The sequence below is a fragment of the Dermacentor andersoni genome, chromosome 2 (genome assembly GCF_023375885.2).
Source record: "Dermacentor andersoni chromosome 2, qqDerAnde1_hic_scaffold, whole genome shotgun sequence".
Lineage (NCBI taxonomy): Eukaryota > Metazoa > Arthropoda > Arachnida > Ixodida > Ixodidae > Dermacentor > Dermacentor andersoni.
The window spans coordinates 156,860,532-156,917,119 of record NC_092815.1 but is presented as its reverse complement, the minus strand read 5'-3'; the positions used below and the strand labels follow the sequence as shown (position 1 = coordinate 156,917,119).

The window sequence follows — 56,588 nt, the reverse complement described above, 5'->3', positions numbered from 1 at the left end:
GGCTCATTGCAGAGGTAGCATAAAGGGTATACCGCCAGATCACATCTGTGCAAGTAAAAATTAAGTGGTGTAATACGGCAACGGCAGCCTTGTAAATGACACTTTAAGTTGTCGGTTAGGACACCACTGTCCGTTCCAAGAATAATTTAGATTCATTAAGTCCGTAGATTTTTCTAATGAGAGGCTTTTTCTGTCTTCAGTCAAGAAATACTGCCTAATTTCCAAAAATTGTTTTTGTTGAGTAGAAAGCCGCCAACATGATAGTAAAAAGTGGTCCATGGATTCTGGCTCATTGCAATTTTTGGAAACTGTTACCAGCTACAAGAAGTCTTTGAAGGAATCGAAGCACTACTACTTCAATGTGACGTTGCCATCGTTTTTAGCAAGTAATCCAAAAAAAATTTTGGAGTAGTGTCAATAAACGAGACCAGTCACTTATATCTCTCGTTGGCCCTCAGTCGAACCCTATTTCAAGCACTGATGTCGCTGAGATCCTTAACGAGACCTTTAGTGCAGCTTTTCAAGTACTGTAACTGACATTACTAATGTTAGAGACTATGCATGTAACATGAGCTTTCCAATGGACCCTGTCAGGTTTAGTTTTGACGGAATTATCAACATAATTAACAAATTGAAAATCTCCTCTTCTTGTGGGCCTGATAACATTAACACCAAAATCCTGAAAAATACTAAAGTGTACTCCGCAATTTTTTTACTGAAGATATGTGAGTAATCGCTTGAAACAGGAGACATACCGAACGAATGGAAAGTGGCTAAAGTGATTCCACTCCATAAATCTGGCAACAGGCATTCACCCTTCAATTATCGTCCCATATCATTAACTTCCATTTCATGTAAAATTATGGAGCATATAATCTTTTCTCAGTTATCTGGTTTTCTTGAATCATTTTCGTTTTTCACGCCTACACAACATGGTTTCAGGAGGCAGTTTTCCTGTGAAACACAGTTATTATCTTTCAGCAACGAGATTTATTCCATTCTTGATGAAGGTTCGGAGGTTGACGTCATCTTCTTAGATTTTTGCAGGGCTTTCGATAAGGTATCCCATAGTCTACTGTTGTATAAACTTGCTCATCTTCATATCGACCCGAATGTTCTAGCATGGATTCGTTGTTTTTTATCTAATCGCCCGCAGTTTGTCCACGTTAATGGTCTTCAATCATCTTCAATGCCAGTTAGGTCTGGGGTACCACAAGGATCGGTACTCGGACCCTTGTTATTCCTTGTGTACATTATTGATCTGCCTAACAATATAAAATCTTCTATCAAACTCTTTGCAGATGATTGCATACTATACCGTGAAATTAAAAACACTAATGATGTCCACTTATTGCAAGCAGATCTTACCTGCATTACTGACTGGTGTACTAAATGGAAAATGGTTTTAAACACATCAAAATGCAAATCTATGCGCTTTTCACGTCAAGGCGTCTCGTCACCAGCCTCTTATAGCATCAACAATGTTTCGTTAGCCCCGGTTACCTCGTATAAATACCTCGGTGTACATCTGACATCAAATTTATCCTGGAATCAACATATCTCCTACATTACTGGAAACGCGAACCGCATGCTCGGTTACATAAAAAGAAACTTTTCTAATGCGCCCATTTCAGTCAAACTCCTTCATTATAAAACCCTGGTTCGTTCAAAGCTTGAATACGCCGCGTCGATATGGGACCCTCAAGCTAAGTCACTTATATCTGTGTTGGAAGCTGTTCAGAACCGTGCCGCTCGTTTTATCCTCCACAACTATGACCGCACATCAAGTGTCACACTAATGAAAAACACTTTGTCACTACCATTACTTTCATTACGCAGGAAAATTTCACGACTCTGTCTATTTTTTAAGATCTACAATCTGAATCCTGTTTTGAAAAACGCTTTGCTCCTTTCACCCATCTATGTTTCATCGCGCATTGACCATCCACGCAAAGTGGGCGTTCCACTTTGTCACACTACCGCTCGCTTAACTTCTTTCATTCCAACTACGTCATCGGAGTGGAATCACTTGCCAGCAGATGTGGCACTCGCCGACGATCTCGAGCATTTTAAGAATAAGTGAAGTGTCTACATTTCTTCTTCATGACATGCGTGCCTTTCGCTTTGTGGTCCCTCACGAACTCTGTGTTGCTGATTTCTAGTTTGCGTTGTTAGTTCTTGTTTTCTTTTCTCGTGTTTTTTAGTTTTCCATGGATGTGCACAATTGCTGAAATTTGTAAACCTCAGTGCAGTGAGCTATGTAATGCTATGTATGCAATGCTATGCTATAATGCAATGATATGTAATGCTGTGACCCATGAATGTATTTACATTTCTTGTTATTTGTGTTATTGTATGTCTTGTTCCACTCCCCTCAATAATGCCCCCAGGGCCATGAGGGTATCTGAAATAAACAAATATATCTGGCTGCAGTGATATGCGCAGTTACCGGCAGCACAGATATCACCGGATCATTTAAAGAAGCTCGTGGTAGATAATCAAGTATTTCATTAAGACGAATGTCTCGGTGACCTGGTATCCATACAAGATCAACTAAACTTAACTGACGCGCAGCTACTGCATAAAATCTGTTCAAGACTGACAAATCTGTAGATGCGTTAAGCGCGCTGCATACAGAAAGAGAATCTGTGACAATAACTACTCTTCTAGCATAAAGGGGTAGCTTCTGCAAAACAAAAACTATTGCCAGGAGTACGGCCTTAAAAATGGATGTATAATCTTGAAGGCCAAGTGAATAAGACTAATCGAGGAATGGGGAGTAGATTCCCACGCCTACCTTCTCTTCGCACGGCAAAGCATCAGTCGCTATTACATTTATTGGGAAATGAGCCAAATATTTGAATGCAAAAGGGCCTTCAAATATGTTGGGGGCAACAATTTAGCGTTATTGGGAAAAATATCTGCAAATTCAATTTTGTGTGACAGCTGGGACCTATCAAACGGAATGATTTCCCGAATACGAACATTTAAAGGTGCTAATTGTGCCTGCACAAGTACAACCAGTGGGGTATGCAAATGTGGCCGCGTGTTCCCCAAAAATGAATTTGGTTCACAAATAAATGCATATTGTGAACGTTGTAGAGGAGATTCATAAGTTCTTAAGTAGGTTTGATGCATAAGCATGCGGAATCTATGTGTGTAGGCGCACCTCCTTATAAAACACATTGTTAGCAACGGATTTTGGATGACCTAAGCTTACTCGAGGAGCTCCTCTCTCTAAAAGAACAAGTGGTCTTATTTTATATTTTGCACTTCCGGGTGACAGAAATACAGCCAAATTCCGGAATCAGTCGTACATACATATGGTAAATCATCATTAGTGTGTCACTCCGCATACCATAACGCCGGTTACTGATTATACGTAGTATACCTACGGCTCGTGTCCCGTTGGTTGAAATATGTTCTGTGTGAGAGCACCAGTTACGCTTTCCGCCATATGTGATACCCATGTATTTAGGTGCCTCTACCTGGGAAATGATTCTCTCTCTGATCATCTACTAATAATAACTGTATCGGCGTGGAAAGCAGGAAGACAAGGACTGCACCTTTATTTCCGTTTTGTGACAGATGAAGGTTGTGAAGCCACGCCTCTAGAGCACAATGGTATGCTTGCAAAGACAGGTAAAGAGAATTGATATCTCCCGCTGCCACGAAAAATGTGATGTCATCTGTATAGACATACATCTCCTGGTGCAGCGGAACGTAACTCATCATCATCAACAGGTTAAATAGTACAGGAGCCAGAACAGCCCTCTGGGGCACCTCTCTTGTCTGCTTGAACTTGAAAACAAAAAAAGTCTGTTAAAAATTCTAAAATGAATGCCGTTATATACCCAAGAAAATTGTAGTCTGTCCAGCAGTAGCGGGTACTCGATGCTATCATAATCTTTCGCTAAGTGAAGAGTCACTAATGCACTAAATTGTTTCCGATGCCGAGCAAGTTATTGGATACGGCTTTCCAAGTCTGCATGCGCACATCAAATGGAGAAACCATGCCGAAAACCTATTTGTTTTCGTGGATGATGATGATGATGATGGCCTCATATTATGGCTCATACCCACACTGGGGGATTGGCCAAGGTGGAATGGTCTCCGCGTCGTCTTCATCTTTCACACTGCTTTCTCGGTGTCCAAAGAGTCTGTTTGTTTCTTACTTTTATTGGTGGCGCATACCCACTATGGTGGGTTGGCCAAAATTTGCATGAAATTTGAAGAAGGCATTTAGCTCTGACAGGAAAACAATAGAAACATTTGGGGAAGAATCAGAGGAATGAGGAATAGCACAATGTACTGAACATAAACAAAATACGTAACAAGAAAATAGTCTCGAAGCAACTGGTACAACGCACCAATTGCTGCAAAGTAGACATCTGACAATGTACCAAATTGGTACTAGGAGTCCACGGTTGGTTCTCTCTGTCTTCTTGCTTGTCCTCTTTCTCTAACTCGATGCGACGCTTTCTGGACGGGCGGCTATATATAGCTCGATGTTGCGAGCGCTCCCTGCAGGTCATCGCCACCGACTGGCAGTGCCCTGGTATAGTGACAGCGAGGGCCTCTGGAAAATAGGCATAGCGCGGCTCGTGTAGAACGTCTCTGGCACTGCGGCGGCCACCGGCCTCTCGACCTTCCACCAGGCGCTGGTGGCGGGCGCCTGCTGCCGGTTGCGCGATCTCCAGACCCGCAGCGCCGACAGCACCGAGCGGGCGATCACCTCGAATATCTCGAAGATCACCAGGAACGAGAAGCTCACGTACATCCCCAGTATGCCGCCCATGTTGCTCACCAGGTTCGAAGGCTGCAAAGAAAAGATCAAGTAGAGTTCAGAAGCCACTCTCGATAGCGCTGAGATGGACTCGAATGTCAAGAACTGGGGTCGCGTGATCGCAGGTACTATTTGACGAATAAGCTGATCATGACGAGTGGCATAGAGGTAAATAAAAGTGTGGGAATATACGTGCTAAAACTACGATGTGATTACGAGGCGCGCCGTAGTGGGCGACTAGGGATTAATTTTGACCACCTTGGTTTCTTTAACGTGCACCCTGTGAATTGTATACGGGCTGTTAGGAATGGCCGTACGGGGTGACAACGTGCCAGCTATTTCAGCCCGCTGCACGTGTTCCCAACCAACCGGACGGGGCGCACTTCAGAGAACTGCGAATAACCGGCAGCCACGTGGCGCGAGGTCAGCTCAGGGATGTGCTACCCGCCTGCGCCACCCTTGACGGAGCAGAGTTCTACGAAGCCCCCCTGACGTCGGCTCCGGACATTTACACCTGTGTGTGTGTGCAACACTAGTATGTGAGCCTGCCTCCTCCAAAAGGGTGGGTCATCTTCGGTGACGTCGAACGGTGACGTTGAACGATGACTGGACGAACGTTTCCGTTCGCTTGGAATCAAGGGGGGACAAGTGCTTATAAGCAGCGGTTGTCGGCTGCGAGAGTGTGCTCGTTGTCATGCTCGAGATGTACTAGTGAGCTGTGTGCTCGTTGTCGTGCGAGAAATGTACTCGTCAGCTGTGTGCTCGTAAACTGTTTGCTGTATGTTAGTCTTGCGAGCTCCATATGGGAGTCACGCTAGACTGTCGACATATGTCTTGTTCAAAATGTTAATATGCAAATAAATCCTGCTCGCCTAGCCCTGTCGTCCCAAGGTCCTCCCGACAACTACGACCGCTCCAACTCCTACAGGGCGTTCCTTTTTCTTTTCTTTCTTTTTTTGCATTTCGCCCCCATCGAAATGCGGCCGCCGCTGCCGGGACTTGACCCCGGGCCCTCGGGCTTAGCAGTGCAACCCCAAAGCCACTACACCGCTAAGCGGATGAGTGGTGAGCTAAATGTGGTAGCTGCGCGCGCGTTTAACTTGCAATGTATAAAACGGCAACTTCTGCTGCATGAGCGTCTCATTGCGCTGCCAACAAAGCACGTCGTGCACCGAAAATTCAATAAACCAGTATCGCGCACGCACGCACGCACGCACGCATGCACCCACCCACTTACACACACACACACACACACACACACACACACACACACACACAAACACACACACACACACACACACACACACACACACACACACACACACACACACACACACACACACACACACACACACACACACACACACACACACACACACACACACACACACACACACAGCGGAGAAACCTTTCCTTGCAGCACGGTAGCATAAGCACGACCATCTCATGTCATAAGCCGATGCCGTTGGCTTATTCCTTCTGGATGCCATGGAAAGTGGTCGCCTTCCAGAAATCTGAACAAAGCGAATTTCAGCTGATTGTAGTGGTGTCATTGTCGTCCCGGGCAGACTGTGGAATAATTTGGCTCAGGTAATTCAAGGCACTTGTAGAGCCCAGAGGTCATGAGCTGAAACCATGGGACTATGTATTTCTCGCCTTAACATGTGCGAGGGAACAGCCGCTGGTAAAAATATATGCCATATTATCAATTAAGTATGCTCGGTTCATAGCGCCCCGTTCCTTCTGCTGTTTTACATTAGAAATTTGAGGTCTGATCAAGAGTGGGTGGCGTAAATCCCCATATTGTGAATTAAAAACAAAAACACGTTTTTCTCCAGATATATGAAGGGGGAGACTTCGTGGAGGCATACATCTCCAATTCCATTAGTGAGCACAGTTCAAAAGTTGATTACAAATCCGCCAAGAATAACAGACACTTTTTAGAATATGTATGTAACATCCGGAAACAGGAATCACACATGCATGATGCTGCGCCTATTGGGCCTGCGTGTTCAGTATGGAACACTCAATGGAGAAAGCACGAATGCCGTGCATTCGTTTTATCAGCACTGTTGTGTCCCTGGTATTATTGTTAATTCAACAAACGTGCATTGAATGAATGTACGTTTATCAGTGAATGTAGGAGAGTACGTATCCCTCTTATGAATGGTGACCGTGACAATATTTATTTCAGTTCCGCATTATGCCGCGTGGCAAACCATGCAAAAAAAGAGAAAGAAATGGCACAGAGGCTACGGTAAAAATTTAGAGGACGCTTAAACTTCGCCTTTACGAGTGAAACGCGATAGTATTCAAAGATCTCAGCACTTGCTTTCCGGCAAGAGCGGCTTATGCAACCGTAATGTCTACTGGGAAACGCTCACGGCGAATGCTATGCACGAAGGCGAGCTTTCTGGCAGAAATGCGGCCTCTTGCTTCGGCCGATTCCGGAGGTATAGTGCAGAACGGTACCAAACAAATTACGTCATTTTCAGGTTTCTGTTATTGTTTCGCACGTTTCATATTTAAGTATGAGAAGATTTAACATAAAAGACATGCGCTGTCGGTGTTTTGTTTCATGACATTTGTTTGTGCGCTGTCATTCTGAAAATTCAGAGGAATAACTTTGTCAAGAATGTAAGACAAGGTACGGGCAACTTTCATGGCAGATTGGCGTGGCAATATAACCCGAATATACCGCATGTCATGTAACAAGGCGTGGCTCATATATTTACCTAAACATGTACAGGACCTTTCGCTCACGGGGGCGCCGGACGGCGACACCGACACTCGATTTTCTGCGACACGGGGCCATTAACGCTTTCGCGTTAACATTCTACAAATACTTTCTTCCGACATTCTCTAGTGCTCACACAGAGCAAAGTAGACAACTGTGCTAGGATTTTAACGCCACAGCGTTAAGGAGCTCGTATTGCAGAAAAGCCGGTGTCGGCGGCGTTGGCCGTGAGCGAAAAAATTCCGGAAGGCAATTCATATTGAAGCAAATACCGAACCACGTATACCCAACCAATTTCCTACCACCAATGTTGCTCATACCTTGTCTTTCATTCTTTACAAAGTTATTCCTCGGAATTTTGAGAAAGGCAGCCCACAAACAAATGTAATGGGAAAAAAACATCGACAGTGCATGTCCTTTAATTTAGCTCTTCTAGACTGAAATATTAAAAGTGCGAAACAATAACAGGAGATCGATCCACGCAAGAGACCGCGTTTCTACCAGGAAGCTCGCCTTCGTGTATAGCGTTTGTAGCCAGCGCTTCTCGATAAACGTTACGGTTACATAACCTGCACTTGCCGGGAAACATTAAAAGCAGTAAATGGTCTTAGAACGCTATCGCGTTCCGCCCTTAAAGGCGAAGCTTAAGCGTCCTCCAAATTTGTTTGCTTATTCGGTAGGATTCGTTGACATCACGAATTTAGCCGTAGTGCGAAAAAAATTAACAATGATATAAACAAAATGCTGTGAAAATTTTAGAGTAGCCTAGGATATACAGGTCATCTTAGTGTTTTCAGCATGACCTCCTTTATAGTAATTGAGCTATCCTACGATCTTTAGTTTTTTTTTTTTCGTTCCATATTTCTTTAATATATTCAACTTTAGCATGTGCAGGAGTAATATGCAACTTGCCTATTAGAAAAAGAGGCCAATTAGAGTACCACATTATTTTACCGACATTTAGACGGTGTACATATATCGTCACTAGGCTCCTGTTTGTGCAATATAAATGCGCTGTTCACTTACGCTGTATTGAGCCACTTGTCGAACATTCTGCGCTGTGAGGCTTTGGAAGTAGATGACCACTTTGGCAGGGACGCTGTTAACGAAAAGTTAGCTTTAGATTTGATGGTAAATGAGCCGTTGCAAGTTCTCAATACACGGCAGCCTTCAAATTAGACTGCCAAGCATAACAAAGCCTTCTTTCAGGATACAGTTAAACAAGATAGGTTGTTACGTTGATTTGTAGCCGGCTAATTCTATTCACCGCCTCGACATGCCGAGTCAATGTGCTTGGGCACAATTGAGCCAACACCACCTATAAGACAGCACAAGATTATGCTACGTGACCCTACTGCCATAGAATCTAATGGGGATACTCCCGAGTAAGCCGCGGTGATTTTGACGTCACCGCTTTCGTCACGCCAGCCTTGGCAATGGAAATTTCGCGCTAGGTAGCACGACGTCATGAAACGGAGTGAACAGGCCTTGTGCTGTCTGGGTGGCGTTGGCTGAGCACGCTCACCTGGCATGCTAGACGCGTGAAAAACGGTTTCATCCGGTCTGTAGTTTGTTCATGATAGCTAGTGACCTGCGAAAGGATTCACACCGCTCAGTACTATACAGGGCGTTTTTTTTTTTTCGTAGCTGCATCAATTTTTTTAAAGATTGCCTAAGGCAGGTAGCACAATTCTAATCCGTGGTCTAAATTACTTGATGAGGCTGTCATTACTTCTACGAGAAACGAAATGTACAATTCAATAATTAATGTAATTATGCTGTGTAACTCTTTCCCTATCATGGGAAAATAGGCGTTTTTTTGTAGGTTACGGTAGATTTTTTTTTCTGAAGGAACTACTGCACTCAATATTTTACGTAATACACAAACAAAAAGCAGAATGAATGCACTTTTCGCTCATAAAGCTCTTACTAACGAGATGTATGTCATAAAAAGATATAATTTGCCAGAAGCAAGATTGTGGGATAAAATTGAACAAAGCTTGTAAGGACACGCTTCTGTCTACAAATAAAAACATGTTACAAAAATTATGAGATATACAAGATGTGTTGCCGTCTAATAGGCACTATCTCCGAAAAAATCAAAATTTTTCGTTGCACAGGTATTTCCCAACAAAAATTTAACGGCAAGCACAACAGTTGGGCGTGCCGGGCTGCGGCCGCCGATATTCTGGGCTGGTTTGCGTCGTTGTCGCTCTCAAAGTACGACGAAAAGCCAGCATGGTGAGACTCGCCGCTGTTTGATCCATCGATACACTGTCAGCCGCAGACGCAGCGGAATCACATCTGTGGTCTCTCGAAGTGTGCGCGTCGTTCCCGGAGGCTGCCATTTTCCCTTTCTACTTTGACGCTCGCGAAACTTCGGAGCGCATTCAAAATTTATCGTGTGGCGTGAAAAAAATTGAACTGCTTGGAAAACAAAAGTCCAGTTCTCCTCCTTCACGTCCAATATGGCACAGTGTGTCCGTGAGCGGCGTGTAATGTCGCGGAAGCGGCGCTTGAAACCATCGACAGTGGGCGTCCATTTTTTCTCTCTACTTTCCCGATCGCGCAACCTCAAAGCGCGTTAAAAGATAACTGCCTGGTGGGAAAAAAAGCGAACTGCTTGGAAAACAAAAAAAGAAAAAGATATCGTTTTCCTCCTTCGCGTACGATAGCGCACTGTGTCTGTGAGCGGCGTGGAAGGTCTCGAAAGCGGCGTCTCAAACCATTGTTAGCGGGCTAACCATGCCCAATGGACACATATTTCAATCTACGAATTATGGCCCCTAAGTTCGCACGGCATATCCACGTGGAACGAATTCTCTCGACAGCACCAGTTCCGAGACATTAATTTTCAGTGTCCGACGAAACGCATTGGCGTTCCTGTTACTTCTTTAAGGCACCGCTGTGTCATGCATTGAAGCGCAAAAGTAACTGGACCACCATTGCATTTCTATGGGCGCTTTGAAAATTAATATTTCGCAATTGGTGCTGTCCAGAGCATTCGTTCCAATTGGATACACCGTGGGCACTCAGCGGCTGTAATTCGTAGGTTGAAATATGTGGCGTAAAGTAATTACTTAAAAAGCTTACTAGCGTAATTACATTAATTATTCAATTGATCATTTTGATTTCTTGTAAAAGTAACGGCCGCCTCATTAAGAAATTTAGATCAAGGGTTAGAATCGTGCTGCCTAGCTGCCATAGACAATATTTAAAGAAATTTGATGCAGCTACAAAAAAAATTGGAGGACGCTTAAGCTTCGCCTTCAAGAGTGGAACGCGATAGCGTTATCGCACCCCGTTCGCACCGCCCGCTCATTCGCTCGGCTTGCTCTTGAGTCACACAAAGACATAATTTTCATACACATTTCTAAGTCCACAGCACAACTTATTTGTTCCAGGAGCACCACGCAGACGCATGACTCCTCCCCAGCAGCACGGCACACATCGCAGGGGACGCTTTCCTACCTAACACGCTACGGCGCTGCGATCACGTCAGAGGCGTCCCGCATCGGACGCTGCACCTAGGAATCGCGCTGTGAGCGGAAAGAGGAGCCGCGTCGCCTAAACACGAGGGTTCGAGTGACGCACGCTGGAAGTTGGAAGGGGAGAGAGCGAGAAAACTTATAAAACGCAAGGGTATTGGGGCATTCTCGCACCGGTCCCCGCACGGCCCCAATGTGCTCAAACGAGACGAAGGGGAGAAGCGGGCGAGTGGCGCGCCACCTGTCGGGGCAGCGCCGTACATTGCGAGGAGGGGGTCTTCTGTGTTTACCGCAAGATGGCTCTGCGTGTGCGCAAAGCGCAGAAGAAATGTAGCGGAAACGTACTTCGCTACTCGTTTAACTGCTACTTCTGTAATTTACATGCTGATAATTACCGATATACACCGCAGTATAACTTTCTACGGCACGTTTCTAAGGCAGCACCGCATTCACCAGAGGCGCTTTTGTCCCGCTTTGAACCATCGAACTCGTGGCTGAGTGGTAGCGTCTCCGCGTCTCACACTCCGGAGACCCTGGTTCAATTCCCACCCAGCCCATCTTGCAAGTTGTTTTTATTTATAAATTGCCTTCCGGGACTTTTCGCTCACGGCCAACGCCCGCCGACACCGGCTTTTCTGCGACACGAGCTCCTTAATGGCGTTAAAAAACGCCATGTATAGGGCAACTTGTCACACACAGACGCGGCGCGCAGTACGCTAACGTGGCGGGACGTTTTCAGGTTAATCATATATGCTTTCCTATTCTTGCGAGAAATCACAAGCGGCAGCTTCACGTGTGATTTCTTCCTTGTGGCATTTTACAGCCGCTTCAGATTTCTAGGTAATTGAATACTTTGCTTGGTAACGCGCGAGGGAACCGCGAGCGTTTGTACTAAATGTTATCGGACCGTCGTAAGTGGCCACACACACTTATGCCATCCCATTAATGCCCCATGCACTAGACGTCTTTAGTCACCCTTGCTTCCAACCTTTTTATTTCCCTTTTACCGTCTCCCAGCGAAGAACCGGTAGCCAACCAGAGCCAGAAGTTTTTCTGGTTAACATCCTTTCCTTCTTTTTTCCCCCTTCGTTTCTCTTTCGGGTCCTGCGCCCTCGTAAGAGGAACACATCGGCAAATCCACCTAGAGAAGTAAGTCACGTTTGTCCCGTCACCCTTTTCCCCAAAACCTTTGAATAAATATGATTGATCAATTTTTATCATGCGTGCTTGCAAATTCTTCACAGATGCCATGCTTTAAAGGCAAGGCTGACAGTTGAAGCCACATCATTACTGGTCATTTATTAAAGCGAAGCTTTCTTTTCCTACATTCCCTCATTTGGCGCGGCAGCCTGGCTGATGTTGGGTCGCTCTCTATCTCGGCGGATATAGTGGATGTATATCGACACGCATACATGCTTTATCATGTGTTCATCCTTTTTCTGGGGACCGCTTTTTCACGCGCTAACCTAAAGTTATCGCTACGCGCAAGGCGCGCCTATACATGCATCGGAACATTCTCGAATGTTATCGTTGATTCTACATCCGTTGTCTGTGTTGTCGCAAGACCTCTCGTAATCAGATTTTATGCGCGAGACGAATAGTGTAGTACTTTCTGGAAGGCACGCGGGCACGAGCGATTGCGCTGAAACCACGAAGAAAGAAATCCTTCGACGAGCCATCTACAACAGCCGACACGCTTGACGCGAAGACCAGGTATCGACGATCGTCGCCTGCGCTCGCCGCTATCGTTTTTCTTGAACGTGAGCACTCTCGTGGGCAAAAGTTCGCCCACTGAAGAGCTAATGAATGCGTAAGCATTTCTATGTCTACCCAACGAGGAAGCACGTCCGTCCTTCCGTCATGTAAGACGGATCGCTATTGTAGTGTATAAAACAAAATAAATTCGAAAGGAAATATGCTGGTGGTGGTGAGTTTCGAACCTACGACCCCGTGCTCAGAAGGCGAGTGTCTCACCCACTGGGCTAAACACCACTTTCTTTTATTGCATGAATTTTCAGCAAAACTAGAAAAACAAGGCACTGCAGAAATTTAGGGTGAATGAAAACATATTCAGAAGCCACGCAAGCGCGTGCAAGCGTCCAATAAAGGCATCCAGTTCGGCGGTGTTTCTTGTGCAGCGTATACACAATACGAACGTAAGCAACAGATGCCCGAAAAAACAAGCGAGTGCTTCGGGGTGGTTCAGCGTGCCTGTCACACATTCTACTGCGCCAAAGGCTATATGCAGGTCACAGGGATCGTTAAAAGGTAGGAAACCAATTGTGCATTGTTAAGAACGGCCAGCTGCAGTGCAAGTTTTGCCACCCAGTTGCGACTGTGGAGGCAACATTCCGGGAGCGTCGCCGCCAACCTCTAGCCACGGCGTGACTAAGTCGACTTTGTGTCATGAACAATACGCGCATCCTCCACTCTCCGTCGCTTCAGCTAGGATGCGTTCGACGAAGCAGGCTTTGTGCTGAAACCGTCACCGTTATGCTCTAGCCTCGTCGCCGTTGTGACTGAAGGAGTTCGATGAAGCAGGCTTTGTGCGCAACAGCACAACGCCGACCTGATCTGCTACGGGTGGGGGAGTTGACGCGGGAACGCCGACGCAGGCTCCTTCCCACGCACCGACCAAGACGCAAGACAACGCGCTACCTGGGACGGCTCCGAGTTCTACGAAGGCCCTCTGACGTCGGCTCCGGACCATCGCACCTGTGTGTATGCATGTGTGCGCGCGTGTGTTTAACCCGTCCCGGAGAGAGGCGGCCTGTTTAAAATGACTGAACGAACGTTCGCGTTACCTTGTATCGGGAGAGGACCGAGTGTTTAAAAACCGCTGTTGTGCGGCTGCTCAAGGCACTCTCTCTCAAGCAGTCATGTTAGACTGATGTACTTTCTCAAACAGTCATGTTAGACTGATATAAATACTGCAAATAAACCCTTACTCCTCGTTCTCGGTGAGAACAGTCCTTCCCTTCATCAACGTCCTCAGCGTGGATAAGTTGGACGACCGCATGGGCCAGCTACCTTCTAATTCATGCCCGACTCCAATCTTGACAACGGATCACGAGCGATGGGATTGAACCCCCAATCATAACAACTGGCTGACAGCGGTGAGATGGACTTTGCGACGTGGTGCTGTGACTGCAGTGAGTGTTTGGTTCTTGCTTTGACTCTCTAGGCTTCATTTTGTGGTTGTTCTGTTTAGAACAGTAGGGAAGCTAGATTGTTGAGTGTTAGCTAGGTTGTGTTTTCCTAGCTAGATTTAGAGAGCAGGATCAAGGCAGTAAAGCAGCAATCATGGAGTTAAGGACACTGCTGAGAGACGAGTTGTTGATTGTTGGTGAGGAACTGGGCCTAGATGTACGCAAGGAAATGCTAAAATCGGAGTTATTGCACCTAATTTCCGAACAGGCCAGTGAGGAAGAAATTGAAATGGGGTTTGAACTTCTTAAAAAGAGAGAAGAACGAGAGAAAAAAGAAAGCGAGGAACGCGATAAAGATCGCGAGTTAAGAAAAATGCAACTTGAAGTTGAAAGCAAACGTTTGGAGTTGTCTCAAGGAAATGAAGGGGCTCTGGGACGATCAAGTGAGGCAGAATTATACCGCATGGACAGGCTATTAAAGCCATTTGAGGTCGGGACCGACATAGGCTTGTTCCTAAGCAATTTTGAAAGGACTTGCGAGAAGATGAACTTCGGCCCGAGTACATGGCCACAGCGGTTGCTGTCTATGTTGCCGTGTGAGGCAGCGGAAGTAATCGCCAGACTGAGTGCACAGGATGCATATGATTATGCAAAAGCTAAGGCAAGTCTCCTGAAGAAATACCGCGTTTCAGCCGAAGCTTTTCGGCAAAGGTTTAAGCACAGGCAAGAAAGATAGCGAGGGGTATCCGGAGTTTGCATATAGCTTAAAGGCCAACCTAGTCGAGTGGCTGAAAAGCGCGGAAGCGTACGACAGCAGAGACATGATCATAGAATGCATGTGTCTAGAGCAGTTTTACAAAACCATCCCCCAAGCTGTGAAACTGTGGGTGCAAGACAGAGGGAATGTAAACACTGTGGAAAGGGCGGCTGAATTAGCCGAAGAGTACGCAACCCGTAGAAAGTTGAACGCCGAGGACGGAAATTGGGACGGTCGACATGGACCGCGGAAACCATTTCCGTTCAAAAAGGGTTCGCAGACTAGACGATCGGAGCCTGTAGACGTGGAGGAAAAGCCCGCAGAAAAGAGCGAGGAGAAACTTAACGGGGAAACCGCGCAAAAGGAAGAGAAAAGAAAATTCGAATCTTTTAGGCCGATCCGCTGTTATAAATGCCACAAACTGGGACATATAGCTGTAAACTGCGGGAAGCCTAGCGTAGTTTTTTCCTACGTAGAGGAAAAAGACGAGAATATGGAATTTTTAAGCCCCTATCTTCATGACCTGGAAGGTAATGGCAAACCATGCCGAGTGCTAAGAGACAGTGCCGCCACGATGGACATTGTCCATCCATCTTACGTGACGGTAGATGACTTCACCGGAGAAGTAGCATGGATCAAACAGGTTGTAGAGGAACACAGCGTATGTCTGCCCATGGCCAAAATCAAAATCTGTGGACCATTCGGGGACCTAGAGACCGAGACTGCAGTTTCCAAATTTTTGTCAGTGCAGTACCCTTACATCTTCTCGAATCGTTCGAATCAGTTACTGCGTGACAAATAGCTTAAACTGGGAGAGGGCATAGTACAGGCATTGACGCGAGGCCAAGCCCGTAAAATCGCGTCGCTTTCGGCTGAAGATGCACAAGCTGCTCCAGCGGAAGCAGAAAAGGGGATAACTTCCATACCCGAATCCGAGCTAGGCTCAAGCGATGAAAAATCATTCGAGGAGAGCCTGCCAGCTGACCAGCTCATTGAGAGCGTATCACTAGAGTTTCCAAGTTCAAGCCTGCAGGAAGAGCAAGCTGACGCACTCGCAAGCGAGACAGGGTCGTTATTATCACCGGCCTCAAAGAACTTTGATAAGCTCTTACGTGTGGATAGAGAGTCATTGGCAGCCGAGCAAAAGAATGATGAGAGCTTAGCTAAATTGCATCACACAGCCAAAGAAGGCATTGCTAGGCGCAACGTGACGATACATGAGAGAGGAGGATTGTTGTATCGGCACTACAGAGATTGAAAGGGTAGGACTTCAGATCAGTTAGTCGTACCTACTAAGTATAGGGAGGACCTTCTGAGTCTCTGTCATGGAAATGGGTGGTCCGGCCACCTAGGCATAAGCAAATCAAAGGAAAGATTGATTATGGAATACTACTGGCCTGGCTGTTTCAAAGACGTAGAAAACTTTGTAAGATCATGCGACGCCTGCCAACGTTCTGGTAAACCAGGAGAGACATGGAAAGCTCCACTGAAGGTAGTGCCCTTAATAACAGAGCCTTTCAGACGACTTGTAATAGACACGGTAGGGCCTCTTCCAAAAACAAAATCGGGCTACAGGTACTTGTTTACCATGCTGTGTCCGGCTACAAAGTTTCCAGAAGCAATCCCTCTGAAAGAGCTCAGCTCCACCGAAGTAGTAGACGCGCTTTTGACAGTGTTTGCACGAGTTGGGTTTCCAGCCGAAATTCAGGCAGATCAAGGGTCAGTATTCACGAGCGCAATGACTTCCACATTCTTGCAATAGTGCGGGGTCAAGTTAATACACAGTTCTGTCTATCACCCTCAGACAAACAGTGTAGAGAGGTGGCATTCGGTGCTTAAGCGAGTTTTGCGTGCGCTCAGTTACGAGCACAAGGAGGACTGGGAGAACTGTCTGCCGGCAACTTTGTTCACTTTGCGAACGGTTCCACATGAAGCGGCAGGGTTCTCGCCAGCAGAACTAGTGTATGGGAGGACACTCCGTTCTCCACTGATGATGTTAAGAGAGATGTGGGAAGAAAGAGGAGAGAGTCCAACAGTGGTTCAGTACGTGCTAGATTTGCTGGAACGGCTAAGCGCAACCCAAGAACTAGTCGAAAAGAACATGGGAGTAGCTCAAAAGAACGCCAAATTATTTTACGACAAGAATGCGAGGCTTCGTACGTTTAACGCCAGAGACCAGGTAATGATCCTCAAACCTTCAAGAAAGAACAAGCTTGAAGTTCACTGGGACGGGCCCGTTAAAGTGTTGCACAAACTTTCAGATACTAACTATGCTCTGAAAATGCACGGTCGCAAGAAAGAGGTGAGGATATATCACTGCAATTTGATGAAGCCGTATATAGAGCGGAGCGGAGTCGTTAACTATACCATCAAAGAGCGGGATGGCACTAGTACCATGTTTAAGGAGTATAGGGCTACCTCCAACTCTGAAATCAGCCTAGAAGTAGTAGAACACTCGGTAAGCTCGCACGCTCTAAGACCCGAGCAGCTAGATGAGCTAAAAGGGGTGTTAGGGGAATATATCGACACTGTTTAGCGATCGGCCGGGTAGAACCGAACTAATAACGCAAGAAATAGAGCTGACATCAACCGAACCAGTAAGATCAAAGCCTTACAGGGTGTCTCCAAGACAGAGAGAGATTATGGAGGCAGAGATACAGCGCACGCTAGAGTTGGGAGTTATCGAGCCCGCTGAGAGTGACTACACGTCACCGCTAATACTGGTAGAAACCCCTAACAAGGACCCTCGTCCGTGTGTTCACTACAGGATGTTAAATGCCATCACTAGGGATCAGCTGTACCCGATACCCAACTTTGAGGAACGAATTGAAAGAGTTAGCGCTGCTAAATACATTTCAACTATAGATTTCGTGCGGGGGTACTGGCAAGTTCCCCTTTCAGAAAGTGCCAGCCGCTATGCCGCATTCATCTCGCCTGTAGGCACTTTTCGCCCTCTCGCACTCAGCTTCGGGCTGAAGAACGCCCCGTTTAGCTTCTCTAAGTTAATGGATATTGTCCTAAAAGACTTGCAGGAGTTTGCCTTGCTATATCTGGATGATGTAGCAATTTTTTCGGACAGCTGGCAACAACACGTATCGCACCTCAAACAGGTGTTCTCACGGAGGGAAGCCGGCTTAAAGATGAAAGCGGAAAAGTGTAGATTTGGTTGTTCACAGGTTACTTATCTGGGCCATGTTGTCGGCCAAGGCACGAGACGGCCGGCCGAGCTGGAAATAGCTACGATTGGACAATTTTCTCAGCCGCGCACGAAAACAGACCTTCGTTCATTTTTGGGACTTGTGGGGCACTATCAACGGTACATTCCGAATTACTCGCAAATGGCAAGTCCATTAACGGACGCCCTCCGAAGGGAGCACCGAGTAACGTACACTGGGATAAGGACAAAGAGAACGCTTTCCAAAGTTTGAAAACGCTATTGGTTTCTCGTCCTGTGCTTCGCGCGCCAGACTACACAAAGGAATTCATAGTTCAATGCGACGCAAGCGACAGAGGTATGGGCGTGGTGTTTAGTCAGGTCACAAATACCCTGAACTCTTCTCAAAGTTTGCTGCTACACTGGAAGTTGAACAAAACTGCTGCGTTATTGCTAGTGCAATCTTTTCTTGTCAGCACAGATGAAGGCTACGTCATCTGCATAGGCAAGTACATGGATCTCACTGAATAAAAATTTGAACCCGTGAAATGTAGGATCTGAATTGCAAGCAGTTGAGGGATATCGCCCCATATCACTTTGCAACGTGGATTATAAAATATTCGCGATTATATTAGATAGTGGCCTTCAAGAAGTAATTCGATCAGTAGTGGGAGACTATCAAACATGTGCCATTAGAGGAAGATCAATCGAGACAAACATCCACGTTGCGCGGTCTGTGCTAGAGTGTGTTGCAGAAAGTGTAGGTCAGGTCGCAATAGTTCAGGTTGATTTGGCAAAAGTGTTTGATAAAGTTAATCATTACTTCTTGTTTCGTGTGTTAGAGCACATAAACACTGGGTGTCTTCATTTTAAAGGAACACTATCTGTTATGCTAATGGCACAAGGCTAATAATAGTTAATGGTTGTCTGTACGAACCTATCTGCCTCAGAGCATCGGAAAGGCAAGGTTGTCCCTTCTCCCCTCTATTATTCACTTTGTACTTGAAACATCTTTGCAGCCGAATTCTGTGGGCTAAACACCTACGCTTGCAGAAAATGAATATGTCTGAACCATATGAATGTGCCATACCTGCGGTGCAAAACAAATGACAAAGGAGAATGGTTTCTACGAAGGCTTTGTTGAAAGATTTAGTGATGGTGGAATGACAGCCATCTATAGGACTACATATGTAGAGCCGACTTGTAGCATTGTAGACATCAGGAAAATTCTAACTTCGCGAAAATTGAATGCCAAACGCGCCACATCCCTGATGCATTTCGGTTGTCGCGGGTGCGCCTTCCGTTGGGGCATTCCTTCACCAACCGAAATGCTGCCGATATCTGAGGGCCATGCGCTTTGCGTCGCTCAAGATTGACAGATCGCTCAAGATTGACAGATAAGCAGTCAATGAGTTGATCCGGATGGTAAGGAGTGATGAGGGATTCTATGGGTTTCATCATGGTTGATGGTGGTTACACGCGGGTGAATGAGGTGCTAAAGAGCGATAAGGGCTTATAATGACCGGAACACTTCTGATAAGGTTGATAAGGACTGATAGGGGTTGATAAGGGTCGGACCGAGTCTGATAAAGTTGATAAGGACGATTATTGCTTACAAGAGTTGGATCATGACCGATAAGGTTGATACAGATAAGAATTGATAAGAATTGGATTGATTGTGATAAGGTTGATAACGACTGATAAGGGCTTATAATGGTAGGAGCAATTCTGGTAAGGTTGAAGACCGGTAAGTGCCGATAAGGGTAGGATCAAGTCCAATAAGGTTGACAGGGACCAGTTAGAGTTGATAAGGGTTTGTATTGGTCGGATCAAGTTTGATAAGATTGATAATGATACTGGGCTGCGTGGAGATGAGCAAATGGCACAATGCTTACGCAAACTTGGACAATTCCAGAGGAGTCTCTGCGTGATTTTTTTTCGGGACTCGCACTTGTGCTATCGTTTTATTCTTCAACGTCACTATGGCGTGGCAATACACAAGCGTTATATGTGCATCGAATGAAAGTAATAAGGGCTGATATAACCTTTGTATGGGACTGACCAAGTATGTGCACCTCTGATCTGCGTAACAAAAAGATAGTTTCTAACATAAAATCTGGACATAAAATGTCGGTTCAGAGGCATCTCTAAAGCAAGCCAATCTGTTAATAGAACGACAATTTATATTTGACATATTCTTTGATTTGCTTTATTTTTCTTGATTTCACCATTCGGTATGGGCCACTGGGGTGTGCCCGTCCTTGTGTTACACTGTGACCTTCTGTGACACACTGTGACGCAAGATGCACAGAATCCCTAAATGTTGCCTGATATGTGTCGTATTTTCTTGTGCCTACAGCTGTCATCACCATCCTTCCCTCAACAAGCATCATAAACCGCCTTCATTCTTGTGGTGTCGCTGCATATACGTCTTGCACTGTACATCCTCCTGTATTGGAGTCTGCGTTTCGGCATAGCTTGTGAACGATGTACTATATAAACACAAAGAAAAGGAACTATGGGGACATCAAGCAATGTTTATTATGTGTAAATGCGGGACCATTACTTGCGGCTGAGTGTGTCGCTGAGTTATGTCGGTGAGTTTAGTGTTGCAGCGAAATCGTTGAGTTTAGTGCTGCTGCATTATGTTTCCGATTGTAATGCTGCAGCTCAAGAGGTCGCAACAACGCAAGACGACAAACCGGCCATATTGCGATCTCCCAGATGAGTTTAATTGCGGAGTTCTCGTTAAGCAGTGTTTCAGGCACATTACGTTGATTGTTCTTTATTGATGACGCTACTTTTCAGCACGATGACACCACTTTTCCGAGCGATGACAGTACTTTGCCGAGCGGCACCATGGTGTTGACACTGCATTACTTCATGGGGTTCGTAGGCGAACTCCACCTCATAGTCTGGGGCGATGTCGTAGTCGTCGTCCGACGGGTACCTGATGCGTGTTGCATCTTATTTGTCGTCGCCGTCCATGGGCTCCTGCCAAGGTGCCTGTGGGTCCAAGTTGATCGACTGCATAGCATGGCCTTATGATCAGGGTAGCATGTCGATGCGTGCCTTACGTCGTGCACTGGGCGTGGCATGTTCTCGAACGCCAAGTCGATTCCGGTACCACGCGAAGTGGTGATTGCATCTATTGGAGAGGCGAGTCTTAAGTTTAGATCGGTACGCATCGCGCCGATGAACGTTGGCGTCGAATGTGCGTCTTGATTGAAGCAGAGCTGCAGCTGCTCGCTTCGCACGTTTCGCTGCGTCGCGATTGTCTCGCACTTCGTCGGCAGTGAACTGGCGTCTCCGGCCACGCTTTGCTGTCTCGACTGATGATGTAGCCGCGAGCGATTCAACTTCGGACGATGAAGACTCCATAGCGCCGACATTGGTGCCAGATTATGTAGGTGCCACTACTACGTGCGCCACCTAGTGTATCGCCCGCCGGGCATAACCCAATCACGTGCACAGCCCCAAAGGTATTACTGTTACTGTCGCCTGTTGCGACAGTGACGCAGTGTAACAAAATTTCAGAATGCTCAAATGATTGAGCACTTGAAGGTCATGTACGACTATACATGTTTTCAACCGGACTGGTACCACCTCTTGATAAGTTGCTTGTCTTGCCACCTTTTAAGGCGTAAGCCTTTAGTGGCTCATGAGTGTCCGGGCGCAGTCCGTGGTGGACGCAGGAAAACGGTGATCACCGGCGAGAGGAGCAAGGAGAGGAGGCGCCATGCCAGTAGCGCTGTGCGAGTGGGCGCGTGGGAGAGCGCGGACATGCGCGTGGGGGTGCGCGCACATCGGCGACAAACTTTGCAGCCATACTATGGCTGTGATTGCATCCCATGCTCGCGGCCACGGCGGCGTCCGTTTGCAGAATAGTGCAGACAACAGCAGTAGAGGCAGTCATAGATAGGCTTTCGCCTATCGCAGTTTAGCTCAGCAAAGTGCCCATAGATTTTAAAGCGAAAGCTTTACTGGCGGCGAACTTGCGATTTCGCCGTGGCCGTGCTCCGAGGAGACACATGACGTCACACCGCGTTCCTCGTCGTTGCGTTCGCCTCCGCTCGCTTCGCCAGCTGCGTCGCAGGTTTCTCTCTCTCTCTCTCTCTCTCTCTCGCTCCCTATTCACTACTGCGCATGCGCCACTAGTAGCACCGAGCCACAAGTGTTCCGCCGCTGCGCAGCGCCGCGCCTTTCCTCCGCCGCCGTTTGGTATGACGTCACACCGCGTTCCTCGTCGTTGCGGTCGCCTCCGCCCGCTTCGCCAGCTGCGTCGCATGCCTGATAACATGTCGGAGGATTGAAAAGGAGAGCTCGCGTGCGCTACAACCACAGTTGAGGCGGCAGTATGGACGGCGACAATTCTGACAAGCAGGAGGAGGCCTGGAATCGACATCGGAACGAGATGAAGAGGAAACGAATCGCCCAGGAAACGGACGAACAGCGCGCCGAACGACTGGCTAAACGCCGCAACATATCTAGACAACCAGACTAACCTGGACTTGCAATCAAGATTAACCAAGGCTAACCATGCTATGCCTTAGCTTTCGCTACGTACATCCTGGCATAGCCGAGCTAAGCCACTGCCAATTTTTTTTTAAATTAACGAGGCTGGTTGTAGTTTTTGTGTCGTGCATGATATGCTGAACGTGATTTATAGGTACTTAATTCCTAGACCGTGAATACGATATGTGTTAGCAAGTGCTTGCACGTTTCTCGCGTATGTAGACTTGTTGCATATACATGATGCAATAAGTACCATGTAAAAAAAAATGTGGCGTAGTGGTTAGCGCGCTCGGCTACGGCGCGGTGGCGGTGACCGTGGCCACTTTTGTTTTTAGATGAAGATAGCGTTTTTTGTTTGCCGTTTTTCTGCTACGGCTTTTCTGCCAAGGCTTTCTGATAACGGCGGAGTCGCACAATGAGCGATGTAATGCTTTCGCATTAAAAATTGCACGACAGTAAAGTTGCGACCTTTTGCGTTAGATAAAAATAAACGTTCCATGAATTATACCTTGCATAGCATAAAAGTAAGGAAAATGTTGCTTATCGTTGTTAGTTGTAAGGCGTTTAATTAATCGTTTCACTGAAGCTTCGCTTTACACAGATTCCAAGATATGCGTTTTTTTTCCAGAAAGGTGCTCTTATGGAAGCGAGTCCTCATAAGTGGGCCGTCTTCATTTTAAAGCATAAAACAATGATCGCTTGACACGTGCTGTTGCTTGAGCAGGATTAAAGCAGAGAGCAAACGCCAATAGACAGACACGCAAGTGGATCCAAGAAAGGGTGCCGCTGAACAACACTTACGAACTTCTTTTTGTCCGTTGTCTGTAGGCATTGGTGCTCCCACCCTGTGAAAAATAGTTCTAGTTAAAGAACAAGCGCTGAAACGTCAATCACATTTACATCGTAAGCAATAAGAAACAAAGAATCAAAGAAAGAAAGAAAGAAAGAAAGAAAGAAAGAAAGAAAGATGGAAAGAAAGAAGTTGACAAAAATGACATTATTTCAATAGTGCTAATTTTTTTTGTCTCTTGTCCTTTTCTGGTATTTGATAACCTCGGGAATATACACGGTGTGCCTATTATTTCATGATTACGGTCTTAGTTTTCTCTGGCACTTTTGTACCGATTGTATCATAGCTAATACTGTTTTGTTGGCATCCGTGGCTGAGTTCCTTTTTCCTATGGAACCGAAATTAAAAACAGGTGATGGGGTAAATAGTGTTACTATAGGTTACAACTAAAAGGGAAATAACGGACGTATTACCAACACGTCTATTTCGCGAATGCTGTTTACGATTTTTTCACTCGAAACGTGAACTTACCACGTCTTTGGCCCACGCTGCAATGGAGGCTGATTTCAAGAACAACGTTTCTCTAAAAAAGAAAAAAAAAATTACCGACGATTACGTTACTTCCTAATGCGAAATTTGAGCGCAGCAAATAAGCTGTTTCACCTTTTCGATAGATTGAGGCAAAGAAATCGAGCAACACATGTATGCGCTATCACAGAATTTTTTTTTAATTTTTCACACGTATTCCTTTAACAAAGACTCCACTAACAGTTCTTGACAGTCATGAAGGAAGCTTTGTGGTCGGAGAAATAGACTGATATATGTTCGACTTGGTACACCAATGCTTGATTCTCAAAGACGAGATCTATACAAGTGCCTCGCGAGGTTGTCACAGCCGTGGGACGCGTTACGAGCGAGAGGAACGGGATGTTCTCCCGCATAAGTGTTAGGAAATTGCTGTTTGTCTTTATGTCAACAATAAAGTCCCCCACTACTAACATCGGTGTGGATCGATGGACGGTTAATGCGAGTTGCAGGAAGTGCACGACGTCTTTCGTGAGTGCGGTAGGGGCGAAGTAGGCAGCTACTACCAGCAAGATAATTTCGCAGTGGCGAACGGCAGCGGCAATTTCGGCTCGGGTGGTGCACATATACAGATCCGCCGCCACCGATCTGGCTCTCTGATTGCCACCGCACAGGGCGAACGGCAGCGGCAATTTCGGCTCGGGCGGTGCACATATACACATCCGCCGCCACCGATCTGGCTCTCTGATTGCCACCGCACAGGGGTTGCATTGGAGGAGGAGCGAAGAAAGGAATTAAGTTCGAGCCGGCGCTTTGACAACCGGAGACTCGCAGGAAGAGGGGGGAGGGGGGCGGCGTGTACACCCAGCGGCAAACGATGGGGGCAGAAGCGCGCGCAGCAAGCGGACAACACGATAAAGGGAGGAGGGAAGAGATAGCAGCGACTGACTGATGCCGCTGACGCCGATAGTGAGTCAACCCCAGCTGCGGAGTTGGTTTCAGGGACAACGCCGCCGATGCCGACACAAACAATATGATACCCTCGCTTCCGCAGCGCTAAGAACCAGGTCTAGCCGTGGGAAGGTGGTCACGTATTCGTCGACGTGCCGGGGCCTACGTGAAATAACCGGCGCGTCGGCAACTGAAGAGCACCCTATCCGCCACACAAGAACAGGGGGGGGGAGGGGACCCTTTCCTCCTCTTTCTGCATGGCGGCGACGGTGTTCTATGCAGTCACGTTATCTTGACTCTCTAGCGGCGTCAGCGGCATCCAGCGGTATCAGTCGGTCGCTGCTAGCGCTGGGGGGATGAAAGGGGGGCGGAGCTGGTTACGAGGCCGACGACAACGCCGACGACGACGCGAAACCCAGGAACGGACGCCAAAGAGCTGCGCTCTAAAAACATTAAAAGGCGGTTTATATTCAACAGTACGAGTTGCAATGGAATTCCGAGCAGTCACCTCTCCACCCTCACGCCTGTGACGTCAGATTTATTTGCCCGCTGCTTCTCAGACCTCGCTTACTTATTTCAAAGTTGTCTTGTCACCCTACACCACCTGACTTGTCTCGTGATTTGTAGAAGTGAGCAGATTGGACAGCGTCTTCTGGGGATACTAATTTTCCCAAATCTTGGTTTCGTCTTAGCTTTCGCATATTCGTGGTACGCTCTTTCTCGCGACGTTGACGTGACAACCAAAGTAGCTGGACGTTAAGTGCCTTTATTGAACATTTTGTTGACTAGTGGCGTTCAGACTCGCACACGTTGCATAAAAAATGTAACCCATTACAATTACAGTTACTTATTTCAAAAACGTAATTGATTACAGTGTGCGATTACTGGCCCACCAAAGTAATTAAGCGATTACTAAAACGTCATCGATTACTTTTACATTACTTTCCTACTAACCTTTATGAGCATTGCACGAATACAATAAGTAGGAGTAGCTAGCCCGGCTTGTGTCTGCTGCGGCCCTTTTCACGTTGTTTGTCTTCGTTAACGATTACTTTTTCAAAATTTTTGTTGGCCAGCTTTTTTTGTTTTTACAGCGTTCGTTTTTTGTTTTACAGTCTGTCGCCTGTACGCCGAAAGCTCCTCCGGCGCAACCCCACGCGCACGCACGAAAAAGGAAAGAAACGCGCGGGACTGGCTGCGCCAGCAGTGACGCCGTTGCCCTCCGTCGCAGCCGAGCGTGCGCGCAGCAGTTCTTCTCCGGCTTCGAAATGGGTAGGCCACGCGTCATACGTACTCCCCAGGAAGAGGCAGCTTTCGATCAGCAACGCCCCGAGCAGAACCGGGAACGAGCTCGTCTACGCCGTGCCAGTGCTGCAGCTAATGGGCACAAGAACATGCTCGTGCAACCGAGCGCAAGCAGCAACTGTGTACCGAGGATCCGGCAGCCTACCGAGCCGTCGTTGAATGAACCGTCGGGATTAACCCAGCGGTAAATACCGGGCCAAACGTTTCAGCTTCGCTGGTGAACCATCTGTACGGAGTGCTTGGGCGGTGATTTTTTATGTGCATTTTTGATAACATGAACAGCGACAGTGAAAACTCGCTCGATGTGCGCTCTGAAGGGAAGGGCGGTGTGGCAGCGTATTAATATCGGACGGCGAAATTAGTGAAACGAGGTCGGGAACTCTCCAATGGCATGGAAAACTCACCGAATATGAGCGTTATGACGTGTTGGCACTCCTGCCAAAAAGAAACACGCGAAATCATCGCGAGGTGCAGAATGCAGTGCCGACAATGCAGACCGCGCGGGGAAAAAAATACTGAGCGCGGGGTTAGCCCGTCTGAACATGCGTGTCCGCCAGCCAGGCTGTTGCTTGGCACGACCACGTGCGGATGCGCTGTTATCCTTCGCCAAATTTAAGGTGCTCAAGCCTGCGTCGCTTGCTATAGATAGCTCTGTCAGTAAAGTATGACTGGTTACATGTAATTGATTACCACCCCTAAAAAGAAATACGTGATTGAGTTACAGTGACCGTTACCGAGTAAATAAAGTAATCGGTGAAGTACAAGATTATAAAAAATGTAATTGATTACAAGCTATGTGTAATTCGTTACGTGAAATCTGGAAGTGAATTGGTCTATGTTCAGTTGCGACTCTAATTTGTACAACACGCATCGGCATCTTCAAGTTAGCGTCGCAGCTGAACTTATATGACGCACCGGTTCACTAGCTAATTACATGCACTTTCGTCAGGATATGGCATTTTGCAAATTATCGACGACAGGCAGAGCTTCTCTCCGTCCCGATTCTCAGGAAGTAAAAAAGACAGGGATGGAAAACCGGCAACAGCAACGAAAACAAAGTGAAAAGTGCAATGCCTGGTGTTTGTTAAGAGGCGATCGGGATCTCGGTGACATGACCAGAAGCAATTTTTCATCTGAACGTAGATAGGATACTGCTTCAGTACTTTCGAAAAAAAAAAAGACAACCATTCCACTCTGTGAAGATGGAATGGCAACGAAAGTTGACGACAGTCAAAGCTCTCAAACGAAGAGCAAAGTGCTTTCGCTGCCATTCCATGTTTACAGAGTGAAATTGTCGTCATTGTTTGCGTTTCGAGTCTGGCGTCGTTGCTCCTTCGGAGGCGCCCGGGCTCGCGATTATCGCTTTCGTTAGCATCGCGGGAACGGTCTTTGTCCGTGGTCGTCTCGCGCTGGCGCCGTTTACATTCTCGTTGCTGTTCCCTCCGGCGCTCCTCGTACGCTTGTTGTTCTGCGGGTGTACGAACTATACGTGTCCGCCCCATCGATAACGCAGCTGTTTTTAGCGCTGATACCTCTCCTGCTTATATGAGGTGATAACATTGACGTCACGCTATTGTTCACGGCGAGCGTTCTAATTTGTTCCGAATTTTGACACCTGCGCCGCCGAACCGCACCCGTATGGGTTTGTTGGAAATCGCGAAGTCCGTTTCTGTTGCCGGACGCTCAAATAACTACGGAAAGTTAGTCATATACTGGTTTCGCTGTAAAAAAAAAAAAAGAAAGCGTAAACCACGGGCAGCCGTAAACATTCTTTAGCTATATTTGTTGAGCAATAGTGAGAAATGGGGAATTAGGAAGTTTTATAACCTCAGGTGAAGAAGAAACACAAACGAGGAGAGACTCAAAAAGGAAAGCAAAAAAGAAGTAAAGACGATGTGAGCGTTTTCGTATCAAGAGTTAATAATAATAATAACAATAAAACTCACACGCAAGCTTGCGGGCAGTTGCATTCTAGTTGACCCAGTTCATAATGACGTCTCACACGGTCGACACAGTACAGGGTCTCTGTAAAATAAACGTTGCACATTTGCTAAGAATAATGAACGCGTTTTCTGGAAAAAGGGGCGTTAGAACTGTCGATACAGCTGTCATGCAAACACGTTTACTCCTCGTGTGGCACCGCAGGGTATCTAGGCGCCATGTGCATGCTGATTTGATGAGGCAGGTATATTTGTGACGTGTTGTCCTTAATTCGCATACTTAAAGGAGATTGCACGAGACACTGGTTTTCAACTTCTTTCAAGGCTTGTCCTTATACGTCGCGGCCGTATGGTGCAGGCTCGCGCGATAAGTCGACATTCGAATGATACCACGCCTAAATATTCAACATGAATAATGTTTCCAACTACAACAACGAGGCGAGTTACAAATAATAAATTGATTGCGCCATTTCTTTGATCACATCTGGATACGTGTCCTCGAGGCGTGCACCACGACTATTACCTGGGACAAGTTAAGAATGTAGCGGTGAATGCCCCTCAAAAAGGCAACATGTATGCACGCACTAAGGAACCAAGCTTGTCTGAATTTCCTGCTCTCTCATTTTCCTCGCTATTCTCGTCATCACTTTCGCTTTTGCTATGGCGCAGCCGTGTGACAAACCTTGGGAGTCGTGACGGCGTTCGTGAGATACAAGGTCCCGCATTTTGTGGTGCTTCATATAAACTGTGCGCGGCGAGGCTCCCCGAACGACGGACGGGGTCAGACAGCTCCATGTGCTATCATCTGTTATCCGTATTCTTCTAATATTGTGCGGGCACGTGATTGTGATCCGAGCTGCCTATTGGTCCCCGCGATTGCCGGTCTCTGATATGTTCTCCTGACAAATATCGGTGATCTGGCTCCTTCACATAAATACGAAACGATGTCCACCAAGGCGAAAGCAGTAAGCCAACTAACTGGGCGCGCGCTGGCGCGCGTCTTGTACAGGTTCAAACCGCCATTACTCGCGAGGCGCTTGGGCGCGAGCTTTCGCGCTCGTACGTGTAGTTAGGCCTATAGGGAGCGCCGTGGCACTGAGAGCAGGTAGAGCAGGATTTTCTTTTTTAAGGTGGAAGGGGGGGGAGGGGGAGGGAAAGCTTCTACTAGCATCCTATAATGTATTTTTTGTCAGCGCGAAGTTGAGTTGAAAGTATACCCACCGTTGTTGTTGAGAACGTCGCAGACGTTGTAATGGGTGTAGGACGGAGCGGGCATGAAGCTCGACTCGCAGCTGCAGTTCTTCAGCACGGCTCCTTGCTGACATAGCTTGAGGCAAAGCTGCGAACGCGCGTTTCGTGAGGATAATCGATTGAACGCTGTGGAGGGCGCGGCTTATACGCGCGAATGCCTGCTTCACATGCTGCGATTCTGCGATGCGATTCTTTCCGACGACCGATTCTTCTTTTTTTTTTTTTTAGCCGTTGTCGAGAGATGCTTGTCTCGCATGTTTTGACTTGCTGCTTCTGATTCCGCGTCACACCACAGCCACAACTCCCAGTGGTGAGCGTGCGCTTTTTGCTGATACGTCAACGCGTACGTCATACCCTGATGTTGCGCCGCCATTCGTCAGACGCTGCGCCAGTGCGAAAGCTTTTAAGAAAGTCCACATTTTGTCATTGCCGACGTACGTCGGTTGCCGTTAACTAGCTTTTGCGAACGCTTCGGGTCTCAATGGCAGATATTTCGCAAAGCATGTGGAACAGACTAAAATCAAAACACAGTAAGTTTCCCAACTGGCTTTTCAAATTGCGGCACACGGAAGCTCAGCTTACCACTGAAAACTCGGGCACGTACAACTCACGCACCAGAGTTGCCGGCACTTAATAATAGGGCATGAAATTCACGATTCCTTTGCCGGCCGCTTCCCCATCACGCTTGTAGGAGAGCAAACCAGTTTCAGCTTGGCTATGGCTAACCACCTTGCCAACCCCATTGTGTTTCTTTCTCTCTGTCTCTTCCTCTCTCTCAATATCAGTGGAGGAAAACGTCAGTCGACTCCATCAAACTCGTGCTTTGCGATGGTTGTGTGCAAGCCGTGACACTCCATGTAAGTGAACGTTAATCTTATCCGAGAAAAAAATGTGATATAATGCATGTATTAGAGAACAAAAATCACGTGTCTCCTTTATGAACGACCATCTTCAAGCTAATAAATATTATGAAGCTGAACATTAGAACGTACGAAGGAGCATCATTACTCGGGAGGGCAACGTGATTGGGTGAAAGTATGATTGGCGGACTTAAACGCGCATGTAGAGTAGATCTAATTAGTCAACCCTCTTAAGCCGTGTAATTTTTTTTATCTCTTTCGCTACTGTGCTAACTTCAAGAAAGAGTTATAGCTTCAGAAAATGCAGCTCGGCTCAATACTGTCTTCCATCATGTTATAGACCAGCGACGCGACCTTCATCTTTCTTGTGGTGTCTCCTACAGCCACAGGTGTGTCTTACTATTCCAAGGATAAATCAAAGGCCGATCACAATAAATGATGTTAAACGACGCTACTAATATTGAATGAAACATATGCGGGAGCGGATGCACGTCTATACTGTTGCGTCGGTCTCGTCCACTAGCTCAACAGGAGCCCTATGAGTTAAAGCTATTCTAATTTCCTGACGTCAAATTTACGTAACCACAGACGCAAGCATCGGGCGGTAACCAGCAGCATTGTTTGAAAAAGCCCAATCAAATGCCCTTCTCGTTTATAGGGTGTCACTTTCTTTTGCTTTCAAAGCGAGTAGTATTGCCTACACTGCGCAGTTTTTCTTATCTAACTGGCTCAGAAGAGGCCAGGAGCACGCTCAAGTGGAGAGAGTTTCGACGGGGCTGAGCCAGCACAGTGAAAGTAGATAATCGGATGAGGTGGGTGGTGCCAGCGTCTGCGATTGGTCCGCTTCCCCTTACTAAGTTTGCAGTGGCTGTTCGAAAATCGCGGCGGCGTGCAACGGAAGGTTAAAAATGACGCTCAAACAGATACTCAGCAAGGTGGAATTAACAGAGCAGTGTCTTATACGGGCTGAAAGGTCTCGATAACGTTATACGGCCACGCAAAATCGTTTATTATAGGCAAATAAATTCATACTTCCCGGCAGCTCCCAGTAGCCAGCGCTACAGCGATCGGCGGGCAGCCATCTATTCCTTTCGGAATGGGGCAGTGTCCGGCTATTCGGTAAAACTTCGAATTTTGTTCGGCATATTAATGCGTCTTCAACGCGTACACGTCACTTTGACGCGGTGAGTTTTCGCGGTTTTATGACGTCTCGTGACAGACAGGCAAAGTGGATGCAGCCCGAAAACGTTTGACCAGTAGCAACTGGTCAAACAACGCCTTTTTCGCTAATGGCAAGAAAGGCGTCGAATCAGAAATTATTTTTCTTTCGTTCGGTCTAATCATGCATAGTCAGCGTGCCCATATCATATTATATGGGGCGTTTTCGCGGTTTTTGTGACGTCGTGTGACAGACAGGCGCATGGGTGGTGGCTGCAAAATTTTTTTGCCAATCGTGGAGGGCTGATTGCAGAATTGCAATAGAAAAGTTTGGAATCTCTTTACGCTATAGCACCCCAGGTGTCGTAGTCATTCCGGCAAAGCTAACCACAATGAAAGTTATATTGTCGTATATAACATCTGCGGTGTCAGAGCTTGCTTCTCTGCATGCTGCTATACAGTACGCCGTACTAGAGAGACCTCGTAAGCGGGTCATATTTTGCGACTCAAAGGCAGCCATTCAGAGTTGGCAATTTATTACTGTCATTGTCGCTCTCAAGCCTTCGAGAAAAAAGAACAAATGTCGTAACATTTCAATGGCTGCCAGGACACACCGGTATTACTGATAATGACTTCACCGGCGAGGCTCTCCGGTCGTATTTGTACAATTGCTAGTAGGTAAAGTGGGGCGTGGCATTTCTCGAGGCGCTCGACGTTTCTGCGCAGGTGCAACCATGAACGAAAGAGAAAATCTGGGGTCCTTTGCTCCTTGAATATCTGACTCTGCCTAGGCACTACGATGGAGAAGTTTCTTTGCGCGTGTTGTATGCGTTTGTCCCTAGGCGTGCCGGCATTGCGGAGTGGGGTGGAGTTTGTTTACGCTCGGACGCTGGCTGCCGGCGCGGTGAAACAGGTGAAGCAGCGCGCACTGACGCCCCATTTGGTGACCGCTGTGTCTAAAGGCACGTCGGACAGACTTTCTCGCGCGTGCGGCGCTGGTGCTGAGTCAGTGATGCCAGATTATAACTTTGTCGCGCCTTACGGCGCGGCACCTTAAAAAAAAAAAAGAGATTTTCTCGGGGGATCAATAGGGGCCGCAGTAGAGGCCGGGCCTGCTATCCTGGACGACTTTTCAGGAACATTTTTGAGTGGTCCCCTTTGAGTGAAATAAACGCACAGCGCCTTAGCAACCACGGTTGAACGCGATTGCCTGATGTCACGCCGTGAGGATTTATTGGCTTTGCGTTTCGTCCACGTTAGGTTAGGTTAACTTAGGTTTAGGTGAGGTTTACGTTAGCTTGGTTACTTTAGGTTAGCGTAAAAGGCGTTAGGGTGGCGCGGCGTATTCTCACAGCGGTTACGCCGTGCGGATTATTTTCTTTGCGTCTAGTCCACGTTTAGCTATGTTCTGTTATGTGAGGTTAACGTTACTTTAGGCTAGGTTAGCGTAAAAGCCGTCATGGTGGCGCGGCGTATTGTCACAACAGTTACGTCGTCAGCATTGTCTTTTTGTCTCGGCCTCGTTGCGTTAGGTTAACGTTAAGTTAGGTTAGCGTAGTACGCGTTAGAGGAGCGCGGCGTATTCTCATAAGGGTTGCAGGGGCGTTGAGCATCACCGCCGCCCTTTCAGCCACTCGCGTTCAACCGCGGTTGCTAAGGCGCTCTGCATTCTAGATTTTCAATATATGCGGACCGGCCTCTTCCACGGTCCCTACTGCTCCCACGGAAACATCTGCGACCTTATCGCCTGCTTCACTGCGCCGGCAGCCAGCGTCGGAGCGTAAACAAACTCGACCCCATTCCGCAATGCTGGCACGCCTAGGGACAAACGCATAGAACCGCGCTAAGAAACTCCTCCGCAGTGCCTAGGCAGAGTCATATATTCGAGGAGCAAAAGCCCGCACATTTTCTCTCTCGCACCCGGTCTTACTCGCGCATGCGCGCAAACGTCCGGCACGTCCGCAAGTGACACGCCCCGCTGTACTTACTAGCAATTCTAAAGTCGCTCCCCAAGTCCGCCCATGAAAGAACTAGAGCGGTTCCGATCGCCCCTATCGAGAACCGACGCTGCAAGGAAACTTTATTTCCTGCCTCGGTCTATCATCTACCCGTCACCTTTATCAGTCGTCTCCTAGTATTGCCTGCACAAACTAGATCCTTCTTGAAAGCTGCGACCGCTATCACGTATGTCCCGCTCTGATGCGATATTGTCGTACCGTCTCTGGATCGAGGTGGCATCCACAAGAGCTTGCTCGCTCCCCATTGGAATGGGTGGAACACGAAAGTACGACTCCTGCGGAGCCGAAGAACCTGTTGAACGCGTCCTGTGTTTTTTTTTCCCGTTACGAGGTTCAGAGCGTCCTTCTCCGGGAAAGACGAAAATGGCCTGACTCGAGGCCGTTATCAGAAGTGAAGATACTTGGACCGTGGCCGTAAGCGTTGCTTACGCAGAAAGCAACGAGAGCTTTGCTGCAGTATCTCAAGTCGGCAGGTCTCGGCGACCGCCGATAGGCTTGATGCGCACTTTCAAGTGTGCGCGCAACTTGTGCTTTCTCTGCATGGGCTGCTGAGATATTCGCCGCTGATCCTCTCTTTTAAGCACGCAGTAAGTAACATTCTTGAGATTGCGTCTCCTTGCCTGACCTCTTTCTTTATAGGTATTTTCCCACTTCCTTATGGATAATTAAGGTAGCTGTGGAGTTCTTATCTCTACTTCCTAAGATATTCACATATGCTTCCTGTACTCCTTGACTACGCAATACTTTCATCACTTCTGGTATCTCTACTGAATCAAATGTTTTTTTTTGTAATCTATGAAAGCCACATAGAGAGGTTGGTTGTATACTCCGCACATTTCTTAGACCTGAATGATGGTATGGATGTGAGTCATTATACCCAAACAGCCTTTCCAGGAGCCAGTCTATTCTCTTGGTTAATTTAAGCGTTGCCCTGATTCTATTGAAAATTGTCTCGATAGATATTCTATAAGATACTGAAAGCAAGCTAACGGGCCTATAATTTAGCGCTTTCTTCCTATACATTAGTAACATTCGCGGAAACAATATTGAAAACAATTTGCGCAACGTTTTTAACTGTGGACAGACGGCTTTGTCAGCGCCTCATTTGAGCGAGCACTTCTTCAGGTGGCCAACTTGGGGCTAACCAATTCAGGCAGTGTGTCAGAAGCACGCGGTGACTAAAGGGCACCTTCATTCCACGACATGCCGTGCTTTGAGAGGCAAACATGCAGGATGCGTCAGTGAGAACGTACCGCCCTACTGTAGACTTTTCCCAGTGATGCATTAGGTTGCAGGCTGTTCGGGGGCCAAGTCGGCACGCAGTTGGATGGGTAAGGAGCTTTAAGGCGATAGATGCTATTCTGGAAGTGAAAGTGACAAAGAGAATATTTCAATGATGAATGCACAGTTTTACTGGAGTTTGCTTTCTCCTAAGACAGAAAAAAGAAGAAGAGAAAGCTAGACTGTGTGGTCAGCTTGTCTTTGTTTTGTTTACACGAAGCTGGGTTGAGTGCTACAGCTTGTAAATCTGATAGACACGCTGAAACCAGCGAATGGTGTAAGTTAGCCAAGGAGGGGGAGAACTGTGCTTGTATACACACGCCCGTCGGGTAATAGTCGGAGAAGTGAAATGGCGGCAGCGGGTAACATTTCCAAACAGCTGTTTCTTTTATTGACTATTATACTGACACTCCGAGCGAACTTTTGCCGTCGTCGCCGTCGCCGTGAGGTTCCGTATATATTTAGGTATATGTATGCTATGTGCCATGCTATGCTGTATGACATGCGGTGTATGCGGGTTATATTGCCACACTGTTCTATCACTAAAGTTGCTCATACCAGGTCTTACAATATTGGCAAAGTTATTCCTCAGAATTTTGAGAATGGCAGTCCACAAACAAATGTCAAAACATCGACAGCGCTTGCCTTTTGTCTTAAATGTTCTCAGAATTAAATATTAAAAGTAGGAAACAATAACGGAGCTGGAACCTGAAAATTGATGTAGCTTTAGAGGCGCGGCGGTGGACTACTCCTGGGTGAGGACTAGGAAAGAGGCTTGAAGTATACCCGATACGCCAAAGTGGTGTTAAATTCGCCAAGGAAGACGTTGGCTTTTATTAACAAACATAAATAAATTTGCCCGATGGTAGGATCCAAACAGAGAAACCATAGCACAGCAGCTCGTTTTAACTTGGTCAACTTACGTTTACTTCAATTCATACTACCACCACACAGCTACTAGTCTTACACTTCATATAGTAGGCTTACGGCCCATATGGCGAAATTGTGATATTTTTGTATTTATTGTGGGCAGTAATAAGGCTTTCGTACACGTTGTGTAAATGGACATTCCCGATGGCGACTAGAATGCTATCAGCCCAAGCGAAAAATGCTCCCTGCGGTAGCGGCCGCGGTGTTTATGATATTATACTGTTGAGGACGAGGTCGCAGGTTTCATTTATAATAGTAGGGGCCATCTAGACTATAGAAACGTTCGTGCACCAAGCTTTTAGTAAAGGTTAAGAACGCCAGGCGCTAAATAAAAAAAAGAAAGCTCTAGAGACCACAGCTACAGCTCCCGCCATAATTAATTTATGTGTTGCTTTGAAACGTTAAATCCAACCACTTAATTCGAAAATAGCTGTGCGGCTTTTTTTCATACTTCGACACACCTACGAAAGGGAACGCGCGCCAGTACCGCTCTTCATTTTTGAAAAATTTTTCACTCCACCTTTCTTCTTATGTATCTTCTTGACGTTTCATTTACGTAACCCTAACAGACACGCCAATTCTGTTCCGCCTGGTCTTACCGCATATCCTGTCATGCACATGCCGTGTGGCACCTAGTTGCACTGAGCTTGTACTTTTTCCCCGAACATGGAGGGGTTTTAGCATTTATGCTGACACAAGGAAGAGCAAATGTGAAGCGCTCGACCAGTCTCGCGCACGTTCATACGAAATCGTGGTTCTTCTTTTCATGAGCTCCTAATCTTGGTTCTTCCCTGCCCTGTACGGAGATATTGAAATGCCGTTCCTTTGGTTTCACACACACACACACAAAGCGAGAGCTTTGCAACATCCGCAGTCATTATAGGCCAATGAGGAAATATCCGAATCACTGCAGCTTGAAAAATTTTCCGAATGTATACAAACCGAAAAAAAAAAGGCGGCCGAGCTTATGACTGTTTGACAAAACGCGGAGCAAAACGGAATCTTGGACTGTTCGCGATCGGCATAGTCACGCCGATGCTACGGAAAATACTTTCCACCCAGTATGGTCTGACATACTATCATTAAGGTCTGTTTGGTTAAAACGCTGTTACATAATCTCAAGTGGGGCAGCAGGAGCTGATTTATTCTTGATGTATGCGGAATGTAGCCGGAAAGTGTTCGGTTGTCTGTTATCCAGGGCTCGCATCATGTATACTGCGATTGTAACTTGTGTTTAATTGTTGCTTTTCACGGAGAGATGTGTGTCAGCTTTTTCTCTACTGACATTGTGTGTTTTAATGATGTGCAGTATTCGTGATAGCCTAAGCTGTGCTTCTTTTTTTGTTGTGGCACTTTGTGCTCTGAGCACGTGTCGTGTTTATATAATTTCATGATGTGTTTTCTTTCGCCTGTGTGATGCGCTGTGTTACTTGTCATATATTTCTGCGTCTCTCAAGTCCAAAGAAGTACCCGGCGCCATCTCTTGGTGCCGTCGTCTACCAGTTCAGTCACGTCAGCAAAAAACAAGCAGCAATATTCGTTGCGAAAGCTACAATTTTTTCAAGCAAGGTATATCGTGATGTCTGCTTCCTGTCATTCTCTGTGTGAATGGGACGCCATGCACTGGGCGCCAGATATGTACTAATTGGGAAACTGCGCAGCTTACCACGGTGACACCAACGTAGGTGGTCTGTCCGGGGGATACAAAGATGCCATCGGTGGCTTCTTCAGGATCGTGTCCCTGCTTGTGTATCATCACCATGTAGCCGGCTTCAGGCGTGATGGGCAGGTATTCGTGCTGCTCTACTGCAATCAGTAGCTCAAGACCTGCAACATGGACGCCACAACGTATACACTTTGCTCCACAGAAAGGAAGTGCTGGAGGGAAAATAACATGGCTGCTGTGAGCCAATAAAAAACTGCTCAAGCTCAAACGAGTTTTGATGCGAGCAGCACAAGCAATAAAACTTGATACAAAAGTGAGGAAGACGAACACTGTGCTGTCACTTTCCTTACTTTTGTATCACGTCTTATTTTTGCACTGCTCTCTTCGAGAGTGGAATACCAACTCATCTAGAAAACCATGCTTCTGAAGCTCAAGCAAGGCAGTAATTCATGCAAGTCAGCTGGTTTAAATAACGATCGTGCGAACACGAGACAAACCGCAGACACACGACGATGCAGTCACGTATCTTTCGTCCTAATGCATGCAGTGGCATGTTAGGCGTTTCGATAGGTTATAACACCTTCAACACTCATTAAAATCTTTCTCTCGCTCTCTCTGTCACCTTGTTCTGGCCTTCCAAGTCTTCGGTAGCGAAATACTGGTTCGTTGTTGCTGTTGCAGTGAAAGCAGAAACAATTGCCGTATCTGGAACTGAAGACGAGGGTGAACATCCTGCAAAAAAGAAAAGAAGAAAGAGTGGTTAGGAGTTTGCAGAAAAGCGCCTTAACTTGAAGCACATGCTTGACTCAGTGAAAATGGTCAAAATAACGCCTGACGTGAACGCGCTGAAGGAAACGCAATTAGAGTCTTGGGCACGTTTCGGGGATTTCGGGGATGATTCGGGGATTTACTTTGCAATATAGTGTGCCAAGCACAGGATCACAGCCATGACAATAAACATATACAACGCGTTTCTAGTAATTTTCTTTTTTATTTTGTGTTCGCACCGATCCCACGCATATTTTCACCGAAGCAACCAAAGCTTTCGGGAAGCCTGCCTTTGTTTTAATTTAAACAGCATCCCAAGGCCGCCATCTTTCATCACACAGCGGGCACGATATTGGTAAGGTATAGTCGAAAGCAGGAAATAAGGTAGTCATGATGTCATTAGGAGCACTCCATCGTTGCAGTTACCTCCGGGCATAATAATAGGGTGCCGGCTGTTTCTCTCTCTTGCTCTATGTTTTGTGGATGATGTGGTTGTCAGGTGCGTCATGGAGAGGACTAAGGTATATGCAAGAGAATGTCGTTAGACGATCGTGAAGACCTCTTTCGCGAACACGAGCCAGTGAATGTGGAAAATATATTCTCTCTGCATTCGAGTTTTTTCAGTTCTGCCTCGCCGGTGTTGCAGCCTACAGTTGATCGCACTTATCGACTTGGACTGCAACTTCTTGCGTCGTTCTCTCACCGGCTCTATACTTCACTGGCCCGAATGTCGCCCCTTTTCAGTGCCGCTTTCTACACGGCTATTCGAGTGCCGGATGACCTTTCTTTCTTTCTTTTTTCGCGTTCGCTTTCTCGGAATTTACGGGGGGCTGGCTGCGATGTGTTATAGGCGTCAAAACTTCAGGGAAGTGTTTTTTTTTTTTTGCGATAAAGCTGAATTTCCACAAAGTTCTGGCTTGCAGTCCGTAAAAACAGGGGAACACCTCCCTTGTACAGGAAACATTAGGGCGGTATGCACCGATCAATTGTGGATCCTAAGTCAAAACAATTTTCGCTCCAGCTTGCCATTGGCCGACCGCATTCACGGATAATGTTCGTTAGGCTGCCTCCTATCTGTCAGGATAGGGTCCGGCGTATCACGATAGGCTGGCGTCTGTTCACATGCGAAGTGCCCTTTACGTCGACAAAATAAGTTCCGCTGACATATGGCTTAGTGAAACGTTTGATTGCACGAGTTGATTCATAACGAAAAAAAGTTAAAATCATAGCGCGAGAAGACAACAACCTGTTCTGTGCACTGTGACTTTGGCCTTGTCTCTTAGCGCTATGATTTTAACTTCTTCAGCAGAGAGCTGCTTGGTGAACACGGGCAATGAATAGAAGGCAGCCTCCTCTGGCTCCGCGGAAATTTGGATTTCTTGTAGATTTCGAGCCGATAAACTTTTTACGCTAGTAGAACACATTTGTTACATCATCATCATCATCATCATCATCATCATCATCATCATCAGCCTGATTACGCCCACTGCAGGGCAAAGGCCTCTCCCATACTCCTCCAACTACCCCGGTCATGTACTAATTGTGGCCATGTTGACCCTCCAAACTTCCTAATCTCATCTGCCCACCTAACTTTCTGTCGCCCCCTGCTACGCTTCCCTTCCCTCGGAATCCAGTCCGTAACCCTTAATGACCATCGGTTATCTTCCCTCCTCATTACATGTCCTGCCCATGCCCATTTCTTTTTCTTGATTTCAACTAAGATGTCATTAACGCGCGCTTGTTCCCTCACCCAATCTGCTCTTTTCTTATCCCTTAACGTTACACCTATCATTCTTCTTTCCCTAGCTCGTTGCGTCGTCCTCAATTTAAGTAGAACCCTTTTCGTAAGCCTCCAGGTTTCTGCCCCGTACGTGAGTACTGGTAAGACACAGCTGTTATACACTTTTCTCTTGAGTAAATAACGGCAACCTGCTGTCCATGACCTGCGAATGCCTGCCAAACGCACCCCAGCCCATTCTTATTCTTCTGATTATTTCACTCTCATGATCTGGATCAGCAGTCACTACCTGTCCTAAGTAGATGTATTCTCTTACCACTTCCAGTGCCTCGCTACCTATCGTAAACTGCTGTTCCCTTCCGAGACTGTTAAACATTACTTTAGTTTTCTGCAGATTCATTTTTAGTCCCACCCTTCTGCTCTGCCTCTCCAGATCAGTGAGCATGCATTGCAGTTGGTCCCCTGAGTTACTAAGCAAAGCAATATCATCAGCGAAGCACAAGTTACTAAGGTATTCTCCATTTACTCTTATCCCCAATTCTTTCCAATCCAGGTCTCTGAATACCTCCTGTAAACACGCTGTGAATAGCATTGGAGAGATCGTATCTCCCTGCCTGACGCCTTTCTTTATTAGGATTTTGTTGCTTTCTTTATGGAGGAGTACAGTGGCTGTGGAGCCGCTATAGATATCTTTCAGTATTGTTACATACGGCTCGTCTACACCCTGATTCCGCAATGCCTCCATGACTGCTGAGGTTTCGACTGAATCAAACGCTTTCTCGTAATCAATGAAAGCTATATATAATGGTTGGTTATATTCCGCACATTTCTCTATCACCTGATTGATAGTGTTAATATGATCTATTGTTGAGAAGCCTTTACGGAATCCTGCCTGGTCCTTTGGTCGACGGAAGTCTAAGGTTTGCCCACATCGCTTCACAACAAGTCTGTTAAATATTTTCCAACATCATCGTCGTCGTGCAAGGTACGCTGCAAGCTCCAGCCGCTCCCCAAGTTAATCTGAGTATTCGCGGGTATCACCAAGTTCTTGCAAGTATAGATGGGTAAAGTTTTATGCACATGTAGAGAGCAACACACCGCAGTTATGGAATACCTACACCGCCACGCAAGGGAAAGAGGAACAACAAGAAGTGAAAGACAGAGAGATTAACCAGATTAAGTGTCCACACAAGATATTTGGTTGGCGCATTTTTTCGAAGTCAGGATGAGACCACTTGGGTTTCAATATTAAAGCGAGTTTGGTAAGCGATTCCGCGTGAACGACTGTGTCGAACAGCTTCATTTGAATTTGGAGAAAGCAAGCATTTGGTCAGATGGTAAGCGATACATTTCGTCTGTTCTTCGCTGGTTTTCTCCTCAGCTCCAGTGTACTACAAAAGACATAAGGATCCGAGGAAATAAAAGAAAGAAAAAAAGAAAAATGGTCTCCTATCCACGTTGTGAAGATGGTTGGAAAGCGAAGCTGTAAACGACAACTATCAGGATTACCCATTCCAGCGTAGCTTAAAATTATTCACACCGACGACATTCTTATGCTTTTTACCTAATTATCAGCCTGAAACGTCTCAACGGCCTGCGACTTGGCTTGCGTCGCTACTTCATGCGCCTACAAGGAGTGGACCAGAGAGAAGAGCAATGCACTTAACCACACTTTCGCCGCGCCTCCTATCACGCTGCTGTTCAGGAGTCCTCTCAATACATGTCCTTCTCATAGCACTTTCACAACACAAATCAGTTGCTAGGTGGGTTCTTCTTGTACATACGAACGTGTAGTTACATAACTCCCGGCTTCGTATGCTACAGTTGCCGCTGTATACAACTGCAGCTTATGCAACCACAATCTTTACCTAGAAACGCTTGCGGCGGACGCTATGCGCGAAGGCGAGCTTTCTGGTTCTTTTGTTGTCTGCCCCACGAACGGCCGGCGCCGCCGCTGCCGCGGATGCGCGGAGGCGAGCGCCATCTGCTGGTGCTGCAGGGAACCCAGTGGCGCAGTGTTTGCCCACGGAGATGACAGACTCATTGGTAAGTGGCAGAGCTATACAGCTTCGCTGTAAAATATACATCTAGCTTCAGAAACGATTAATGCTAAAACACAACCGACCGAGGTCGAACCAATAAATTCCTGTCGTTCTTGAATGTCTCATAGGGCGTCGGACAACAAGTTAAGTACAACAATATATATTGCCCTAACAGAATGATCCAAAACAATTTTTACGATTACAAAGAAATCTTACGACATGTATCATCACTTCGCTTTTTCCTGACGATGTCATAGACGTACTGATTAGCTGACCGCGGGTCTCTGGGTACGTATTGGGAAAATCCAGCTACCAACCTGTCCAAATCGCATTTGATCCCTTGAATGCTGCAGGTTCGAAGCAGGTCGGCCAGTTGGTGGCCCAGTGTCTTGGCAAGTTCCGGCTCAGTGCGCTGCTTAGTAGCCAGCCACATGACGAACTGTTCGAGCTGGTCTTCGTCCTCGCCTCGCGTCTGTTAAGAGCCAGTAAAGCAAAGTTGATTTGGTAATACCAGGTGCCAGCACAAGTGTCGTCTGGCAATATAGAGCTACAGTAGCGCGATACATGAAGCATGAAATGCTTTTTGGTCGCGTTGTCAGTGACTTTCAGGTGACCTTGAGCCAAAAGCCAGAGCCGTCATCCGGGCGCTCAAACGAGAACAACCGGGCAAGTTGCGAGAACAAAAAGAGATCATTCGGGCAACCAGTCAAAACTTAAGAAAATGCGGTCTGGGCCCCAACCATTTGTACAGGACCGCATTATATACGGTACTTACTGCCCAAACAAGTTAAAAAAATATTTGCTTCCAAGTTCTTCCTAATGTTTGTTCACAATATCACTCAAGATGTAGCTTCTAGCACGCTGAAGTTTTATTTGTTCTTTCCAATGGCGACGTTCAAAAGACAGATACAGTGCACCGTATACTTCATTGTAATCTTTTGGCATTGAGACAAAGTTGCCTGTGTTCTTTTGAACGCCAGTGGTCCGTGAGTTCCGCGGCGCAGGTTTTGCATCGCCTCGAAAGATGGCGCCACGCTGCGTGGCGCCTCCTTTAGGCACTTTTCTTCTGGCTGCGCAGTGCGCTCTGTCTCCCTGGCGTCTTTCGCTGCCTGTCGTGCCGCCTTCAGCCGGTTTTCTTCTTCTAGCTGGGCAGCGTACATGTGGACCAGTGCACAGTATGGCGTGGTGCGGTGTGGTGTGCCTTTGCGCTACACCCATCCGCTACACATGCGCTACACCCATTTAAGATTGTGGCTGGTATCATCTCCAATCAATCTGCTTTTCCAATAGCATTTCATCATTACATCAACTCTAGATTACGGGAGAGCCGGCAATATTTTTTTGATGGCCTGCTTCATTATGAAAATCCCCTCAATACACAATAGTACACCGCTGAGTAAGCTTTGAATCAGTACGCAGTGCAAGAAATAGACAACGATATGTTCATAAATTGTTGCTGAGAGAAATTCTGATCTGATTTGCTCCTTGCGATAGATATGAGCACAAGCGACATATTTTTTGGGGTACAAAGTTCTGCATAGCCTCACATAGAACAGAACATGTTCTGACGCTTTTGCACTGCACAGGAAAAACGTCTTTTCAGTTGCGTTAGAAAATACCCATTCTTCCTTCCATATAAGGATACAGGACACTGCCGAAGCGAAGTAAGTGAACTAACTTTCATTCGTATCACTCTTCTACGAGTTATAAATGCAAAAAGGAGGACGGAACCTTACGTACTAAGATCTTTCCAAAAAATAACTTCACAAGAAGTACCTACGAAAGAAAAGCTTTGTGCATTCTGCCCCTGCTCTCTGCACTGTACAAATAATTTTGTTAGTCTATTCAGATGATTCACTCGACTGTTATTCTTATTTAGCGTCGTGATACTGTAGCTACTACGGTGCGGCAGTAGCTTCGCGCTACTGTAAGGTGGATGACAAATGATCTCTTGCATCAATCTTTATACACTTAGCAGATTTCAACAGAACTGACTTTCTCACGAGGACGTTTTCCTGTAAGAAGGGTCCATTGTAGGCCGCCCCCTGTCTGTTGTCAAGGTGGGTATCGTGACCATCGCTCCTGTGACAGCCAGCAGAATTTTACCGTAGAGACACTATAGGCGACGTTTTCTCCTTGCAAAGCTTTAAGAAGCTGCACCCTTTACTGCTGCAATTCATCTAGCAACTTGACGCCTGTATAAAGCTTGGGCCTGAATATTGTCATTACAAGCGCCTGTGTGCGCCTGTGTGCTAGTTGCAACGCTGATCATTTCTGCCACGCTCACCACCGTCGACTCAGCAGACTTGTTGCAGAGGAACTCCTGGAGGGTGTAGTCGAGGTCAGTCTCCTGGCCGCACAGCTGACTTTTTCGCACAGGATTCAGGTTGCACAGCGTGACGGCCGGAAACTCTACATTGTTGACGTCTTCTAGTCGGATGTTCACAGTGAGCGGGTACTGGAAGTATTCGTGCATCAGTTCGTACAGGTTGCTCAGTGCCACCGACCCGAGGCCAACGAACGCCACAAACCAGATGATGATCCGAAACGGGTTCCGAGCTTGCGCCATCTGGATGAAGCCGGGAACCGTAGACTGCGAGTACAAACCTCGAGCCGTCAGGCAGCAGTTGGCCGTAGCTTCCTGCACGCCCGAACGAGCGGACGTGGCTTTGTCCCTGGAGAAGGATCCGCGCCTTCGGCTCAGCTGCTGCTGGCCTCGCTGTTGCTGCGCCGGTCGCAGGCGGCTCAAGTCGATCACTGAAGGAGGTGTCGGTTTCAACTGCCCCCGACTGTTGCCGAAGAAGTTTGTGGCTCCGCGTCGCCACTCGCCCAGCCGCCGGAGGTACGACTCCATCGGGACGAGGCACAGTACGCGTCCCCGTGACAGAATGGTGCAAGCTGCAGACTCTCAAGGAGCGAAGTACGGCTGTCGCTGTCGTCGTCGAGAGGCCGGATTAAAGGAAAACAGCCACCGCAGAAATAGTCCCGCCGATAAAACTCGTGCGGCAGCCGCTAATAATATAGTGATTGCGGTACATGTTTTCTTCTCGGGATACTGTTGCAGTGCCTACGCACGCGGGAGCTCTCTCGTCGCAGCCACGGAAATGTGCGCTTGGTGAAATGGTTACCTGCCATTTATCTTGATGTTTAGTGGAGGTGAGCACTTGACCGAAGAACCAGGATTCACCTTAGTGCACTGTGGCACACCAACACTCCGGCTCAACTGCTGCTGGCTTATTGTTGCTGCGACACTTTGAATACTGCAACACTCCATTCAGTTGACTTCGTTAACCTTATCCGTAGAAAAGCACTAAAGAACGAACAGCTCTATGTAGTCGACTACTCGAAGGCACACCGTTGTAAAACCGTCGTATTCATTTTGGGTAAAAGAATGAACAATTCCAGAAGTGCCCAACTTCAGAGGGCGCTGCCGAATGTCTGTGCTCTGCAAGTACCGCAGGCCAGAGCTGCCCTGAAAACGAACGGTGGCGAGTGTCTCTCATGCACCTAGTGCCACGTGTAGGCTTGCAACCGATATCACTGCATAATGCGAAGGTCGCGCGATAGGCTGGACCACATCGATTCCCGAACATCAGTAGGTCATTCAGGCACTGCTACTGGCGCACTAAAGAGGCATGTTTGACCGGAAATGGATTCTCAGGAAGCGATGCTGGCTAACGGGTCGCTCAGAAACCCCAGAGACCGGAAGGCACTTGAAAGCCTGGCTGCGCGGCCACTGTTTCGTGAGCTGTGCCATTAGCCGTGAAAGGCGTTTCGCCATGTTTCTGGAAGTTTCAGGACCTTGCTTACTTTTTAATTTTATTGGGCAAGTATATGTCAAGGAGTACAGAACTGGGCACTCTTAGGCATTCCCGTATCTTTTTTTAAAATTTTCTTTCGCGCATGATAATTCAAAGCGAGTGCTCTAGAACGCATCTCTCGGGGCAAGGTGCCAAACTATATACGAATGGACGAAGTTTTTATAGTGCACTGCTTACAGTGTGCATAAGTTTGACATAGATGCGATCGACGAACGGCAAAATGAAGCGTTTGTTCTATTCTTTCAACCGAGAAATGGCGCGAAGTACGAATTTTATACTCCCCTACCGGAGAATGATGAAACCGACTTCATATGACGTTCTGGAAAATTCTTAAACACGTTCAATAACGCTCCTTGCTGGTCCAGTCGGTTCATCTTCAGAAAACGTTGGTTGGCTCAACGCACACATACACGCCAGATTGTCCCGCCCGTCAATTCCCCGTGATTGGGACCTTGCACTGCCATCCGTGACGTTCGCGTATAATTCCTCCCTCCACAACACTGTTGGATACTCTCCCTTTTACCTTTTGTTCGGACGTAAACCAACTTTACCGTTGGGCACATTTCTTCCTTCCTCTGCCACTTCGACTGGTGAATATGCACGCGACGCCATTGCACAGGTTCATTGGGTGCTGCAGATAGCCCATAGTAGACTTGCTGCTTCCCAAGGCGGTCAGAATCGCCTTTACAACCAGCGACACCGCGACGAACGTCTTGCTCCGTGTGCCATCGTGCTACTTTGGTCCCCCTCCCGACCTGTGGGCCTTTCTGAAACGCTCTTTCCTCGCTACACGGGCCCATGCCACGTCCTTCGACAAATTACTGACGTCACGTGCAAGTCTGTGCCCTGCGGTCTTACTACATCTTCCGTTCCGTTGCCCAGCGACGTTGTCCGTGTTTCGAGGCTCAAGCATTGCCACTCTTCTACTGCTGCGGGCCCTTGGTGCCGCCGGGCCGGCTCTTCTGCCACCGGGGTTCATGCTACGTGCTACTCAAAGAACATGATGTCGACCCTTGGATGTATTTGGACGTACCCATAAGCGGCCACTGCCTGATCTGATGACGACGATGTGCCTTTCTTGGTGTTGGCTGGCTTCCATGTTGGCCAGTGCTTGCGAACCTTGTAAATACATCCTGCAATTAGTTTCCCTACTGTGCTTTCACGTGAGAATATGGCGGAATTCACCGTTGTCCAGAATAGAACCCCGAAAGTGATCACCCGAGAGTACCGCCCCTGCCATCCGCTGCTGCCATGAGCGTTGCTCGCACGTACACTGTATTTGTATAAGCACACTAACGTCCCTGCTGAGTTGCTGTGCTTGCGCACTGGTCTGAGTGTAATGAAACGATAAACGTCCAAGGTAACGTTATATAATATTTCACAGGGTGAGGACAAATAACGCTGGTGGTTGCCTGTCAGTGTCATCGCTTGTACCATCGAGGTGCGCATCGTACTCCTGCTCACTCAAGCGATGTTCTCAGCGACTAGGCGTGGGTATGAAGGCTCCCCAGGGAACCGACACCTGTAACGCCGCTGGCGCCCCTCATCAACACAGCATTGTTAGACGCCTGGTCGCCACCAGGGGCCCTGTCCTTCCTGCTGCGTCGGGCCAGCATGTCGGAGCCGCGTTTTGTTGAAACTCCGTCCGTCCCAGCAGTTCAACTGTAAACCTTGCTGTGCCCTTCGGGCGAAGCTGCCAATTTTTTTACGGCATAAATATCTACCCTGGCCGACCGTGTTAAGGTACACAAAAACACGCACACGAATGCACAAACTCTACGAAATTCACGGAGCTAAACTCTTGCTCGTGGTGCCTCTTCAACGCAAGAAATCGTGAGAACGTACCGTAGATCGTTATGCGCAACTTGACTTTTTTTCTTTCTGCGTGGCTGTCAAGAAGCACTGGCTAATGACCTTCTTCTTGTCTTTCACGCATGTTTTTTAAAATGGCATGTGTTCGAAGTAACACGTTTATTAGAGAATGAAAATATTTAAACAAGGTATTGTAGGAATATATATATATATATATATATATATATATATATATATATATATATATATATTCAATTTTGCTTCGCACCAAACGATCCGGGAAACATCACAATATGCATTATCAACGAAAGAGATCTTTGCAGTATACCAGCCAATATTAACTTTCTATGTGCAGAACTTATTCAGATACTTAAGAAAAAGGCCTTAGTGACCGGGCCCAAACGCGATGACAAGGTCGTCTCCCGGTTGTCCTTTAGCAAAACATTGGCTCTGCGTGGCCGCCGGCAAGCGAACATCTCAGAAGGACGTTGAAACCTTGTAGACAAGAACTGTTGCGCTTAGAGCACGCAGGACGTATTTAGATCAGCACGTTGTACAAACGAAGTGGTTGGAATAAGAAATCGAAGCGCCGTGCTGAAACATGGTGAATCGCAGTTGTCTTCCATGTCATTACCGCCGCCATCGTCCAGAAGCTCGGGCCCGGGACGGATCAGAATCGGTAGAAATGCAATGTTTTTTTCGGGGATGAGTGACGCGCTATGTCGGTGGCATCTTGGAACTACGAGCGCTCATGACGACCACCGCACCCTCCCTTCCCCTATTCCGGAGGCGCTTTATATATCCACGCACGGCGCGAAAAGGGAACAAAAAAGCGAAACCGAATAAATAGCTTCATTATGACCCATTGGATGTAGGCCCTCTAGGGGCTTTTATTTCTGTTAATAATGTAGGAAATGCATTGCACTCTATCTTGTACTATGCAAGTCGCACAAGTCTCTCTCTGCGGTTCCTGCTGCGGTTCGTTATGTAATAACGAGGGTTATGGTGTTGTGAGGTTAGGGTGTTATGTAATAACGAGGGTCTCGAATCCGGCAACATTGATGCCTCCAGGTGGCATGTGTGGGTTTTTCGACCGGTTGCCTTGACCCAAAAAGATCACGTTCTCATGACGCCTCCGGCAGAAAGGACGTTCCACATCCGCCGCCAAGGTTTGTGAGTGGTGGCGCTGGGCAACACTCCCAGGGTTCTAGTAGGAAACATAAATACCCAAGAAATTGGACGGGGAAACGGCGCCGTGGTAGCTCAATTGGTAGAGCATCGCACGCGTAATACCAAGGTTGTGGGATGGTTCCCCACATGCGGCAAGTTGTTTTTTCATTCATTTTCATTTGCATTAATTTATCGTTTATTTATGTCATTTATTAAGCAGAAGTAATTTCCCCTATGTTGTCCTTGTTGTCAGTGTTTGTTGGCTTCTTATGATACGACTAATAAAAATCGCGCACTTTGGCTAGCACCCATTCTTCAAAGTGTATGTAGGGCACTCAGACCGCTGTCTTAACGAACGCCTTAGAGAACATGAGCGATCCATATCTACAGGCTATTTAGATCAACATCGTAAAATATGCAAGTTCAAAGCTATGTTTCATGATACTATGATTTTGAAAAAGAGCCGTGATACCACCGCCCGAGAATTATCGGAAGCTTTTTTTCATACAGTCACTGGGTTCGCAATGCATTAGTCTGCCTTCTTTAACCTTGTACAGCGCTGAATATGTTTTTTTTTTTATTCTGTCACATGAGTGCGTTCTGGTGATCGGATGTTGTGGTGGTTCCTGCACTTGGGGCTCATTGCGCATGTTCTTCTGGATTCTGCTCTCTATAAATGAGGGATGCAATAAAATGTCAGTTGAGAGTAGCGCCTTGTCCTGGTCGTCTTTTTTGTGTCCGTTAGGCTGCGCTAAGCCAAATAATTAAGAATCTGCAGACGTCAGGGCTTCGAAGTTCAAGCGTTTCCCATTACCGCGAAGAGACATTAAGAGACATTCAAAGCGAGGTTGAATGCCCTGTCAAAAGTATTTAATGCTCACAGACGCCCGGTTGCACAGTCAACATGCAGATAGCTGAGGCAAGCGTACGCTGAACGTGCGGCGCCGCAGGTCGCATTTCAGTGCCATTGATAGGCAGAGCAACAGCAGATTCCGTGCAACGCATGAGAGATTGCGTGACGCTTTCTTGAAAGCGCTGTCACCTGCTTTCTAACACGGAGCCCTTCGTTCAAAGCGTCTAAACGCAATGAGCGATTCGCAGCTTCGCGATGTTCGCGAAGCTGCGTCATGTTCTGTGCCAGTGCCCGCACGTATAGTGTGCAGAAACAATCGCTTTCTGTCGTGCTGAACCATTTCGACGACCAGTATCGTTCGGAAGAAAGAATTTTACATCTACACGAGTTAACATCGCATCAGAAGGTCTTGCAAGCGCTACTGCGCTTCTTCAGGTCGACCCGCCTGTGTCAACGCCTGGGATTGGAATGCCTTTTCCTGTTATCTGTTTTCTTCCTTTCAATTTTTTTGTTTACTTTTTTCTTTCTCCTCTCACTTTTTGTTGTTTTTACAAACCCTACATGCCCCACCCCAGTGCAGGGTAGGAAACCGGAAACTCGCCTCTGATTAACCTCCCTGCTTCCCCCCCCTCTCTCTCTCTCTCTCTCCACAGCTTCGCTCCGCATTCTCTTAGCTTTTCGTATATTATAATCTTTTTTTTAAAAGGGGCATCCCGTCTCTTCAGTAACAACAGCCTCATGTTTATTGTATCTTCCAAACTGTAGACGGAGCGACCAAGTTTAAACGACCCGCCGTGGTTGCTTACTGTGTTCAGCTGCTACGCACGAGGTCGCGGGATCAAATCCAGGCCACAGCGGCCGCATTTCACTGGGGGCGAAATGCGAAAACAGCCTTGTACATTATTTAGGTGCACCTATGAGGCACCCACTACGGCGTGCCTCATAATCAGGTCATGGTTTTGGCACGTAAAACCCCCATAGTCTAAAACCTAATCTAAGTTTAAACGTGGAAACGTTCGCTGAAGGCGCAACGACATCAAGCAAAAAAATAAAAACACACTAATACCTCTAAAACTGCAGTAAACAAAGCGCGATTGCTTATCTTCTCCGTGGAACAGTCGCGATCCACCGCCGCCGTCGCTCTTGCTAGTCAAGCAGCACCAGCAACTAAGTGAGTGCCTGGCGATTTTTTGTACGTCTAAAGCACCCAACTACGCAAAGTTGTTTCAAGACATCGCTGAAGGCTGACGGAAGCGTTCAATCACGATCAAGAACGCAAACATGACCGCACGCGCATAGGCGCTAACGGGAACAGTGCTCACCCGAGCCCGCCTACGCTTGGTGACGTTGTCGGCGTTTTGCGTATGGCGTATACCGGACACCAACCACAATGTCAGAGAACGTAAAAGAAAAAATAAGGCAATTCTGCAACTCAATCCCTGATACCTTGATCAAGAACGCCTCGGAAAATGTGTCTATGAGATGCCAAATGTGCATTGCAGCAGGTGGTGAGCTCTTCGAACACGCATTATAATTACAGGGCGCTTTTTGAATTGAAGGTCACTGGAAAATCATTCCGACCCCAACTCCGCCTCCCCCCCCAAAAAAAATTAAATTATGGGGTTTTACGTGCCAACACCACTTTCTGATTATGAGGCACGCCGTAGTGGAGGACTCCGAAATTCGGACCACCTGGGGTTCTTTAACGCGCACCTAAATCTAAGTACACGGGTGTTTTCGCATTTCGCCCCCATCGAAATGTGGCCGCCGTAGCCGGGATTCGATCCCGCGACCTCGTGCCCAGCAGCCTAACACCATAGCCACTGAGCAACCACGCCCAACCCCATTACACTCCGTCGGCAGGCTGCCAGCTGTTTCCCATTTCAAGCATAAAAAATTAAAGCTATGTTCCGTTTCTCTTTCGTCTTAGACGCGTTATCGCTTCGGCACCGCTCGGCCGGCAGTATGCATTTGCACTGTCATGCGATAAGAGCCGCATGCCCAGATACAGATGGATGTTATGAGCGTCCCTTTTGGAACGGGGCGGTGGGTTGCGCCACCAAGCTCTCGCTATTATACTGCCTAATGTCCTACCAAGGCTAAAAAATAAAAAAAAGACACTATGAACTTCCACAACAAAATTTTCTGATCCCCTATTGCTAACTGTGCTTTTGTACGTCTCCGTCTTTGTCATTTCCCTACTTCCACCAATCCTCCAATCGCCTCTTACTAATCCCTATTGCGGATGTGTTTACTTTTCCACTGCTCTCGCTGAACCCAAGGGCTTCAAGGAGGTCAGTGGTGCCTAAATCGACCGCTGGGTAGACATTGTCAGAGTTGTAGGACAATTTTACCGCTGCCGTCCAGTTGTAAGGTTTGTGGTCGGGGTTGTAGGGATTAGACGTAGCATGATCTATGTGGTAGCTGGCCCATGCCGTCGTCCAACTCACCCACGCTTGGGACGTTGTTGTAGGGAGGAACTTGCTCTCATCGAGAACTAGGAGTACAGGATTTATTTACATATTTACATTAAAACAAGAGATGGTATTTCAACAGCCTAGCATGACTGCAAAAAGGAGCACGAAGCTCCCACCACACAGCATACGAGCACAAAACTCCAAGCACCAAGCACACAGCTAGCAGCCGACAAACTGCTGCTTAAAAAAACCTCTGTCCTCCCTAGATCCCTAGGGGAGGGAAAACTGCTGTCCGACCTTCGTCCAATCGGACCGTCCACAGTCGCTGGGGCGTAGTCGACCCGCCTTTGAGGGGGAGGGCTCACACACTCGCATACACACTTTGGATTCCCAAAACTCACCGAGTTGAGCGGGCACTCGTAGCCAGATTGTCACGCCTGACCCCAGCCGGTGCCTCTTAATTCCATAGCTGACTTCTCCGGTAGTCACCACGAGTGTCAGCAGACTGTGACGAATCCTGGGGCCCGAAGAAAACCACACCGCAAAACACTATTCCGAGAAGCTCTCTTGCTGCAAATGAACCATGAAGGCGACGGCAAATCAACCAACAATACATGGTCCGCCAAACGTAGCCAGCCCTGCTGCCGTCGCCGACTCTCCGAAGGAAGCGTATGGTGGATTAACGCTGCCGTGGTCTCTAGTTCTCCGAAGGAAGCGCATGGTCGGTTAGCGCTGTCATCGTCGCCGGTTCTCTGAAGGGCGCCACCCCCGCGGGTCGATCGAAACAACTGCAGCGGGCTGAGATAGGTTTGTAGAACAGTAACCTTGCAGGCCGATCGTAACACCAGGCATAACGCCCTCTCGTGGGCCAATCTCGCTGCAGCCGACCTTGTTCATCCATCGCATGCTTGAAAGAGGCACGATAACAGTGCGCGATCGCCCCGTCACGTGGTATGTCTTAATATATCGCGGCCTTTCTTTGGAACGGGGAAGAAAGGACCACGTGAGATATATCGTGTTGGAAACAATTTATTGAGAGGTTTCTCAAGGTGCTCTACAACTTTGGGTATCACACTTGGAGTCTGCAGCCAATACTTTAAAAATTGATTAATTAAACATAACTAATCCTTAGTTCAAGGGAAAATAGAAAAAATAGCCTGAGTAACTCTATACCGGTGCCGACATTATGCATTTGGTGGCGTTCGGAGTGCCTTTCATTTTTAAATCTTTGGCTCAAGTTAAGTGGAACAACCTGTATAATGAGGCCTTTCCCGAGCGAACATTTAGGAAGCACTGAAAATGCAGGAAATCATGGATTTCACCGCGACTATATGAGAGGCTCGTAGGAAAACAACCGCTTACTTGAGTAGGAATTCATACAGACAAAAGACCCTAATTTATTTCTTGTATATGCAAAGATTAGAAATAAATGGGGAGCCCACATTAAGAAAGGAATATTACGTAAATAAGTTTGATGCACGTCATTTCCCTCAGGAAGCTTGGTCTATGTTAAACCAATCAATTCGGGATGACAAGAATCGCATTGATACACCTCTAACCTTTGAAGGATAAATTTTTGACGGTTTCAGTTCAACTAACCGAATGACCACACACTGTGTAACGGCAGGTACACCAAATGAACCGTATGACTACTCCTTAGATCCCGTGAGTTTTATGAGGGGGATGTAGTTTAACTCTTTATTAACGTGGAAGCGTATTGAGTTTTATGAGGGGGTTGTATTTTAACTCTTCATTAACGTGGAAGCGTATTACCGCGTATGCGTTAAGGGCCCCATCTCGCAGAAAATCCGCTGTCGGTGTCTAACGTCGGACGTTGCTTCGACAGAAGGAATTTGGCAGCCCAACCACTCTACTGCCACCAAAGTTGCTCATTCCTTGTCTTTCATTCTTTACAAAGTTATTCCTCAGAATTTGGGAACGGCAGCCCCAAAACAAATCTAATGAAAAAAAAAAAAAACACCGACAGCACACATCTTTTATGTTAGCTTTCTCAGACTGAAATACTAAAAAGTGAAACAGATAACAGGAGATCGACCCACGCAAGAGGCCGTGTTTCTACCAGAAAGCTTGCCTTCGTGCATAGCGTTCGCCGCCAGCGTTTCCCGGTAAACGTTGCGGTTACATTAGCTGCAGTCGCCGGGAAGCACGAGAAGCAGTCAGGAGCCTCTGAATGCTATCGCGTTCCACTCTTAAAGGCGAAGCTTGAGCGTCCTTTGAATTTTTCACACGTTGAGGTCTTCGGTGATTAATCTGATACTCGGAGTTCAGGAGATAGTTTTTATTGCCATGCAGTCAAAATGAAACATTTAATGTTATACGTTGTCGCAAACTCAAGTGCGCACCTGGCATCGATTCCATAATGAAAAGACCAGTTAAAGAAATCGCCGATATTATCGCCCGTCTACTGGCGCAGATTTGTAACGTCATGCTGACCTCTGGTTGTTTTCCTGATGACAGGAAATTAGCCCAAGAGAGAGAGAGAGATACAAAAGGCCCAAGTCAGTGTGACCTGCAAGGCTGGTACCAGAGATGACCTAAAGAACTATAGCCCGATCTCTGTGCTGTCACTTTTCGCAAGAGTTGCTGAACATGTAATTAACAATTTTTTATATAGGTACACTTCTGATAACATTTTTGTCGATCAATAATTTGGGTTTAGAAAAGAGAGTTCGGATTCTGCCTTGCTAGGTATAAAGGTAAAAATACTTGAATGTTTGAGCGTAAATTAATAACAGTAGGAATCTTCCTAGACCTGCGTAAAACTTTTAATAAGGTAGCACATGACATGCTACAAAGAAAGTTGAGTTATTATGGTATAAGAAGAGTAGCGTTAGACTTAGTAACTATCTGAATAATCGCCAGCAATGCACAAGTGTAAGTCGTATCAAGTTAAACACAGGAATAATATCAGCAGGCGTACTACAAGTGTTTATATTAGGTCGCGTCCTAGTTTTACTATATATACATCAACGACATAGTTAACACACAAGGTACTAAGGATATTGTGACTTATACAGGCGAAACGAATGTATTTTTGCTGGACAAGAGTGTGAAGAAATACAGTATATAGTAAATGAATGGTCATCTGAACTCGCAATATGCATAAAAGCAAATCAATTGCAAGTAAATATTAAGAATACAATGTGTGTAGTGTCCAGTGCAACAAATAAAATCATTTACAATGATTTCTATTTGAAATATCACGCGAACTACCTTGAACTAATGAAAAATCAGATTTCTTTGCGTTGCATTTCAAGAGAATATATTGTGGTCAGAACGCGTCATTCATCTACGAAAGCAGCTCGTTGTACAGTCATAATAAATAAGTTTCGATATGCATTACCCGTTCGAGTAAAGCTGCTATTCTATTGCTTGTTTACTCTTATTTTTATTATTGCATACTGATATGGGGAACGACTACTAAAACTAACATAATGAAGCGTTCCATACTCCAAAAAAGAGCTGTACGTGCTATTGAAAATCTACTGCTACGTGAAAGCACGAAAAGTTCATTTTTAAAGCACAGCCTGCTGAACCCCCCCCCCCCCCCCCCCATTTCACAAACATATCTTAATAAATTGTCAGTTAATATAAATGAACTAGTCAGAAGTCATAAACAAAACTTTGAGCTAGTGTATCTAAACGTTAACACATCCTACGATTTCCGACGTAAACACTATGAGTTTGGTACGACACGATCAAATTACGGCCTGCAAACACTTTCGGTTATTATACCTCATATATTGAAAGCTCATCCAGAAATCAATTTTATAATTAGGGAACATTCAAACGGTAACCCTACTTCAAACCTTGTAAACAGTTTGCTATTAGAAGAGATGTAAACCAGTATCGTAACCTTTGCCTTCATCAGCGACTTTGTTATATTTACTAAATCTGTAATGAACGCTTTGCAACAAGCAATGACTGATTTTTTAAACTACAGTTTTGCATGCTACATAGTGACTCGCATTGTTGAAATGTATTTTAGCTACGTACATGTTATTAAATGCGAAGCATTTCTTGGCGAACATTTCCCACTTTGACGGTATCTATCTATCCAGCCGCCTATGTCTTGGTGCTCTCATGGTCACATCGTTAACTTGGTATGTACCAAAATTGGCACAGTGACAGGAGTGTAACAAGAACAAAGATGATCGGTCATGACGTGAATATTACGACATGTGTGCCATATATGTCATGAAACAGCCGCTTACGTCTTGATGCTGTCATTGTCGTTAATTTGGTAGGCTCCCCGCACACTGCTTCGCATAACATCGATTTTTTCTATTTGTTATTGATATTACGTGTGGCATGGAAAATGTTTAAATTACTCTTCGTGGCTTCGTAAACACTGTGTAACATTTTTGTAAATATTATGCTGCAATCGCATGTGCTCGATCTACCGAAAGAAGCCTGGGCCTTTGTCAGATGTTGCGAAACACTTTTAGCCCAATCTTCCTCGGTCTGCAGTACACACTGTGAACCGAAATATACGTGTATCACTTGCAGACATACCGTGGTGTCAGTTGGGGCGAGACAAGTGTAATAGGCTGGTGATGGAGATATTACAAGCACCGCTTGTGGACTTTTGGTTACGACCAGTCGCGATTATGTGCTAGTATAGGATCATTCAACGTCAAATCAACCAGCGGTTTTTCGACTGTCACATGCATAGTTGGATATAT

General features: G+C 46.7%; 2 protein-coding genes across 3 annotated transcripts; both read right to left on the bottom strand.

The window, feature by feature from the left end:
- Positions 1-3,568: 3,568 nt before the first annotated feature.
- On the bottom strand, positions 3,569-29,938 carry LOC126540558 (epithelial sodium channel subunit gamma-like). Of its 2 annotated transcripts, none has more exons than XM_050187398.2 (6): positions 29,319-29,938; positions 28,104-28,182; positions 23,908-23,959; positions 23,388-23,431; positions 8,550-8,622; positions 3,569-4,819 (listed from the first exon to the last, which is right to left on the bottom strand). In XM_050187398.2, the coding sequence occupies exons 1-6, from the start codon at positions 29,371-29,373 to the stop codon at positions 4,532-4,534; spliced, it is 591 nt and encodes a 196-aa protein (XP_050043355.1). In that variant the 5' UTR covers positions 29,374-29,938; the 3' UTR covers positions 3,569-4,531. The 2 variants fall into 2 exon arrangements, with proteins under 2 accessions (XP_050043355.1, XP_054932090.1); XM_055076115.1 differs by lacking the exon at positions 29,319-29,938 and adding an exon at positions 28,780-28,884.
- Positions 29,939-34,223: 4,285 nt separating this feature from the next.
- On the bottom strand, positions 34,224-44,663 carry LOC126540925 (acid-sensing ion channel 1-like). The gene is made up of 5 exons (XM_050187744.1): positions 44,097-44,663; positions 42,127-42,281; positions 37,884-37,993; positions 37,262-37,422; positions 34,224-34,229 (listed from the first exon to the last, which is right to left on the bottom strand). Exons 1-5 carry the CDS (start codon positions 44,661-44,663, stop codon positions 34,224-34,226), a joined length of 999 nt encoding a protein of 332 aa, XP_050043701.1.
- Between the last annotated feature and the right edge of the window lie 11,925 nt (positions 44,664-56,588).

Excerpts from the sequence above, each read along its gene's own strand:
- LOC126540558 (XM_055076115.1), bottom strand. The coding sequence starts at position 28,837 with ATGAAGCACCACAAAATGCGGGACCTTGTATCTCACGAACGCCGTCAC. Across the intron at positions 28,183-28,779 it reads ACGCCGTCACGACTCCCAAG|AGACCCTGTACTGTGTCGAC; the intron begins GTTTGTCACACG and ends TTTATTTTACAG. Across the intron at positions 8,623-23,387 it reads CAACGGACAAAAAGAAGTTC|CGTCCCTGCCAAAGTGGTCA; the intron begins GTAAGTGTTGTT and ends TTTCGTTAACAG.
- LOC126540925 (XM_050187744.1), bottom strand. The coding sequence starts at position 44,663 with ATGGAGTCGTACCTCCGGCGGCTGGGCGAGTGGCGACGCGGAGCCACA. Across the intron at positions 42,282-44,096 it reads AGTCTGCTGAGTCGACGGTG|ACGCGAGGCGAGGACGAAGA; the intron begins GTGAGCGTGGCA and ends GGCTCTTAACAG. Across the intron at positions 37,994-42,126 it reads ATCAAATGCGATTTGGACAG|GATGTTCACCCTCGTCTTCA; the intron begins GTTGGTAGCTGG and ends TCTTTTTTGCAG.